We start from the raw sequence: 70,173 nt of genomic DNA on the forward strand, positions 1-70,173 counted from the left end.
TTTGTTTCAATTAAAACACTTTGAGTGTGTTGCAATTTGTTGTGTGAGGCCATCCTGTGTAACATTGCGTGTAAAACTTGGGACAGCACATCCAGAAAACTGTTCTGGGAGAGACCAGCACCAGGCAATTGTTAGAGTGTGCTGAAATGACCCAGACACAAGGAAATGTGGGGTTGAAAGGAGTTTTGTCATGGGGGATATTGCATGACTCCTTCTTGGGTCTGGCTCCAAGTCAACCCTCAGACATTCAAATGCTCCAAAATTGCATTGCTGAATAGGTGACAAGCCAGAATATTTTTTGTTGCCATTTCAAAAATGTTTACACAAGCAGTGACAAATCTTGACTGATTTTCCATTCCTCAACTACTGCTAGATGCAAACTCACGAAAATCCGATTCCATATGCCAGAATAAAACATATGTATATAAAAATATAGATAATATGAATATTTTGATAATCCATTTGTGGCAGTTGCAGGTTTGAGCCCATTTGAGCACGACTGATTGAATAACACCACCCATCAAATGTCATAAAGACTGCCAAGGACAACATTACATCGCTTCATTCATTTAAATACTTTCTGCTTTTGATACAGTATGATACCGTCATGACACGAGAATAGGTTGACAGCTTCAGCATTTCTTTCCGAGGTGATTTCATGCCGGCTGCATGTTCAACGAACAGGGAAAACTGCCTCCATCTCCACTTTGCAGGATAGAATATTACCCTTAGCTTTTAAGGGCAAGGACACGTGCAAAGGCATTTGAGAAGCTATTACATCTTAATGTACACCATCTATGACAGTTTGAGTGGTGTATTTTGCTGCCAAGTCCGAAGTGAACAAAACTTTAAAGACCGTAAGAACGTTAATTCAGATATTTCTTTCTAAATCCCTGATAATTGCTGAAAATGTGCAAAGACTAAGAACTATTTAGTACTCAACTGTGGCGATGTAGCGGTAAACTGTTTTCCACCATTTCATTTTTCCTGATTTTCTGGGCGTGGCAAAAAGAGTGCCTCGTGACAGACTTCAAGTCGGGTACGAGTCCTCCCTCCCCCACTTAAATGCCTTCATTTGTATCAGTGGTTATCCGGCGCAATTGCAAAGTGCAGTTAGCTAGTTAGCTATGCCTTCCCTTCAGAGAGTCCGCTGGCGTGGCTTTTTTAGAGCGCCTCGTTGGCAGCCATAAGTGTGCACACATGCAGAGAAAGGCAGAGAAAAAAAAAAGTTTGACGTAACAGCCTGCATGTGGATAAGGCTTCACGCTGGTGTGGCTACTTTAGAGCGCCTTGTTGTTGTGGTGTAAAGCCCTGTGATGACCTGGTGGGATATATTCCAACCATCTGAGGCTTGAAGCAGAAATATGTTTGTCGCTAACACATAGAGTTAAGTGTAGGCATTAAAAAGATGCTCAACAAAGTAGCATCCATTTTTCCAGGTCGTAGCAGGTTAGGGTTAGCAGACATGGCCACCGCATCTGAGAGCGGCGAGAAGAGGTTGATTTATCACGATTTTGAAACCTCATTTTATATACTTGCCTATTTTATTTAAAAATCACAGACACCTTAAAAATCTTCTTCAGTACAGTTACAATCTATTTGTTCTTTGTTCATTTGAACCACTGCCTAAACTCCATCAGACACCTTTGGGATGCAACTAAACACTGCGAGTCAGCTCCCTGGAAGTGTATTGCTGCCACTACACCAATGTTTTCACGTGATAAATTTCATGTTTTAACGCCATAAGTTCAGTATGATGTTATAACACTCCATGTTTCACATTATAATGTAAAATTTCACATTTTAATGTGATTCGTTTCACATTTTAACGTGATAAGATATCAAGTTATGATGTGATAAGCTTCACTTTTGCATTCAGCAATGGAAAACAAAGCAATTCCTTCCGGTTCAAGTCACTGGCAAAACCCTATGAAGGTATGCGTGCCTTCTTTTTGTGTCTTATAAATCAAAGTCACTAGGTATGCAACTATGCTGCAAAAAAAAAAAAAAGTCCAAATGTTCAAAAAAATTAAAGATTTTAAAAGAAGAAACACATACTATACCTTCAAAGCGCTGTACCAGTGACCTGAATCAGAAGGAACTGCTTCTTTTTGTTTAGCCGGATGCACCAAGTCAAACTTATCACGTTAAAACGTGAAATTTATCACGTTAAAATGTGAACTGAGCTTTTTTTTCTGGTGTGGCAGTAATACACTTCCCTAATTCCCACAGTCACACATCCCAATATTTTTGTCCATAAAAATGTCTGATTGTCTCAATGCTGACCTGCATATGGACAAAACAAAATAAAAGACTGCTGATGAGGAAACAGCAGGTTAATACAGGATCAAGAAAAGAGGGGGAAAAGACGCAGACAAAAAGAACAAGCTTTTTAAAGAGGGCCATTTGTAAAACAAGGAGTTTGATCCAGATTATAGGGCAACAATGACACAATCCCTTATGTTCATTCCTGTAATGCGCTGTGAAGAAGAGGATTTATACTTTATTGTGAAGGAATGCATCGAGGCTGTCTCCTTCCCTGTCTGCCTGCCTATTTAGGAAACATTTTCCCCCTCCTGCGGCCAGGTGTAATCCCTGCATGGCGGAACCACAAACGCCTTCAGCCAAGTGCTGATCGGCCTTATAATGGTTCAAGTCTTTCGGGTGATACCACCGGGAGGGGGGAATTCCCTCAATCCACTCTAAAGCGTTCAGTGACTCCACAGAGGAAGACTGTCGCTTCTTTCGGGTCAGCTACTTCTTGGATTTCTCTCTTTCTTCATCTTCTCCTGGTTCTCGGTGGATTCTATTGGATTCTCATAATTGCCTCTAATGGCTTAATTGCCACAACTATTTGCTTCATTAGCGCTGTTAGCTCTATTAGGAATGAACAGAGCTGAGGAGATGATAATTGGCAGAGTTAATGATGGCAAATGTATAAAATGAAATGCCTTTTGACAGTTTAGATAGATTTTCAGCCTCCGCTGGCTGAACGGACAATAAAAAGTGAAGCAAGAAATTGGAGAAGGTATTATTATTTATTTATATTTGTCCTCGGAGCTCCGGTTTAAACCTTGTAAGCCCTCAACTTTCAGAAACTCATCGCCTCCAGCTTATGGCCTGAGCATGTGTATAGCGGAGCAGATACAGCGCGATTGTCCCTAAAGTAAGACGGATGCTTGAGAGGAAGTGAAGGGATTCTCTCGACAGAGAAGCTTTACAACAGGATAGTTTCTCCAGCACCTCTTAAGATCGCCTTAATTGAGGGAAAAGAATGGAGCCGGGGTAAGACCAAGGGCCACACCTGAGTCGAACGGCATTAGGAAGATTAACTCAAGAATGTGGAGATTATCTTTGAGTGACTCTAACACCTATTTTAAACATTGGAGTCAAGAGGAAAAAGTATGTGTCGCTCGAAAAATGGCGGCGAATAGAATTGAACATTACTTTTTTATGGAGAGTAAGTCTTGTAGGGTTTCTCTAAGTCTCGTCTTGTGGGCAACAACAGTGTCTCTGCAAAGTTTCACCAATCAAATATTGGAATATTAATCAGGCATTCTTGGATCCAGTAGCAGAAATGATCATCTTGCAGAAAAAGGAAGTCAGTAATTTTGGCGTGGAGCAGCTATTTGAGGGACATTTTGGTAATAATGTACGTTTGATAGCAGCCCCTGGATTTTTGACAATTTGTTTTTTTTTTTTGTATTATTATTTTTTTTTTTTTATAGAGCCCCGCAAGCCAATTTTACTTAGCAACATGACATTTGGTAGTCATGTCTACCATTAGTAAACACACAAATAAATCCCAAGAACCCATGCCCAAAAAGACACAGCAAGTCTGCCATTTTGGTTTAAAGCTGTCATGTCAGAGAAATTTTGTTAAAAATGTATGTTTGGTAGCATCCACTGGAATTTTTGAAAAATTCAGGCCCAGAAGCAAGTTTCACTAAGCCACATGAAATTTGGCATGCACGTCTATCATGAGCAGCCATACAAAAAAATCTCAAGAACCCTTGAAAATGACAGAAAAGACACTCGTCTGCCATTTTGCTTTGAAGGGTCATTTTGGACCATTTCCAGGAGTCCTTCAAAGACAAACGTGTCCAAGAGATTTTGTCTGATTGCTAGCTGAAGATGCAATGAATTTATGAGAGCGATATGGCTCTGAACACCAAGTATCTCTCTTCGAGGTGTTGTTTTCATGATATAATTTGTTGGCACTTTCCCTTACTTACGGTTAGGAGGTAAAATGGAGCAATTTAAGTTCTTATGGGGACCTGTGAATTGTGATCGAGTAGGCACACAAGGACTTTTTCATACTTATTTCTTCTGCGTGTAGTGCTTGTTCTTATTCATTTGCAATATGGCTAAACATTTTTATTTTTTTTTATAAGTTTGGGTCCGGGGGAAGAAATAGGGTTGCAAAGGAGGAGAAAGTACATTTCCGTACATTCCCAGAAAGTTTCTGGTACGTTTTCATGGGAAGTAAAGATGGGGAACTTTGGAGATACAGTATTTGAAGTAGGAATCTTTGCATGGGAATTTGGGGAATTTATGTGAAATAACTAGGAATTAAGGGTAACTTAAAAGAAGGGAAAGGTATCATATTCAAGCATTTCCCATGAGCTAACCTTCAGTTTTGTAAATTCATGTTATTTTCCCCCTATAAATGTCCGTTCATTTTGATGGAAAGTTTCCAACTTAGAAAATTGGCAGAATTTTGCAACCCTAGGAAGGATCCAAATTTCTATCATAGATCCTGAGACGGAAAGGTTTAGGAAATGCTGACATTGGAAAGCCATGGATGTGTCAGTTTCCATGCTATTATTTCATTATTTGCATATGATCTCTTGATCTCCACCATAGTGGAACAAGGTGCATCTTGCATACTTGAATGTTATTTTGCTCTCTCAGCAAACTTGAAGCCTCCCTGTATGATCTCACCTTTCTCTTCCACCAAACTCTTGTTCTCTCACCCTTTCTTTCACTGCATCTCCAGTTTTTCTTTTTTTGCAGCACATAGGTGGATTAAGGCAGAGGGGCTTTTGTTTAGATAAAGCGAAGGATTAGGGAGAGATTTGCCCCCATAAAGTTGTGGGCTTGATGGGCCTTTTATCCCTGCATGTCCCTAAAGCTGTGTTGCCTCTGGATTAGGACTATACAATGGGGCCCCTTGTGCACAGGGATGTGGGCCAAGGAGAGAAAGAGAAGAGCGAAGGCAAGAAAAAGAAATGTGACAGAGGAATTGAGACAAGGGAGAAGAGAAGGGGATGGATGGATGGATGGACGGATGGACGGATGGTTGGATGGTGGACCGAGGGGGACTTCTGCAACTATTTGAGAAAAGTGACGGTTTGAAAACTTAAAGACGGGGGATTTGCTCACGGAGATCCCGAGATCTTGTGACAATAAAGGGGATATTAGGAGGATTCAGCGATCACGTCCTCTTTAAATCAATTTCTACATTTTGCGTTTAAGAACGAATGAATGAATAAAGGCAAAAGAAGTGCGTTTCTTACTGTGAAAGTGTGCCAATAATGCGTCTAAGAGGCAGCTCACGGCAAATTGCTTTGTTATTCTAAAAAAAAGAAAAGAAAAAAGGTCCCCTGCAAGTAGTCGATTTTAAACTACACATCAAAATGATTAATTGCCGTGGGATGAACAGATGCTGAAATACCCTTGAAAGGTGCCGCGGAGGCTGAGTCTTGCAGGATTGCCCACCTAATGTATTCATGAACTTGCAGAAACATCATTAAGACTATTAATTAGCTATTAGGGAGCATCATTCACTGTTCAGCAGTTCAGCGTGTTGTTGTTGTTTTTTTAAATTTTAGTTGTGTTAACACGTGGGAAAGTCATGTGGACATTTTCCTGCAAAATACAATAACAGAAAATTCTGGGGTTTGGGTCATTTTTTTCCCTCAAGAACTCATGCAAGAAAAGACACCGGAAGTCTCCCATTTTGTTTTGATGAGGCTGTTTTAGGGTCAGAAGAAGGTGGCATCCACTGGAATTTTCACAAATTCAGCCCTGGACGCCAGTTTCACATAGCAACATGAAAGTTGTTAGTCATGTCTATCATGAGTAGACACACAAAAAAGTCTCAAAAACCCATGCCCCAAAAGACACAGGAACTCTGCCATTTTGTTATGAGGCAGCCGTTTTTGAGTAATTTCTCTAAAAATGTAATTTTGATAGAATCCAATGGATTAATGATCTGTACGCCTGCAAAAAAAAAAAAAAAAGAAGACATTTCTGGGTTTTGGGTCATTATTTTTATGAGTTTCTCTCAGCTGGGGGTCACTGTTTAGCCACCTTGTATTGAGCAGTGCATCACTAGGGGCTACAGGGGTAAGGGGAGCTGTTTTGGGGGACGTTTAAGCCCCTCAGATGCGCTGGACAGCTCTCGTCGCTCTATAAGGAGCTTTGGGTGGAGAGGCGCTCAGAAGAAACTCTTTCTCGCTTTAATTGCTTTAGAGACGCTCCTTACAAAGAGACAGTGGCCAGATTTACCTCCCGTTTAAGTTCTTATTTCCATTGGTTCACAAGTTAATCCTCTTTCTCTCGCAGACCTCGCAGAGAACCGCAGAGCGAGAAAGACAGAGAGAGCGAGATCGAGAGAGAGAGAGAGAGAGAGAGAGAGAGAGAGAGAGAGACGTATACAGCAGGACTGCAGAGAGGTGCACTGAACTTTAAGGTGACTTGAATTTGTCAATAATAATAATAATAATAATAATAACTGTTTCCATAAATTCATTCAATTAAAATATTTTGCAACATTTTTAGCTGTTAAACAAATACCATCTAGTATTAAAGTCGTTGTATCTCTCAAATACTGCATTTTAAAAATTATTCTCGAGTCCATGATAAACAACATTATGAATTAAAGAGTATTTCTTTTCGAATATGTTAATTTTAAATGAATGTGTGTTTATTCTTATTCTCTATTCAACGATAAACGACATAATGGAATCGAGTCGAATTTGAAAAAAATAATAGTAATTGTTAACACTTATTCTCAAATTATTTTCTAAACGACATCATGGAATAGAGACTTCTTATTTAAAAGTTCATATGAAATAATAATTAGTATATAGTTGTTGTTCTTCTTTTCATTATTATTATCATTATTATTAATATTAATATTATCTTTATATTCCATGATTAAACGGCATTAGAGAACAGTTTTTTTTCAACATATTTTTTTATTATAAACAACGTCATGGAATAAATATTTTTTTATTACATTAATTTTAAACAATCATTTTCTATTCCATGATCAGCAACATATATTTTGAATTATTAATTCCAAATCATTATTTTCACATTATTCGCTATCCCACGATGAACGTCATGATGGAATAGAGAATAATGAAGAAGAGCTTGTTAATAGTTGTTCCAAGTTGTTCAAATGAGCGTCAGCGTGCACGCTCCCATCTCAAAGTGTCCCAAACAAACCCTTTCCCATGCAACGAATCTGCCTGCAACAAAATATGCAAGCTTATACATTAAAAGGCTACTTTGCGCTGCCCTTAATTCCCTACCTAAACGGTTTTGCTCCGGGAGAAGAAAAAAAAAATCTTCCCTCTCTCTTTTTTTTCTGGGGGGGGGGGGGGGAACCTTCAAGAAGAGAAGGGCATTATTGCCGTAATCCTCTTACCCGCAGTCATTTTAAGACAGGGTTTTGGGAGGCTCGGGTGGCGTCTTGTCTCTCCCTATCCCATCTCAAATCCTTCCATGCAGGCCGGGAGGAGAGTGTAGAGGAGGCAGCACCCTGGCATCTATTAGTCATCTCTGGAAAGGAGGGGAGGAGGGAAAAAAAAGAAAAAAAAGAAGGAAAAAAAAGCCGAAACGCAAACAAACCAAAGCTTGGTTCCTTCTCATCACAAAGAAAGCAGATTGGATTTACGCACCGAGGTGAGAAAAGATGTGCAAAACTGCAATATAGTTGTTGTTTTTTTTTGGGGGGGGGGGGGGGGGGTAAATATTATTAATGAGTTCCAGTTTTATATAGGATATGATATAGTAAAACAACAGCACTTGACGGAAATGAATCCTTTTAGAAAGTTCAAAGTCCGGGAGGCTTCTTGGCTTGATTGACGCCTCAAACAGCCAATAGGGAGCCAGGACAAGCCTGGCCCAGACGCTCCTGAATAAAAATCCCTCCTCCTCCTCCTCGGAGGCGGACGAGTCTCCACCGACGCATGCAGGAGCGTGCGCGCAGTGTGGACTTGGAGACAAGACACGCAACAAGAGGCAGGCATCACTTTTAACGGCACAAGAGTGGAAAAAGACAAGACTTCCGGCGTGACAACTGACTGACGCTATAAGGTAAAGAAACACTTACCTTCTTAATAAATGTATACATTTCCCCCTTAAGGAGCACAACTTCTTTTTCCTCCATACAGTGTGTTCGGAAAGTGCACAGTCACAGGCCGAACGTGCTCATATTTTTGAAAAGTGATAATAACATGCGCGCGCCTTTTATTGGAACCAATTTTATTCATTATGTTTCCTATATGAAATTAAGTGTAATGAGAACTACATCCAAGTGCAAAATATAGTGCAGGTGCAGGATAATGCCTGATGTTGTCAAAGTAGTAACAAAATATTCAGGCAGTATATTCACTTTTTGCGTTATTTATGACAAAATCGATAGTTTCACTTTTCTTTTTTTTAAACCACGTGACATTCCAAAAGAACCCGCTTCCTGCTTTGGACTCGTTTCATTTACACACGTGACTCAGGGTAAATGCTGTAATTTTGGGAAACCGTCATTATATAAAGGCAGTAGAATCATGTGATTTCTTTCAATCAGTGAAGAAATGTAATAATTGAAATACAGTTGTGCCCATCAGTTTACACACCCTGGCAGAAACAGGCGTTTTATTTTTAATGGTGTGGCTTCAAATTCAACAACAACAACAACAACATAACAACAAAGAAAATAATGATACGATATTTCCCCAAAAAGTTTAACTAATTCTGCCAGGCTATGCCAATTTATGAGCATAGCTGTAATCCAGCTTGATGTGTAGAGCACTTCTAAAACAACACAGTTGGTCAAAGTGCTTTACACAGCAGTGAGGTTAAAACACAACAATATTAAATATGATATAATGGCAGGCGAAATTAATTATAACAAATTAAAACATTTGTCATGTAATGTAAAAATATACATCCATAGGTCATAGTAATAATATTGAATATGTTATTATGATTTTAAAATTACGACGCTCGAGAAAAAAAATATGTTCAATGTAATACAATCATTTTCTAGGCTTTCAAAGTATTTCAATAAGGGTTCAAATGTCAGGAATGCTTGTAGAATTTCCACACGCTGTTTCTCCATTTGAAATTGCACCATTGTTTTAAAAATGACTCTTGAAAACCATTTGGTCGATTGTCGCAAGACAAAGACAGAAAAACCAGATATTGACAGATCATTAGCCTAATAGCACAATTGCCTTGTAATATTTGAACGTTTTCGTAAAATAAGAAAAAAAAAGATTTTTTCTTGCGAATAATAATGACCTGGATGATTGACAAAACACTATTTTTAGCTAGCACATGATAAATAAATGTGATTATTTATTGCTATTGTGACGATAGGTTCAAACCTAACCCGGGCAATTATCCTATTATGATATGTTAAAACGCTTCCAAATATTGATATTAAAAGAAAAGGGAGTCCTGCTGGCCCCGCGTGAGCGTCCTGAGCCCAGAGCAGATTGTCCGGCCCCTGAGGGCTGCTATCAAATCCCATTTTTCCTCATTTAGTCGGATCAAAAGACTTGCACTGTACATGCCAATTTCCATAATGACGCCTTGCTAATCGAAGCGTTGAGCGTGCACGAGAGCAGCCTGCCTGCACGCCTGCCAGGAGGTCGGCCGCAGCGCCTGCAGCGCTCGGTCGGCTTTATGAATGACAATCGCGGCCTTGCGCGATGAACATTGTGCTCCATTTGACGCACACCTTCTGTTTCCATGCGGTGTGTGCAGCCGGGACAACAACAACAACAACAACAACAACAAAAGTCAGTTCATTTGATCCCGTTTGCAGGCGGACAACGATACAGTCGGCCAAAGTGCATTTAAATGTACACTCGGAATTCCAAATGCAGAAAAGGCCCCTTTGCAGTGCATGTATCAGCGTTGGTGATAAATGGAGGGCCTCGCAGTCGAAACCTATTTGCACTTCCATTAGACGGGGAGCCAAATGGGGAGCAACATGCATATTTTGACCCGCGGAGAAGCCATGCATCTCAGCCAAAACGTTGCCCGGGGGCGATGGGATAAGAGGCCGCCACAGAGGGGGGAGGGGGGGGGCGTGGGGTGTCGGGGGGCATTCAACTCGAATACTTGAGGGACTCAAGTAAATGTTTAGCGAAGCACCTTCTGTCCCGGCGAATTAAACTATTCCCAGCTGGCATCTGATCACATTCATCAGCTTCTGCCATGGCCACACGCAAACATTCTATTTGAAGTTCTACACCAATAATAATAATGACCAAAAAAAAAAAAAAAAACCTGAAACAAAACCTTTGCGCGGCAGCCAAGTAGAGTATATACGTGATGTGTTTGATTATGGCAAAACCTAAACTAAATGGCCTCAAAGTGCTCGAATTACTCCCAAAGTTAAATATCAATGAGCAACACTGTTGCCTTAAGTTAACAAAGACCATATCGTCACTCGTGAAATGTGAGTTCCTGTTACTCATCCTCACAGGGATAAGAATCAAAACAAAAAGAAGAAAAGACCAATAACAAAAGCACAAGACTGCGACGAAGAGTAATAATAGTAGTTCTTGAAAATCTCTATCTGTTCATTCACTCGACGGACATAACATTAGGTACATCTGCTCAGGGAAAAAAAAAAAAGTGTATTTTGTATCTTTAGATTATGCATGTTATGTTTCTAATAAATATTTTTGTTTTTGTTACCATAACTTACCGAAAATATTAGAAACAACTCTAGGGAGTCTAATTCAACTCAACGACAGTAATCATGCACATTAAATAAACATGTTACATTTTATTGTCTACTGAATGTGTTCTATACCTAAAATGATCCATATAGATTCTGAAACTAGAGAACAAAATTGTTCTATAGTGAAAGAAGACTAAAATGATCTAGAATATATGAATATAACATAAAAAATAAAAAAAAGACAAATTGCACCAAAATGCACAACTGTGAGTGGAATTTATGAACGTGTGGTGGGCTCGGAGAGATCCCCCCCTGTCGGCCTCCTCCTTATTAATACATATCTCATGCTCATATCTAATCGATTGCCACGTTGGAGGCCCGTGAATGACGACAACTGCAAAATATGTGTTTAAATGCCTTAAAATCGTCAATTAAGCCTATTTAGAAAACAATCGGCACATCCGAAGCAAACCACTCCTCATTCCTCCCACATAGTTAATCAAAGCCTTCTTGATGTGTCACAGCAAACGTTTTCAGTGGGGATTTGGCTTCTGGGGGATCACGTTCATGAATAAGGCATCCGTCACGGTTCATTACGGCAACGAGTGGTAATTGCCCCCAATTAAAAGCCTTTTGTATAATTAATGGAATGAGCAGAGCGATAATTGGATGTTAATGGATAACACGTTTGTTGGGGCGCCGACATTAACATCCGGGTGGCCCTCGAGTGCGCTATTGACTCATAAAAAAAAAGAAGAAGAAAAAAAAGAAAAAGTAAAAACAAACAAACAAAAAAAGTGAACAAGGCACCCATCATCCTCATTTCCCATGTTTTCCTCACAGCATGCAGCACTACGGAGTCAACGGCTACTCGCTGCACGCCATGAACTCCCTGAGCGCCATGTACAACCTCCACCAGCAGGCGGCGCAACAGGCGCAGCACGCGCCCGACTACAGGCCCTCCGTGCACGCGCTCACCTTGGCGGAGAGACTAGCTGGTAATTGAGTACGCTCACTCACTCACTCTCCCCTGCTAACAACCCAGACTAAACTCAGCTCCTCCCCGACATACAAAGATCTTATTAGTCTCTCAGTCGAGATGTGACACCTACTAGTTTCCTATTAAGACAGGACATTTGCTGCTACTGATCGCCCCCAAAAAACGCAAATAGATGAGTTTTTCAGTGAATAAGGATTCGTTCCACGCACACAATCAATTCTTACATTGATGCACAAACTAATTAAGTGCATACCTGTCAAAGCAATTACAGTGCATTTGTATAAGAAAGACTTTTTAGGCAGAAAATGGATGGATGGATAAATGCAAGACTCAAATCTTTTGTATGATAGTGCGCATGGGATAAAACTTTAAACATCTCAAATGCAAGCTATTTGCATGTAAAACACTTCAACGCAATTAAATAAAACTACCAAATGAACGAAACGTCGAATCCACGTGTAAACGTTGCAGCCGTCCCCAAAAAAGTCAGTGGTCGCATGACTGTGAAATGAAACTTGCCGTATTTTGTCTTCCAACGGCTGCGCATTTCAAGACATCATCCTGGAGGCTCGTTACGGCTCTCAGCACCGCAAACAGCGCCGCAGCCGCACGGCCTTCACCGCCCAGCAGCTGGAGGCCCTGGAGAAGACCTTCCAGAAGACGCACTACCCCGACGTGGTGATGCGCGAGCGGCTGGCCATGTGCACCAACCTGCCCGAGGCCCGCGTGCAGGTAGCCCCGGCCCATTTAAAAAGTCACTGTGCACTTATATTTTCACACCGAAAATGACTACTTAGACTTATAAACATGGCATACACTTTTAAGGTCCCTCTGTGCTTACCTTCGTGTGTGTGTGTGTGTGTGTGTGTGTGTGCGTGTGTGTGTGTGTGTGTGTGTGGGGGGGGGGGGGGTTCAATATTGAATATAGGAGACACATTTATTCTATGAAACATCCATCTACTAATAAAAATGTAAGTGCATTGTGAATTTCAAAGTTCTTTATCTGTTTTTTTAAACCAATGTTTAAAAGTCTAAATATTGAAATTTGGTATAAAAATATAAGTGTGCAGTAACTTGAAAAGCTCATGGCAGGAGGTTACAAGTTATATTGAAACATGTCTGTTATTAAAAATGGAAGTGCACGGTGACTGTAGAAATACATTGTGACTTAAAATGTTTACGGGTTTATTTAGTTTTAGTACAGAACACAGGATGTAAATATATTGGAACGTCCTTTTATAAAAAAATATAAGTCCAGAGTTCCTTACTTGTTTTTAAACCCCGTAAGTGATCTTATGTGAAACAGCACACTGTTGTTTTTCTCCTTTTATAGGCCCGACAGCATTGTGCATTAGTTTTTAATGTTTGGAAACAATGCAGGAATTGTCTGAGGATTGTGACTATAAACACTTGATAAATAGGAAAAGAGGATTATCAAGGAATTAACCATGTAATTCATTTCAAGAAAACTCTGGCCTCTAAAACTACAAACTCGCACAGACACAAAGATAAAGGCAAATAAATTAATACAAAATCTAAACAAAATAGACTTCATTTTGAGGACAAATCATGATCCGTGTGTTTTGTTTAGTTTGTTTCTGCATGACTCCGATGCAGAGCAATTATAGTTTTGCTTTTCCATCAAAGAACTGTAAAATGACAGTTAAAAAAAACAACAACTGTACCTGTAAACGTGGGCACGTTATGGCTTCTTACGTTATTGCAGCTGCATTACCAAGTTACTTTTTACTACATTTTGGCAGTTAATTCAGTCAGTGCAGAAGATTTGATAATTACCATAAGCTCCAAAAAAAAGAAAAAAAAAGTCTCAGGAGGTTAACTTCCAAAGCAGCACCAATAAAACAGAGCACTCACCCAAATCCATTGTTTATGTTTCACCCTGCACCCTGTAGGTTTGGTTCAAGAACCGCAGGGCCAAGTTTCGCAAGAAGCAACGCAGCCTCCAGAAGGAGCAACTGCAGAAACAGAAAGAAGTGAGCGGTGAAGGAGGAGCTGAGAAGGAGGCCACCCTTGCACCCTCCACCGCCGCCCTTCCCGACCCGCAGTTACCTCCGTCCACCTCCGCTTCTCTGGAGACGGAAGGCCCGGTGGTGCGTCCGGTCCCGCCGGACACGGAACTGAACGTCACGTCGGCCGAGCAGTCCGGCAGCGAGTCTGCCACGGAGGACAACGCCACAGATAAGGAGGATGAGAGGAAATGTCAGCGAGAGGACATGCAGAGCGACAGAGCGGTGACACCGGGAGACGTTTCTTCACCCTGCAGGAGACTCAGCCCGAAACCAGGTGGGAAGACATGCTCAAGTCTGAATTTGTCTTACTTTAAACACCCTGTCAAGTCAATTCAGAGAGTTGTTGCTAAATACATTATACACGTTCGAAGATAATTGCTCAAAACCTGCAAAGACTGACAACTACGTAGTACTCACTTGTGGAGATTTAGTGTTCAAACGGTTTTTCACCATTTCAATTTTCCTGATATTGTGGGCATGGCTTAAACGGGACCCAGTGACGTACTTATGCCCCTGACATGAGTTGCCCCTCTTCCACTGTATAAGAACTTGAGCACCTTTGTTCGCATCAGAGATTATCCCGTGCAATTGCGATGTACAGTTAGCTAGTTGGCTCTACCTGCACCCTGAAAATGCATCTTATCTTTGGATATAGCCCGTTGGCATTGCTGCCTTAGAGCGCCTCGTCGGCCGTAAGTGCTCGCACGTCAAGCAGAGAAAGACGGAAGAGCGAGGGGTCGGGGTAGTTAGACGTAACAGCCAGCGCGTGGACAGGGGCTTCGCACTGGCGTGGCTGCTTTAGAGCCCCTCGTTGTCGTGGCCTGGAAAAGCCCCGCTATGACCCGCTGTGATATATTTCAGCCACCTGAGACTTTCAGCTAAAGTATTTTTGCGGCTCAAACATGACAGTCAACGTTTGATAACTGGTTGACATTGAGATCAAAAGAACTAAGGCAGGAAAGTGACTCCTCACGTATATGTGGTTCGGCATTTACGAATTCGAAGATTTTTTTGGAACCGATCCTCACTTATTTACTGAAAAAAAAAGTACTGTAGAAGTGAGTTGAAGAGCTTAATTTAGACAATAGTGCTTTACTGCAATCTTGTGGCATCTATAGTCAATTACTAACACTTTTAGGCGGGGGCATCATGGAATTGTGGGTTTTTGCTTTGGGAGCAGGGCTCAGTCCTTAAAGGGGTTCACTGTGCTTCGGCAGCACGCTGGCCTAGTGGTTAGCACGACTGAGGCTTGAGGTTCGAATCTCGGCTCTGACCTTCCTGTGCAGGATTGGCATGTTCCCCGTGTGTGGCTTTTCTGTGGGTACTCTGGCTTCCTCCCATATTCCAAAAACTTGCACGTTCGGTTGATGGACGACTCTGAATTGCCCATAGCTGTCAATGTGAGTGCATGGTGGTTTGTGTACGATCGGTTGTACCCAGCCCCTCTCCAGCTGACCCATGACCCCAACGAGGATAAGCGCTACAGAAAATAAATGGATGACTGGTTTTGATGACTTCATAATTGGAACAAAAGATACCAATTTTTGTTGATGTTGAAATTCTAAAGAACACAATGCAGTACCAATTGAAGTCTATTCCAGCAGTGGGACCTGGTGATCGTGGTGCCACAAACTCTGAACACGATCCAACCAACTGTGACCTGTGGAATAAGCACAAAAAAGCATGCACAACTAAGTATCCATTTGTAGTGCTTTTCTAAAAGTCTCTTCTCTCCGTGCAGACTCACCTCTCGTCTCTCCGTCCGTGACTCCTTCCTCGTCCAGCAGCGGCCCGACCGGCAGCGGCGGCGGTGCCCTCTCCCAGAACCACTCGTACTCTTCCTCCCCCCTGAGCCTGTTTCGCCTGCAGGAGCAGTTCCGCCAGCACATGGCCGCCACCAACAACCTGGTGCACTACCCCGCTTTTGACCTGGCCGCCCCGTCTTCGCTCCCCTACCTGGGGATGAATGTCAACATGCCCCCGGCGCCGCTCGGTACCCTGCCCTGCCAGTCTTACTACCAGTCGCTGTCCCATCACGCCCAGCAAGTGTGGAACAGCCCGCTGCTGCAGGCGTCTGCTGCCGGCGGACTGAGCAGCCACAACAGCAAGACCACCAGCATTGAGAACCTGCGGCTTAGGGCCAAACAGCACGCCGCCTCGTTGGGGCTGGACACCTTATCTAACTGAGAGTTCCGCTTGGATGGAGGCCTCAGTCTGGGTCGATAGCAACTTTTCCTCCTCCTCGAGTGGACAGACAGGAAAAGGGGACGGCATGCACATCTTCATGAAAAAGCATCGACGGCTTCTGCTTTAAACTCACGATTAAAACAGTGAAACCTTGGGGAAGAATATGAGAAGCGAACCAATCCATACAGTGAATGTTTCTACTCAAGGACACTGATGTTGTAATTCTGAACAAAAGTTGAAGACATATATAGGTGATGTTTACAAGAATAATGTGAATATGCGAGGCACTTTTTGAGGGACCCAGCATGGTGATCGAAAGGTAAAAGAAAGGTAAGGAGCCACAGGCAAGGCATGACATGACATGACATGACATGACATGACATGACATGACATGGGGGAATTGTGACCATAATAGAGTTATAATGTGCATGAAATACTAATTTACGGTCATAAAGTTGGTATAATGTGTGTGCAAAATACTAAGCCAAGACCACGAAGTAGGTAAAACGAGTGCACGAAATACTAATTTGTGGCCATAAAGTTGGTCTAACGCGCGCACAAAAGACTAACTCGTTGCCAAGAAGTAGGTATATTGTGAACACGAAATACTAATCTGTGGCACTGGCATAGGTATAAGGTGCGTACAAAATACTAGTTTGTGGCCACGAAGTAGGTATAAAGTCAGCACGAAAAACTAATTTGTGGCCAAAAAGTTGCTTTGACTCCATAGTGGACAGTTGGGTTAGCAAATGGAGTGCCTCTTCTTTAGAAATGGTAAAGTAGAGGGTAAACGCCGAGGCTAAAGCTACACAATGGACAGAGATACTGTAAAATGATTTTATTTGACTTTATTTTCGGCTGGGGAGAAGCTTCAAAGGCATTTTGAAAAGCCTGACACTGTAAGGAATCATTATTATTAAGAGGCATTTCGGAGGATGAATGAATAAACAAATAAACTATTGAGAGCCAGGTTGCTTTACTGTCGCGACCTATGACCTACGATATCGTGTATTGCATGTTTCGAGTGAAGACGCACTCAGTTTGCTTACGGAGATATTCAAATTTTTCATGGGATTGATGTCAAACCCACGAATTGGAATTGTGTCCGCACTTTATATCTATGTTGTGCAGTTTAGCCCCCCACCCCCCTTGTCATGTCTAGAGCTTGATAGAAAGGATAAGCGCAGAAAAAGAAAGATGCTGAAGAACAAGACCTATGCTGAACTTTTGCAATGTGCACAACATGTAACAACATCTCAGCTTACATGTAAAAGCAAACAATGTTTTCTTCAACGGCATCATTAATAGTGACTAATTGACCAGTGACACGCCGCTTTATACAGAGGCTGGGTCCATAATGACAAATGTTTTCAGCGACTAAATTCTCAAAGCATTTTAATTACATTTGGCCCGAGGCGGAGGAGGGCCGAGGTAATGAACATGCAGACCATTTAAGATCATCTTTATCAGTTATCAAGGTCGGTACACTTAAGTTGTCAAATGATGGAGTCACATAAATGACATCACTTGACAATAAATGGATCAAAATTATGAATAAATGAGTAAGAGTCTCTAGAGGAAACATGCTGCTTTTCAATGAAAGTCCCACCGACTGTTAGCACTTCTGACGCTGGCTGATAATATTAATCAGAAATAGGAAGTCTCCAAACGGGGTTAAAAAAAAAAAAAAAAAAAAAAAAAACATACAACAAAAGAAAAATGCACATTATTTTAATAAGTGAATTATAAAATCTATCTAATAATGTTTGCGAATAGTATTGTACTATGTTGTATAATTGACAATGAACTTTTAGCTGTAAGATTGTATTTGCTCATCCCCTTCCGCCTCTCCTCAATGGATGGATCCATTTACTGGTTCTGCTTTGGAACTGCTGAGAAAGAAGCAAAACATCTGCACTGCTGTGCTCTCGCATCCTGCATTGGAACAGGAAAGCTTGAAGAAAGCAAAACTATTTCAGTGAGGGAGTCGGCCCCAAGCCCTCTATATGTTTTTGCTGTCTCGGTTCTATTTGTGTTGGGTTGTTCCGCTGTTGCTGTTTGCCTTTCTGTCTTTGTCCACAACTTGGTCCAGTGGTACGTGGTAGATACTGTAGATAATGATGTATAAGATGTGGAGGACAGATGTTTTCTTTCCTCTTTTCAAACAGTGTAGACTTAGTGTTGTTGTAAAATATACGCAAATAAAAAAAACTGCTTGAAGATGTTTATATTGGAAACTTGTTTGCTGGGTGAATTTAGTACGTTTCCTTGTAATCAGCATTATTTCAGGATTTAAATCATTTTGTAGTGTTCGATTGAAGAAGTGGTTATTATATCTTCATGTAACCAATGAGATTATTAAATTAATAACTTTGAAGAGAACTTATACCTGTGTTACATTTACACATCCATGTAAAGCAACATGTTCTGAGAATTTGTCCAAATGATTTTAAACATTTTTTTTATGTGTTACATTATAACAACTTTAAATCATTGAAGTAACTTTAAAAAAATAGTTTGTTCCAATTTTATATACGAGTAAAAGCTTTCAGATTAAACTGAAATGATTATTTATATTAAGTAATAAAACCAATTTAATTTAATCTTGGACCGCTTGAAATAATTGTTTTACTTTAGCTTAAGAAATCGTTTAAATGAAGTTCAATTTTTTACCTTACACTAAATGAATTACTTGCATTGTGAGAAAGGTAAAATATTTGACGTGACAGATATATATATTTTTTAAAGTTCATCCAATGTTTAATTTACTTTACCACTGGTTTCTACACAAGCTTTATTTTAAAGTTTACAATCAATAACAACTGCTAGTTATTTCTACTGAAGAAAATGCACTTATCAATTTTTTTTTAAACCACTGCTCAGATGTAAGCGTTTAAGAATTTCAAGCACCTGGAGGAAAAGTGGTACATTTTTTAACTTCAACTAAACATAACAGTGGGGCTGCAGATATGAATATACACAGACTGAAGAGTGGCAATAATTCATATTTTCTGCTGCCTTGAGGGTGACGAGAGGAAATGAATCATCCCAGACGATGATGGGTTGCAAAGGTTAACAAAAAAAACAAACAAATAATCTGTCGCTGAGTGCAGAAGCAAAACATAACTAAAAAAATAATAATAATAATAAAAAAAAAGAGCAGTATAATCTGGAAAGTAAAAAGCGGTAAAAAGGAGCCATTAGCCGTCCCCAATGAATAAGCAGGCCATTATCCTGGAGAATGATGGCCTGAGGCGGTGATTATGCTGCTATTATATCTTTAACAGCATGGTTTGTCAAAATGCCCCCCCCGCCCCCCCACACACACACAAAGGGGGGCATTGGGACATCTACGAAATACACCCTTGCTCTTCCCACAGAAAAATAACACTACTCCTCCTGGTGTGTAAATACCAATGCTTGGAGCAATTTCTAAAATGGTCATGAATTAACAAAAGATGAGCAAATGATCTGACCAGATTAGCAGCATTAATGGGAGTACAACACATCACCCCGCCCTTGTGACGTTTCATTACACCACATCCAAACTATTATACTGCACTCCATTATAAAAACTGTGATCTCATCCAAGGGCGTCCTGATTGCACCGATCGCATCGAGAATGTCCTTGTTATCCACAGCCTGTCCAGGTACACGCCGTGATTTTCTCCCGTGTGGCCCGAGACCAGTTAACATAACACAATACTCGAGTTCCCAATGTTCTCTCATATCCTCGCACACACACGTCCAGAGGCTGAACAAGGATTGCTCGATTGTACTGTTGCAGGGTCAAATGCCCTTGATCCTGGATCAGGTTGCTTCCATCTCTGTATTTGTACTACTAAAAGCCACATAAAAAACCCCAGACACTCACTGGCCACTTCATTAGGTACACCAGAACAACATTCTGACATGTAATACAAGGACTGGATCAGAAATTCAGCTTTTACACATATAATAATGCTTAGTCTTGATTGACACACTTTACAAACAGCTCTGCAGTGCAATTTAACACTCGTGGAAACAACCAAGATAATTCACGTATTGACATATGGGTGTGAGTTATCACACAAAGATTCCTACTTCGCATCGATGAGCATCATAAATGATCAACTGATGGTTAAGGATTTTGTTAACTATATATAACTATATATATATATATATATATATATATATATATATAATATATAACAATAATATATATTTATAAATATATATATATATCTATATATATATATATATAGATATATATATATAGATATTAGTGAGGTTTCTGTGGAAAATATCCCTTACATATGGTAAATTTAAGAAATGGTTGCATTGCATTGGTGACAATATGGCGCCAGCCATTGTTCAGACTTTGATTTCTTCGACTTTGGTTTCAACTAGTTTGCTGTCTGAAGAAGAAACACGTGACGTCAGCTATGGGATAAGTCCACACGTGCTATGGGACCACAGGACCCAGACATTCAGTGTATTCTGCCATCTAAAATTAATATACAAATACAGTGTTTACACACATATTTGCGACTCGCAAATTCACCACATTTTTGGGAACTGTCCTCTGTTATTCACTGAAAAACTCACCTATTCACTGTTTTTGTGCTCAGGTCAAAATCCCATCTGATCTATGAGTATTGCTTCGGTGTCATCTCGTTGCCAAGGAACTGTGGTGACTTGACAAGTCACATGACATGCATTGAGTCAGACTTCAGGGGCCAATTTTAGGTGTTGGGACTTGCTTGGCTAAAACTTATGAAAGACGAATGAGTTGGTCTACATGAATTTACTAATAATGTCCATTTACTGTACGTTTCAAAATCTGCATTGAAATGATATTGTACCATTTAAATTTTAGCAAACCACTAGTATGTTATGGTATGGCGTGGAAAGGCAACTGTCATGGAAGGACATCCAAATATTAAAGTTCGATTCCAGGATTGTGTTTTCGCAACATGCAGAAACGACAACTCCAACTTCTAACTTCATCCATCGCTATAAAACCCGCAAAGACAGGGAAGCTTCTATTATTTCATATTTCAACTCTGCGATAGGTGAACAAAGCTTCATGTCGGTTATGTGTTTAACTGAGAGACAAAATAACAGAATATGCAGAGACAGGTTTGGGACCATAAAATGTTTTTTTAAAAAACAAGTGATTTTATGTTGTGACAGATCGCATGACTTGATTTATGACTTGCTTAACCCAAGTAAGTTGTTTGAAATTTATCGAGGAGGCCACTTGACTTGTGGACTTTTGCCGCAGTAACTTGAGAGTTGCTTGAAACTCCGTTAAGAATGGAGAATTACGACATGTGACGTACTCCCCCACCTGTACTTATTACATCTATGAATAGTTTTAAAAGCCTTGCCCAGTACAACAGCAAACTAAAGCACTACATATCCTATAAAGTAAAGCTATAAGGTTTGTGTACAAGGACCCTCAGGACCACTGCTACACACAGAACCCCTCGGAGCATACTTCCCCATACAAAAATCACAGTGTACCATTCACTCAATGTTTCTCTCTCTGCCCCCTTTCTATGGTTCTCTTAAAGGTTTTAACCATGGCGAGAAAGGAAAGTGCCAGCGTAAGAAACCTCGGCCAATTGAGAAGGTGACAAGGTCTGCCAGAAAATGATCCTAATCCTGTTTCCAGCATTCTTTTAGACCACTGGCATGGCCATTTTGCAGCATATTATCTGAGCTGTCAGGCCCCGGGAAATCCCTCTAATAGTGTGCATTGGTCAGATACACATCAAAGCTCTCCTGGAAACTGCCTGTAGGAACTTAAAAAGGGAGGAACAATCTGGATCGCAGCTGCGAGGCTTAAACGTGTCCACGAGTAAACAATTCCCAACGGAACGCAACTCATAGTGTCTTTCTTCAAACTACATAACTCTTGCCTCGAATCTTTGCGAGTAATGATACAGAGTAGTTCCAGATAACCAATACAGAACAGAAGGTGGCTGAAATGTATCCTGGTCCACCTTCCATTATTTCCACCCCATCTTCTATTTTCTTCTTGTCCTTTTTTAAATTTTTTTTTTTTTTTTTTTTTTTAAAAGCACTCCGACTGCCACCTCACCCCTCCTGGTTAATCTTCTTAGAGAGAAGAAAATGTCCATTCTGTCTCTCTCTAATCTGGGTGCCTCCTAAATTTACAGTTTCATTTCTAATGTGGGGCTCTGAAAAAGACAGGATACTCTGCAATAAAGTTTGGCGCTACAACAGGAGGATTGTTTGTTAAAATTACGTGTGGTACAACAAAACAGATTTGCAGATTATTAAAGCAATTTGAAGGACAGTTTTAGAAGTCACTCATCCTATACATCCCCCTTCTGGTGTGTGTGTCATGGCCACCTGGGTGCAGTATAATACATACTAATATACATGGAGAGGGAAACAACTTCCCAATAATTTGTGGTAATATTAGTCAATCTTTGCAGAGCATAAAGAATATATGCCTTTAAGTATTGCTCCACTGTTTGTGTTAAAAGAATTGTTACTTATAACACCAAATCTATTTATAGCCAGTCTATGTTATCATTTAGCTAAAGGGGCTTCAAGGCAAAGGTATGTGGTTGTTGTAAATACACGAGTAATCCCATTTGTTTTATGTTTACTTTGATAGTAAACTTCCACTGGGACTGGCAATAAACAGCTTGAAGCCGCTTTTTGGAAGAATTATTCACGATCTGCTGCTTGTTAAGTGAGTTGAGTCCACAGCCAATACACAGTGCTCGTATTTCACATTTTCGCTCGCAAATCTGGGGGAAAAAATAAGATCATCTGAATGACAGCTCACATCTGCTAAAGGTCATAACCTGGGTCCCTTGAATCTCCAGGAACCACTATACAAGTTCTTGCCTCTGAAGTAATCCCGCTGAAATCCAATGCACTTTCTCAGTCTTCTCAGCCACACCTAAATGCACTGCTGGAAGAAGAAGAATCATCTTTTATGATTATGATTTATGACGTGTTGGCCCGGAAGCCTCCACAGCTCTGTGATCACGGCCAACTTGATGTCATCCTCATCATCCAAAAACGGGGCCTTTTGATGACCCCTTTGAGATTGAGAAATGGGAATCACCACACAGACCCTGGTCGGGTGAGTCGCGAAGTTGCTCCAGCATGGCGATGTTCTTCTCAGCCAGCAATTGTCAGATGCTCGGGGCATTGTGAGCAGGTGCATTGTCATGGTAATGCCATGAGTTGTCCTGCCACAATTTGAGCCTCTTCTCACACACTGAACAAAGCAAACGCCACAAGATCTCGTTGTAGACGTGCTGGTTGATGAAACAACTCACACTGAATGGGGAAAACTCATAATTTGGGTTAATTCTACTAAATATTACTGTAAGTCACTGTAACATTACGCACAGTTTGAAGACTAGATTAACTACAGGGAAAAAAAATTGCACTTCAATGATTCAAATCTATTGCACGTAAGTGTTAAAAAAATAAATTTACCAAACCGTGTACCAAAATGTTTGAAAACAAATGGTTCTAAAAGATCAAATGCAAATGTATTGTACTTAAAATTTAAATACAACTGAACTTTACTTAACAAATGTACTCCACTGATTAAAAACAAAAAAGTTTAAGGCACTATCATGCACAGTTTGAATATTTTATTCAGTGATTCTTTGCAAACCACTAGAGGGAGCCCGTGTACCACTGTATCACTATGCGTAACGCACTTTGAGAACCACTGCTGTACATTAAAATGTCTCAAGACAGTTGTATGACACCTGGAGCCTTTTATACCCCAGTGGATGTGACTTTGCATTATTATTTGCTAGAAAAATCTTATATGCTTGACGATGACCGGAAAACGAGTTTCTCCATCGTTTGTCTTATTGCCCTCCAAAGATGCTAAACAACAGCTATGCTTAGAACATACATGATTTAAATTGGAAGACCATTTGGTCTCTTCTCTTTAATGGTTGGTTCCAACCTCCCAACAGCCACTGCCCAAGAAAAAACAAAGCTGGCTACGAACTGATTAAATAGACATTTTTATTTAATTTTGTGGAAGCGCTCAGTAGTGATACATGCAGTATATTTGCTGAGAGCATTGTGAGGCAATGAGTAAGACCGTGAGTGTTTAGCATCTTTATTGACAAAAAAATTGCACCTGCAGACCTCAAGGAAACAAGGTTAAACCCATGATATCCATCTTTTTAATACGCGGCATATATCTGTCTCTGGCAGGCTTATAAACAGAGACGCAAGTGTACAGCGCCTCATTGGCCAATTCAATAAAGTCGAGACAGGCAGAATAGCCAGCTAACTGATCTCTAACAGTCTGCAGTCTCCTGAGTGTTAAAACATGTAAATTTATGGAAGGGCCCATCGGAAACACATATTTACAATACGTTTAGGTAATCACAAGAGATGTGAACAGGCACTCAAGGCCCCGGAGACGAAAGCAGTCAATACAAAAATAGTTTTTATGTGTCATTAATTCCCTCTGCATTCTCCAATACATCCCCCTTGTACCGCAGTAATACAGTAATCACTCACAATCGCTCAGATAATTATCTGCACTCATCTGTGGAATAAAAAAAGCAGAGGGGGCAAAAAAAAAAAAAAAATAGAAAGGGGGGCGAGATGTCCCATTTTAGCTCTCTGCCTCTTTAATGTTCATCTGGGAGCAGCGTGGCTGTCCAATGTGGATGGGAGTCAGCTCAGTGTTTGGAGCAGCTTAATGACAGCAGCCAGTCGATGACACTCTCGCATGGCCTGCTCGTTAGACACACAACCACACACACCCTTGTGCTTGTACGCACACCTTTTTCATGCTACATTGCCTGGCCGGGAGAACATAAAGGGTCATCTATGGTGTGATGGGGAAAAGAGAGACACCTCTTCGGTGCTCACATTAGAGAACATTTCACCTCTGAGTGATGTCAATGCAAAAGAGAGTCAATGCGACGCTATCATGCACGCCATACAGACTGAGACGGTCAAATAAGTCATTGCCTGCATGCTCATTATGACCTCCCACCACATTATTAGGCAGACATCGAACCTGATGGAAAGGAAGCCCTCCTTTACTGGGGAGCAAAAAGAGGGTGCTTTATTTGTTAAGAAATTTCTGTATGTGATTTCACATACCCTATGTTTATCATATGCTTTATATATATATATATATATATATATATATATATATATATATATATATATATATATATGTGTGTGTGTGTATGTATGTATGACAGACCATTAGTGCCCTCTAGTGGGAAAATATTATACAGCGCAAGGTCTTTTTGACAATTTTTTTTTTACGGTTAGAAGACTGCAGAAATGAAGACTATATTATGTAATTTATGCAAAATTGTCCATTACTAGAAAGATATTTTTTTTGTTAAGATTTCTTAAAACAAGTAGCTAGGCTCAAAACTCACCACTGAGGCCCATCCATCCATCCATTTTCTGAGCCGCTTATCCTCACAGGGGTCGCGGGCATGCTGGAGCATATCCCAGCTATCTTCGGGCAGGAGGCGGGGTACACCCTGAACTGGTTGGCAACCAATCACAGGGCACACATAAACAAACAACCATTCGCACTCACATTCACACATAAGGGCAATTTAGAATCTTCAATTAACCTACCATGCATGTTTTTGGGATGTGGGAGGAAACCGGAGTGCCCGCAGAAAACCCACGCAGGCATAGGGAGAACATGCAAACTCCACAGGGCCGGGATTTGAATTCCAGTCCTCAGAACTGTGAGGCAGACGCTCGAACCAGTCTCAACCATGCCACCCACCACTGAGGCCTTCTATGTATTTATACTACACCGATAGAATTATGGTATTTCTTATTTTAAGATAAACTTGCTGATAAGATCTTAATATATTATAAGATTTTTAAGGGAAACTAACGCTTGGAACCGGTGAAATACTCTTACAGAAAAATTGCCTGGTAATAAGAAATAGCTTAGCAAACTAAGAACAAGCATGTTTTGCGTTGATATGAGATAGGGATTGTTGAGCGGAAACCTATGCCTAAATTTTGTCTTTTTTTTTTTTTTTTTTTGCACTTAGTCTCTTCCCACTTCGGTTTATTAAGTCTACAAATTGTTAACCAATCTTAAGTGTTGAAAATAGCACACTCTTTCACGATATGTTTAATAACTCCAAATATAAGAAGTCCCCCCTCCAATTTCCTGAAAGATAATGGTTTTGAAGATGCGAGAATTCCGCCTGAGAGAGACGATATGTAATCTTGCTGAGATTTTGGTTTTCGCAGTACTGTACACCTAAGTACGGGGCTGGAAGAACATTTTAAAATACTGTAACTGTATCATGTCTATAATTTTTTTTGGTGCTTTTTGGGTGTCCTCATTATGACCAATTGAAGTTAATGACAACAAAATTTAGGTGGAATACACTTGCATGTAAGAGATACCTATGGGCAATATAGAGTCTTCAGTTAAGCTAAGATCATGTTTTTGGAATGTGGGAGGAAACGAGAATGCCAGCAAAAAAAAAATTCAAGTAAGGTGGAGAACATGCAAACTCCACTCAGAGACTTGAACCAGGGCCTCCTGAAGGTACGGCAGAAGTACTAAGCACTATTAATTAATAATTATCTATGTATTTACTGTATAAATACTAACAATACATCTATCACTGACTATCAACAATGTGATTTTTACAGTTAGTTTATTAACAAAACTGTCTTTTACTTTGGTGAGTAGTTCTCAAACTTTTTACACAAAGTACCGCCTAAAAAAACCCAAAAAAAACCCACTTTTTTTCCACCATAATGACTGACATTCAAATAGAGTAATTTAAGCCTGTGTTAATCAAAAACTAGGGAGAAGTTTTATTCCGCGTAAATGTATTTATGTATACCACTGTAACATCCTGGTCAGTTTGAACAGTAACACTGTGCTTAAATATCGAAAACCTACATAAACGATTCAATTAAAATTGATTGCACAGTAAAGTGAAATAAAAATTGTACTTTTAACATTTTCAAAACAAAAATGTCAAGATTAAATGCAAATGTATTGTACTTAAAATTTAACTACAACTGAACTGTAACAACAACCAAAAAAGAAAAAAAGCCCTGTACTTGAAAAGTAAAAGAATGTAATGGATTTTTAATTTTTTTTAGTTTAGTTTAAACAAGCTGTATGCAGAGCTACAAGCTTTATTGTAATATGTTGGATTGTATTTCATTTTTTAAAATTTTGTACATTTTATTTGTATTTGAGTGATTTTCATGTACCACTGCATGGAGCCAACGTATCACAAGTAGTACTTTTACCACACTGAGAATCACTGAGTGAGGGGATTTTAATTTTTAAAAATGTTCTATGCTCTTATCGTCTTATTACTGTAACTTAGTGAACCTCTGTATTCCTATTGCTCCAATTTTGTCCGCTTCTTTTGCGCCAGTAAACCAAAGAAAACTTCCATTACAGCGGACAATAAAGATTTCTGTGTATTGTACTTCAATGTGTGGTATAAAGGATAGCAGATGGAGGATTCTTCCTTGCACGGGACACCCAAAATTGCTCCCAGTCCCTGGAAAGCTGTTCCCTACTTGTGCATCACTGTTAACTGTGACTTTATTTTGATAAGTTAAATGCAGAATCATGACAATATGTGTAAAATGCATACTAAATGTTAATCGACGGTCTATGTGAGCCTCCTTAGCTTGCACATATAAATGGGTCCAAAGTTGGCAGCCAGGTGTGGGATGACCATCTCACCCAGATGGAGCTCAGAAGCGAAGTGAAAGGTATTCCTGAACATGTTTGTGAGTGGTTGCAGGTCCACAACCTAGATTTGGATTCAATGTTGGAGAGGGGAAAACCAATGTCAAGCAAATAGACAAAGTACTCCCTAACATGTCCTAATATTTGAACCAGTAAATCATCGCTCTCTACGCACCTCTGCTGTGTGTGTTGGTTCATACTGACCTCAAGCTGGATGCCGTGGTTCTCACGCGCCAACTGGATGGCTTGTTCAACCACGCCAACATTCTGGATGTGAGAAAGTGTGCAGGTGGAGTAAACGATCTCGCCACCCGGACGTGCTGCCACCACTCCCGCCCTGCAAAACGAAAAAGTTTGCCGGTACTTTTTCACTTGATATGTTTTCAGAGGGTGCTATCACTTGTTTTATCATTATTAAATCTGTTAACCATTTAGGCATGGCAAAAAAATAGATAGTTTGCCACAGAATACATTGACAGTGTATTGTGATTAGTGTCTAGTCAGCAGTGATGCCAGTAATGCGTTACAAACGCGTTACTCAAAAAATGTGGTCCGGTGACGTCATAAGTAATCTAACGCGTTACCATTTACAATGGTGTGGTCAGATTACAGTTACTTTGATTTATCTGCCAATAGTTACTTTTTTATTCACAAAAACCAGAGTTTTATATGCTTTTGAATAATAATAAGAATATGCTATTTATGCTTCAGCAATAGATAGTTATCATTAACAAAGTACAGTGCTTGGGAACGTGAGGCAAGTCAATCACCATGACACTTGATTCAGTCACGGTGCATGTCATAAGTGTAGACCAATTTTCGGCCTTTGTTTTAGTAATGACTAATAAAACAGACGAAACACACTATATTCTTAACTATCCGTAACTAAAATGCACACAACAACTGACTACAAAATCGAAAAAAGGCGAAATATTTATAAACGGAGCCCTCTGGGGCAATGACGTCACGTGACGCGTTGCACGTTTTCCGCACATAGTCAACTCTCATGTACCCGAGCAGCCAGCGGCACAATCACAATGGACGCTGACGACTCTGACGAGGGATTGGCATACTTAAACAGGAAAAACAGTCACGACGACGAGTCACTTCTCTAAAGAGGACAATACTAAGGTTCGTTGTACACTATGGGCACGCGCAAACACACACACACACACACACACACACACACATTTGCCTTCATGGAACCCCACACAATCGGCAGGGTTGCTACAGTCTGTGTATCTATCAGTTAATAGTCTTTAAAGGAGGGTACTGAGAATGGTGTCCTTGTTTATATTTAGGTGGCTATTTGGCATGTCAAGTCTGCTCTAAGTTGCTGATTCAATGTGGCTTCAACTACACTCATATTTAAGTTATTTTTTTCATTTTGATGACATCATTCTGCAACTTGTGTGGCCTACATTACCAAGTAATGGGTATGGTTAAGCTAATGTTTTTTTTTTTTTGGTACTGTGAATAAGTTATATTCCTGCCACTTGACAGATACTGAAAATAACTAAAAAGTTACTAACTTTTGAAATCAAGTAATCAGTAAAGTAACTAGGTTACTTTTACAAGGTAACTGTGGCAACACTGCTTGTCAGTGTATTTACATCTCTATGGACCTTTCATATGAAAAGTGTGTGTAATGTGCTTACATCAGTAGTTGCAGCTGTAGCTGTGGCAGCTGTCGCCTCTCGCCAGTTCTGTTCTTACTGAATATATTGTTCTCGTCCTCCATGAGTGAATGTCGGTCTGTGGTACAGGGAACATCAACAAGGACCTAAAATAAACAAACAGAGGACAAGGTGTTAGCAGTATTATTGTTGATCTATTAATGTGTTGAAAATATAAACAGAGACCGTCTTACTCTGTCAAAGGTATTCTGTTCTATTTCCCCCCATTTGGTGCCGTCAAAGGAAGTGATCCGTAGCTTCTCACTGGTCAAAAGCTGTTTAGGTATGTAGCTGTGGAGCACCTTCCTCAGTCGTAATGTCCGAGACACAGACGAGTCATTCAAACACAAAAAACCTGGAGTGTACAGATAAACGGTGCATGGTTAATATAATATCAACAATTATTGGGACGTACAAGTTCTTCCTAACCAAATCAAACCCTGCTTTAATGGAACTTGCATTGCGCACTGGGGTACAGTCATGCATGAAAAGGGCCTTCCCCAAATTGGTCTCACAAAGCCGGATGTACAGAATTGTCCACAATATATAATAAGGGAGAACTAACAGGACTTGCCAAAACCTCAACTTACCCATTAACTTATTCAGAATTAATTAACAGTTAAAGTCAACTGAACTGTGCTTAACAAGTACTGCACTGGGTTGAGAATTTTTTTTATTAAGCCACTGTTACATTATGCTTAGTTTCAACATTGAATTCCGTGATTCTGTCACACACCACTAGAGGGAGCTTGCATACCACTAGTGTACCACACGTTGAGAATCACCGACAAGGCAATTCTTGCTCAAATATCTCAAACTTCAACAATTTGTGTAAAAAGTAGCTACATTTAATGTTAAGTTTAATGTTTTAACTTTGTCTTTTTTTCCATGATGCAGAATGGCATTCACTAGGAATAAAAAGATGAAAAAGAGGAAGGTAAAAAGGTAAACGTGTCACAGGTGATGTGAATATTTGTCTAAGTAGTTTCACACTCTATCCACAAATGAAATATGGAAAACCCTGTACTGGTTATCAGATAAATTAAAAGGTATGATTACCAATGGCCTGGTTCTGCAGCAAAGCAAGCGTCTTTCCTCCTGGGGCAGCACAGAGGTCAAGCAGGGTGTGGCCCTCGTGAACATCGAGTGCAAGGCAAGGTAACACTGACGCTGCATCCATCAGGTAGTAGCCCAGTAACCCAGACATATCTGGTCTTAACAGAAAACACATTTGATACGAAGACAAATGATTGTGTGGTTGAGTGACATTCAGTAACTTGAATACATCCAACATAACACAATCATCCCACCTAGCTGGCTTGAAACGTGTGATATCTCCTCTCGGAAAGACGAAGCACTTGATGTTAGTGCTGAGGTGCGGTGCTGATAACTGCTGCTGAACAATCATGTCATGTTTCTCCAGAGAGGTGGCATCAGATTTCTCACTAAATTTGACTTGTGGGTCTCGCTCCATGCACACATACTCTGAATAAGGGATGAAGCAGAATCAATGACCTGGACATAACATAAAGCATTCCTTGACAATAACACAAACGCAGTGTTATTTGAGTTTCAATTGCAGAAGTATCAGCTGCAGTAATTTACACACACCTTTTCTGTCTGTAGCCGTGATGAAGTCTCTGCATCCTTGGGACGTAAGATCATCCACAAAAGCATCATTGCAGAAATTATTGAGCAGAGCTCCGTACTTTCTTTCCGAGAGCAGAGCAACTCGAACCGAAGGCCAGAGTTGCCCCAGCTGACTGCAGTAGGTGACATCAAAATGCTTTACTGCTAAACTGGTAGGAGGGTGCTTGGGACGTGAAGCAGCCTGTGAAAAAGCAAGTAAAGTCAAAACTGTGTTTAATATCAATATTTAGTATACTTAAGACACTCAGAACTAATGTGAATGTATATCAGTGCCACCCTAGTTTGAATTTGAATTTCTAGTTTGAATTGATTAAAGGCTACCTATTCCTTCATTGTAAATGTCACATGACCAGCTGAGCGTAACTTGATTGGCTGGATTGAGAAAGGTTTTGATTGCTTTTGATCAGTTTCTGACCGATTACCCAGATGTATTTTTGTGCCATCTGAGTTAGAATTGTTTTTTTTTGTTTTGTTTTTTTTTAAACACTGAATTTATTTGTAGATGTTTATGTTTTACACAAATTGAGATGTTTTATTTTATTATTTTTTTTTAACTTTTTTTTTTTTTTTAGATTTTAACTTTTTTTTAAATTACTATTTTGATGGTATCAAATCTGTTAGAAATTAAAGTTTAAAAAAAAGAAGCACGGATACTTCCACGAGAATGTTACATTCAGCTTTAGTTCCTTGAGCAACTAAACCCAATGACGTGTCCTGTGAGTTAGTGGTCAGGAAAGGGTGACCTGACCACTTGACAACAGAACTTTAGTCTGAACCTTCCAGTCCCATTGGTCGAACGTGATTTGTAAATCAGTGATGCTCAACCACTGTGTGCTGTGAGAGATCATCAGGTGTGGAAAAAGTACTACAAATAATGTATCTTTGTTGCTCTATCTATGACAACAACGTATAGTGACCGGCTTTACAATTATTAATTTATACTAGATGGCAGAAGGCACAAGTAACCTTTCACTTTAGCCAAGTCTACAACAGAATAACAGCTTGCGTTCAACTAAACAGACCCAGATTTCACACAGAGAAACTTGGGGCGGGGAATATATACTTTTCGTGGCATTTTTGTTTGGTGGTATGCTTTGACATTTGGCCTTGGCTCGGGAAAGGTCAAAGGTCTGGAAACACCGTGAGTAAATCACATTACCCAATTTCGTTTCATACGGGACAACTGCAAACATCGCTTTCTCGTCAAATTCCACGGAATACCCATTCTGCAGTAAGAAACTTTTTTTTTATATACACGTACCCATTTTTCTTTCACGCGATGTCTTCTAGACGTTAAACACCTTAAGCCTCGAATTTTCCGCATTAAAAGTCTGGCATCCAAGCGCAGCGCCATTTTTAGAGTACGTCATGTTTCTCGGTCCGACATTGCTCTGCTATCGAAGACACAAAGTTCCGGGTGACGTCACACTTAAGTAGGCGGGACGTTAAACATAAACTCGGTAATCAATTGGATTTGAGTAACGTCAATCAATGTATCTTGACCAATAATAGATTGTTTCCCGTGAGCCCTCTCGACGTTTCCTGCGAGTGATCGACCGACCCCGACGTCCTCGACGGCTAGCTACTCAAATTGGCACACTCGGACTTGAGTACTTTCTGGCAGGTTTTGGGACAATTTCACGGCCTTAGTCATGGGGTTCGAAAGAAAAATGCTGACTTACGGCGACCCCGAAGACGAGGTAAAGAATTGAAATTATTATTATGTTGGTACGGTGACTGTGTTTATGGTTCAACTTGTATTTCGCTGTAGGTTACGTTCATTAACATGGGTGGTAGGTAAGACAGCGTCACAAACTTTATTGGATGAAGAAATTAAGCGACAATCTAAATTTATATATTTGATTGTATTTTATACTAATATCTGAAAAGCTCAAAACTCAAGTGTTATTTCCATTTATCTTATGTCCATTGTTCAATTGAATGCACCTCTTCGTACGTGCATATCTAACCTAAGTCACTCCTTCAAGAATATGTGTAACACCTACACGTAATATTATTTACGATCCTTTTTAATGCATGTTTTTATTACTGTCACTGTACAGGAGGAAGATGCCCCTGAAGAGGAAGACGACGACGAGGAGGAGGAGGAGGAAGAAGAGGTAGACCTGGTGGTATGTTCTATTAATTTATGTATCACTTTGGGTTTCCCCTAAGGTCACTACTACATATTAGGGAGTTTATAGCATTGACTGTGAGCCATTCAATAAAATGGAATTATCTTTTGTTTTTTTTATTGTCAATTGGGCTATGAATTACAGATTTAATCACTGATCCTGCATGTCTTTTAACTAAGCACCAGAACAATTGTTTTCAAGAATATGTGATTATAGTACTTAGTTGTAATTTTTGTATTAATTGAATACTTAAATAGCATTCCATTGTGAAGCACAAATGCAAAGGCCTTATGAACTCTGGTCACCTCCAAATTAGAAAAAGTCACTCACTTTTGTGTCACATGTATAGCTTACACTGCAGCATTGGTACATACAGCTAGAAGTAATGTGAGGTCTGCAAAACTGTTACTACATTGAATTTAGTAGTATTCAGTTGATTTTAGGGGTCCAACAATTAGTTGACTAATTTGATTACAAAAAAAAAGGTTAAAACAAAATCTCTGCCTTGAAGCTTCACATGGATCATTTTTCCACACTGACAATGCCAAGTACACATTTGCTGATGTCCACTTCCCTCACCAGGCCACCTTTTAGAACCATACATGCGAAGTCACAGATACTACAGTAGAACGGTGACCCCAAGTGGACAAAAATAATACCCGCACCTCACATGCACATTGTTCAATAATGAAAAATCACTTTTTATCCCATTAATCGATCTGATATTATACACAATTCTAAAAATATTCAATAGCTGCAGGGCTAATTGATATAACAGAGTTTATCACACGTTTCTTGATGCTACAATTGTATTTTGTCACCTTTTTGTCCCCTCCAGGACCCCTTAGAAACAATCCGTGCCAAGTGTGAGGAGACTGAACACTGCATGCACTACAAGGAGCGTCTGGAGCTCTGCGAGACCCGCGTCAACTCAAAATCCAACACCAAAGAAGAGTGCACAGAAGAGCTCTTTGACTTCCTGCATGCACGTGAGCACTGTGTAAGTGTCTGCACATGCACAGAAGGTACTGGAATCATTCTGTGTGTGTCCTAATGTCGCTTCATTCACCTTTCCCATACAGGTATCACACAAGCTGTTCCACAATGTGAAATGATGTGCCCACCCACCACCTGCACCTGTGTGATCAACTTAACTGCTATGACTGTAAAATAAATAGGAGAGTACTTGCAAATTGTTATTCTATATTAATACATATTGTATGGAGATCCTGGGCTGAAGACACTATCTACTCTGTACATTGCATATATTGTACGATGCAATTTGTACATAGTCAAGCCCAGCTTGTACAGAAAGACTCCAGAGGTTCACACTTTCAATGTCGTCAGATCATATAGAAAAGAACATGCAGAACTGTTTATTCAGGATTGTTTTTTTCCACTGAACCATTTAATAAAATATCTCTTTGGTTACCAGTTCATCATGGTTATTGTTAGAAGGATTGCGTTGGGCCGGTGATTTTTTTTTTTTTTTTTTTTTTTTAAATAAATGGAGAAATAAAATGGGTAGAGCATCAAAAGCATTGGTAGACTACATACAAGTGTGAATCTTACCTGGTCACTTCACATTTGCATTGGCCACTTGTTGCTAGGCAGAGTTCATAGAACTCAATCATAAATGTCCCATAATTTGTCACTGTTGGCCAGAAGCCTTAAAACTGTCCAAATTTGGTCTATTTCAATTATTATTATTTTTTATTAAGAAACTGCTACTAGTGGTCAGGCCCTAAGTGAGTGTTATTTTTACAAATTATTGAACAGTCCATTTGTTGAAAATGGCTTGTTGTCTTTGATGATGTAATGGCTCCAGAAACATGGCATGTTTTGCTTTCTTGAAAAGTGATAGTTTTCAAGACATGAGCATTCCGCTGGTAACGATTATGCCAGGGGTTCTGCAAGTGTGGTACGAGAACCATGGGTGGCATATGCAGGCTCCCTCTAGTGGTCTGCAAAAGACTCACTGAATTAAATGTTTAAAGTGCATAATGGCCAATGGCGTAAACTTGTTTTTTTAAGCCAATTTAGTAAATTTGTTGGGTACAGTTCAGTTGTTTGAAAACTGTACTAAAAGATTAAATGCAAAAGGTATTCCACAAGTTAAATACATTTTCTTCTATACAATTGTTTTCATTTTTATGTAGAATATTTTCATTGACTCAAGTCCAGTTTACTAATTTCATTGTTGAAATACTGCTTTGTGTTAAATATAGAATACATATTGGGAAGGGAAAAAGCACCATCTGACCTTTTCAAATATCAAACAAAATAAAACTATGAGTTGACTAAAAACTTTATTTGACAATATCACAATAAATAAAAGTATGTAAAATGTAAAGGTTTTAAAAGCACAACTGAACACATGATGGCAGGGTGACTACAAGATTCCCAGGTGGCCAACTTGCAGCAAGTGCAATAAGATTGTAATGGTGCAGAATTAATCTCACCAGAAGTTTTCTTTGTTGCTTATGTCACCATAGTCATCCATGACAGTCTGCAGGCACAAACGTTAATTGAGAACAAAATGTTTACAATCGTATCTTATATATCGCACAAAGCAGTCTCATTAAATATTAGGGGTTAAAAAAAAAAAAAGTTACTCCGATAACATTCATTGGACAAACTGAATAATAATAATAAAAAAAGCTCTTTACCCACCTGCACCAGCAGCCTCTCTTTCCTCAGATTCTTGTAGAAGACAAGAGCATCTGGGTCTGCTCGGACCACACGGGGATCAAAGTCCATAACCCTGAGACCCTCCAAACTCCGAGCCCGAGACAAGGCCACGTAAGCCTGGCCACTCTCAAACACCCGCGCCAGAGAGATTTCCACACAGTCTAGTGTCATTCCCTGTAATAAATGAAGAAACTCTCACTAAGTGGATTGTTAATGCAGTTTGTAGATGGTGTGGTGCACTCTCCCCCGTCAACTTGTCTTCTTTTGATCACCACTCCTCAGTAATCTCATTTCCTCTTAAGGGATGCGTGTGTGCTTTACATTGCTTTCTCTGGGGTAGATCAAACATTGCTGACACGGAGGTTGTGACAAATGAACTCAATTCCCTACAGGGCCATCTCCTATTGTACTACATTCTGAGGTCAGGATATTGGAAAATACCATCAAGACAGCAGTGTGATTTGTGATAGCTCACTCGTGGTGGGTAAAAGGCTAAACGTGCCACATAACACAGATTAATGGAAATATTTCCCCATTTAGAAAGGCCTGAAATTAACACCAGTACCATATTTATGGCCCACTTTAAGAAGAATAACAAGTGGCTTAGACAGCACTAACGATTACAAGTTTGTGCAGCAAGCAGCTAACATAAAACGGCGAGGTCTCAACAACTACTACAGTATCTACTCTAGGGCCTAAATATACCAAATATATGAAGGGCAGAGAGCTGGGATTGGGAAATGCAGATTGACAGGATGCTAATATATCTTTGCCAGCAACATACAGTGACAGGCAGAACAATAAACAGCAACTATCACTGGTTTAGGAGGGGAAAAAAGGGAAACCAAAATTTGTAAAAAGGTTATTTGTTATACAGCATTCATCCATTTTTTATAGCATCACCCTCCTTAAGGTGTGCTGGAGTCTATCCCATCTTACTTTTGCATGAGAGACAGCTCACATTCACACATAAGGACAAGGAAGAGTCGCGAGTAAACCTAACATGCATATTTTTTTAAATGAGGGAAGACTGAAAACCCACCTGAGCACAGGGAGAATTTGAACCACCAGCCTCATAACTGTGAGGTGGTTGTGCTAACCGCTCGCCCAAAATGCCACCTTGTTACATAGCATAATGTTTTAAGCAATTGTAAAAACACTTCCCCTCAGTATTTCCCGACATTTTAAATCCTATTTAGATAACTATTTATTTAGGCAGCAAAGTAAAGTAGTGGTTCGCATGTCTGCCTCACAGACGAGAGGTTCCGGGTTCAAATCTCGACTCAAGTTCTCCTCTCCGGGCTTCATTCCAAAAACATGCATAATGTATGATGTTCAATGAAGACTCCAAATTGGCAGTTGGTGAATGCTAATGTGCATGGTTGGCAACCGGTCCAGGGTGTGCACCGCCTCTTGTCAAAAGTCTCCAGGGATAGGCTCCAGCTCATCCATGACCCTACACGGTGTACAGAATTATTAGGCAAGTATTTTGACCATATCATCACTTTTAGGCATATTTCCTAGCTCCTAGCTGGATAAACCTGAATGCTTAATGGATTTAAGCACGGCAGGTACAGTGCAATTGTGTAATGAGTGTGGGTGTGGCTTAAGGAAATCAACACCCTATATATACACTACCAGAAACCCATTCTCTTCAAGTTCTGTCATATTTCAGAACTGCAACCTACCTGGAATACCTCAAAGTACAAGGTGTTCAGTGTTCAGAGACTTGGCCCAGGTAAGAAAAACTGAAAAAAGACCACCAGTGAACAAGTCAAACAAGCTGAAGTGTCTCGACTGGGCCAAGAATTATCTGAAGACAGATTTCACAAAGGTTTTATGGACTGATGAAATGAGAGTGACTCTTGATGGACAAGATGAATGGGCCCATGGCTGGACCACTAACAGGCACAGAGCTCCACTTCGACTCAGATTCCAGTGAAGTGGAGGCAGGATACTGTTATCGGCTGGTATTATTAAACATGAACTGGTTGGACCTTTTTGAGTTGAAGATGGGCTCAAAATGAACTCCCAAGCATTCTGTCAGTTTTTAGAAGACACTTTCTTCAGGAAGTGGCACAGGAAGAAGAAGCATGCATCTTTCAAAAATACAGATTTTTATGTAGGACAATTTCCATCACATGCATCCAAGTAGGCTACTCCTCTGCATGGCTGACCAGTAAAGGCTTGAAAGACGAACAACTGATGACCCCACCCACAAATCAAGAGACTGAGAGAATCCATGGATGCAAAGCTTGTCACCGTAGTTGAAAAGAAGGGTAGCTATATTGGACACTTTTTTATATTACACATGTATATCAGTTTCTATCAATTTCTAGTTTTGAGTTCCCCGTTTATAATGATCACTTAAAGAAATGAAAATAAAAAGTGAGGAGAAAATGTGCGTTTTGCATTTAGTTGCATAATAGTTCTGCACACTACTTGTTGACTAAAAGTGCCCACATATTCTCCTAAGAAAGCCTAAACCTCACTTTTACTGTCTTAAACAAACATTTGAGGTTTATCAACATTTTGGATGAACCGAAAGCACTATGGTTGGTGATTAATAAAAATAATCCTCATCAAAATAAATAATCCTACAATGAGACTCTCCTAATAATTCTGCACACTGTGTAATACGGACTATAGAAATTGAGGGACCTGTTAATTTAATAATTTTCCACATTGTTATTCCAGATAATTTAATCAAATACATTTTGCTACTTGTAGTGGGAAAGGCCGCATGAGAAGTTAAAGGCCGAATTTACAACCCTTCCCGAGGGCGACAGGAACGTCTGGACTTTTAAATCTTGTTTTAATCTGCAGTGATTCATCTTTTTTGGGCCATTCAGTCAGTGGATTATAAGTAGATTCATTTTCATTTATTACACTGTCCTTTATGATTTTACATTCATTAAAATTTGGAGTTATTTGACAGACAGACATGACTTTCCGAACAAATTTATACTCCTGCTGTGTGAGAAACAGCTTGACCTTGAATACGGTGATTAAGCATTAGGTCAGCAAGGACATTGCAACAGCGGGCACTTTTAGTAGTGCAGATGGCATTGGACACAGAAAAAGAGAGGAATATAATTAGGTTTTTTTTTTTTGCAAATATATATATATATATATATATATATGCATTGAGGGAGTCAGGAGAAAAGCAAATGGCAAAGTCGCACAAAAAAAAAAAAAAAAAAAAAAGATATATCTATATCTATCTATATATATATACATCTAATCCATTAAAGGCAACACGAGGTCATAAATTTAGAAACCCACCTGACTCTTGTGGATAGAAATGGCCCAGGCCAGTTTTAGTGGCAGCTGCTGTCGACTCAGGTGGGCCCCGCCCCCCGATTTAAACGCCCAGCGTTCAAGCTTCAACACTTCCGTGACGGCGGACAGGAAGCGCACGCGTGGGAGACCTGTGGAAGAAAAAAAACAAGTATGCGTCAGCACATTGTCAAATGAGCAGTTTCAAACTGTAATTTCCCAAATGTATTCATTTATTCTACATTTTCATTTAGTTGACAGAAAATCCTGTATACCCTTTCATTTTACATGACTGGCACACATGGCTCAGCAAATTTATTAGTTGTCATGAAGTGTTTGAGTGCTCTTAATATTCAGGGAGCTCTCCCCATTTTACAGTTTTCAACAGGAGTGAGGACTTTCAAACAGAATTCACCTTTTCGTACCGAAACCCTCTGAGAAGTCCGAAACATTCAACCTAAAAAAAATGTTTTTTTCAAATTGAGGCATGCAAGTACCATGAATAAATAGAAATATTAAGAACTGTTCTTTTAATAATAATAATACATTTGATCTCAAGCGCCTTTTAAAAACAAACAAACATGGACACTGACCTATTAAAATTATCTTCATTACGATATCATCATATTGCTCTATGTTTTTAAAAAGTGTAATATTAATTCTATTTTCCTGGGTAAAAACTTTCCTTCTTAAAAAACACATTGCAAAACTAGTTTTTTTTTCAGAGGAGGGGGGGCTGGAACAGATTAATGGGACTTCTGTTCATTTCAATGGGGAACCATGATTTGAGATACGAGTGTTTTGGAGTTACAAGCGTGGTCACTGAATGAATTAAACTCCTCTCTCAGAGCACCACTGTGTTTGCTATTTTGACAAAAAGGTCTAAATGACCATGATTATTCATCCCCTTTACAAGAAGCCAATCCAATCTTCTAAATTTATAACGCATTAGAATAATTTAAACCTACCTATTCCCTGGTAAAACTCTTTCAAATTGTCCTGTTACCGGGGGTTAAACTCTCCCAAATATGGTACGTTTAGAGGATTGCCTTTGAATGCTCTCAGCTAAGCTTGCAATAAGTGTGTGCTAACCGTGTTTTCCAGGCTCAAACGCCACCACAACCCCTCGGGCTCCGTTCACTAGACCTCGAGTGACATCTAGGTTCTTTGTCAACATGACCTAAATGATGAAGACAACAAATAGATTAGCTGGCATGTAGACAATGTTTTGTTTGTGTGTGTGTGTGTGTGTGTGTGTGTGTGTGTTGGGGTCGGGGGGGACTAGTACACATACACACACCTGAGCTCCCACTTTAAGATGAAGTAGTCTGCTGACCGGGCTGTGGGCGTCTATAGTCCTCACCAAGGCCGGGTCGCTGTCCAGAGCCTCAAATACCCGCGCCGACCCTGATGAACAAGAAGAATGCATGATTTCAAAATACTGTACAATGGAATTCTCCAATGCCAAACACCCCAAAAGTGTGTTACAGTTTGGATTGCAACAAAACATAATCTTCACTGTCAAATTAACCGTATCCAGGTACTGTATTGGCTCGATTAAAGATTTCCCAATATCTAGGTCAATTCAACAAAATGTGAAATTAAAATAATCTGTTTGATAGATCAAATATGTGTATTTGACTTTTTCTATGGCTTTTTTTGTGATGCCACTACAGTGTATCTGTGATGACAAAGAGGAATTGGTTGATGATAACCAAAGAACATAGAAGAAAGAAATTGAATTTATCGCAAAATAGGAAGTGGTCTGGCTGCTCAGATATATTTCTTTCACCGGTAACTTTTTAAGCGGATATATTTTCATGGCACAAACATGTAGTTCTATATAGGAATAAGAAAGATGCTATTCGAGGTAGCATCCATTTCTCATGTATTTGATTGACAGATGAGAGGCATGGTTTCAGCAAACATGCCCACAGCGTTCAAGAGCGAATAGAAAAGCTTATTCTTCCACAGTATTGAAGCATCATTTTATATACTTGATTTTTAAATTGTTTTTTAATCCTTCAAACTTGGCCGGGTTGTTAACAACACTTGCCTGTGGTGCATCATATTTATGACACATTTTCACATCACAAGGACTGAGAATGTTCAAAACATTACATTCAGATGGCAGTAGAGTTAAAGGACCACAATAAATCACTTAACATGATACAGAATATTAGGGTGAAAAAGGTTTTAAAATAGCACTTTTGAAGTCAACCAAAAATCATACAACAGGTTGTGTTTAACTTTGGAGGTTTGACTGTAAAAAGCATTTAAGCTGGAAAGGTTAAAGTGCATTCCTGAAATTTCAGCCGAAAGCTCAATGCCCCTAACATTTTGGAACTACAGTAGTGTAAAATGATCTTGAAAGTAAAACAATCAAAACAATGACACCTGACTGAGGTTACCGACAGGGTATGACTCATGATGCGAGGCAAGTTTTTTGGGCCCATTTTTACTTGATTTCAAAACAAAAAGTGCCAAAGGTTGTGAGGAAGCACGCAAAAATGCGTCATACCTGGCAGTTGCTGTAGCTTGTTATCGTTGGTGAGCTCCACATCATCCTTGTGTGTGCACAGTCTGGTTGCTACGATACCGTCCCTGTCGATCTGACGGTAGGCGCTTGCAATCAATTGATTTGTAACCTCTTCTGTCGCCCTGCGCGGGGTTGATCAAGTAATTTAGCCGAGGAAATCTTTCAGTATTGGAAGACATTTGGGGTGAGATTGGATTACAGATTTACCTTCCCACCCTCACAGCCTGGAGGAGGGAGATGAAGGTCTGATCGGTTTGCCGTCGCACCTCTGTTAGCTCCAAGTTGACCTGAATGACTTTACGCCAACATCTAGCCTGATAGATAATAAAGACAACATTTTAGATGAGCTGATCAAGAACAAGTAGACTTCGGTTATCTTTTGCTGACATCATAATCTGGATGCCCCTAGACGTGAATTATTCACTCAGTCTTTGAGAAAAATATGTAGATTCTGACAAACATTCCATTTTCAATATTATATTCATTATGAAACTACAGAAATCCCCGTAAAGTAGTGGTTTCAGATCTGCACTACTGCATCATATAGAGAGCTGTGTCTAATATTTTGATTCTGTGACATAAGGAGAAAATATTGAAAACAGCTCTCAGTATGATGCAGTGCAATTGTACCCCACAACCACAAGAATTAGCATGTTGTTCAGTTAATGTTTCTTTGATTGTCTCAGGTCAGTGCATGTGAAAACAGGCAACTTTAGCATGTGTTATTAGCACTCAGTGGGAAGGGCCAACTCCATTTTCAGACGTCATGCTTGGTTGGTTTTGTCGATGCTAATTAATAGGCGAGACCCGACATGTAAAAAAAGTGGCTTCTTGAACTCACTACAACAAAAATAATTGGCCCACTATCATTTATTCCTTTATGCCACGAAAGCACATGGAAAAGAAAATCACTGTAGGCAAGTCCCACTGTGGATAAAATAAAAATGATGACTGGCCTTCAATAGGTCTGGGACCATGAGTCAAATCTTGAATAACGGACCATTGTTTAGTTACATTAGCCAGGGACACATACTAAAGACAATAACAAAAAAAATCAATATTATCCTAATGTGTATTTGAAGTTATTTATACATTTTGAAAAAAAATTATATTGGTCCTTTTATAGTATGAATTAAAAAAAACAACTAACAGCCACAGTACATTATTGTGTACTATATTGCACCTTTGTCCATTTCTATTTTATCGTGAATCTTGTAGGATTAACGTTTGTCATTTCTAACTGCTGACTTCGAGCTCTGCAAAAAATATATTTTTACACACACAAAGGGCAAATTAGATCCATCTTTGAACATCACCTAGACAGAAGTGTCAACATTAAGCAATGTTGCATCACGTGACGTTGGCTACATATGGTGAAATTTTCAAATATATTTTTATGCACATGCTATCCACATTGGCATCCCTTTACCTGGAAACAAAACCTGGCCTTTTCCTTTCCCTTTGAAACAGGCGGTAGCTGAAGGAAATCGCCGCAAATAATCAGCTGGATACCCCCGAAAGGCTCAGTGGACCTCCTCACCGACCTGTGCAGAGAGAGAAAATATTTTGGGGATACAGTACTAATAAAAAGAACATTGATAGGATGCATCACCGTTACACGTCGTTGATTTAGAGCTATAGATCTTACCTGGCCACAGACTCGAGCTTGTCGAAGAAAGCGGCGTCCACCATGGAGATCTCGTCGATGACGAGGTGTCGACAGCCGGTCCAGTGCTGCAGCACCCCGGGCCTCTGGGCCAGCTCAATACACTGCTCCAGTGGGGCCGAGCCTGAGCCAATTCCTGGATACAAGTTGGCAGTACAGGGGAGATGAGGAAGGTAAGAGGGACACAAAACGGTACAACAAATTAGAATTGTCACTGTGTGAAGATAATTGATTGAAAATAAAGATCTGTGATGAAGGAAGACACCCCAAAATGACATTGATTGGCACACAGTGCAACTGTTCTAAGAATAAGAGTAGAGTAACAGCATTGAACCTTATTCAGCAGTAGTGTATTACAAAAATAGGCCTTTACAGTGAACTTATACATACTTTTGGGTCAGCATTCGTAAATTTGCCTCTTTGTGGATTTTGGGGGCGGGGGGGTGTGCGTGAACTAATCTACTATTCACTGTTTTTGTGCTCAGGCCAAAGCCATGTCTAACTGAGGAGAGGCACTTCATTTGGTCAGGCAATAGTCTTGGGTAATAGAAAAAAAGTGCTTCGCCACCATTTTATGGCATGGATAGGCAATAATTAAAACTTTTTGGTGGGAGTGGATTACGCGCAGATTTTCACTAAACGCAGCAGCGTTTGGGCTCCTCACTGTACAGCGTACCACCGCTTTATAGTGGATTTTCAACTATCATTTTATTGTGTTTAATTTCTACGTTAGATATGCAAGTCCGAATTATGCAGACTGACTGACCTGCGAAGTTATGCAGCGTTGTTCCTCCAATATGACATGCAGCCACTCCAGTGCTGGCGGTAGCGAAGGTGCTCTTTGGAGGAAGTGACCCTAGTATTCGCTTCAGTAAGAAGGACTTCCCTGTCCCTGAAAGCACAGTGGAATCATCTTATCAGAGCAGGTAATGTTCTACTACCATGCTTCACGTACAATTGGAAAATGTAAATGCATTACAACAAATGTGAAATAACCCTGACCATGGAGAGCTGCACGTACGGTATTCATACCTGCACTGCCTGTGAAGAAGACGTTCTTTCCACTCAGCACAGCGTTAAGGACGGCAGCCTGTCCTTTGCTCAGCTTACGAGTTGGCAGAGACAGGGCTGGTTTCTTGCTCGGGTTGGCTTTCACCTGAAACAGTCACAAAACTACAGCTCACTTGCCTGTTCCAAGTCCAGACAGTAGAAATGTTAACATTATTAGAGCAAAACAATTAAAATAAAAAGATGAAGACCCTTTTTACAATGACACAGAGGGGCCTCAAGGCTACTCACAGGGCTGAAGATACAGTCACTTCTTGACCTTTTGACCTGCTGTCCTGCACCTGCGGGCCTGTTAGTGTGGTCCGAAAGCCCTTTGGGTACCACATTACTTCGAAGCTCATTAACCTTCTGGATGTCTTTTTGCTGAAGGGGGCTGATGGCCTCAAAGCTGCGAGGTAGACCCGCTTTGAGTTTCTCTCGTGTGCTCAGAGTTTTGCCCGACAGGCCCGCCTGGTGTTTGATGCTCAGAGTCCTCAGGAAGAGGCTGAGCTGGTCAGGGGGGCAGTTGGAGAGGAGTACCTGGATATTTTCAGGGAGCAGCTTGACAGTGCACTTCCCATCACGGGCAAACCTGGTGAACAGTTTGAATTTCTTCAGAGAATAATTTTGCGGGACCTTCCCATCGTGGACGCGGAGGATGAGCTCTTGGAACTCATTGCGTCCCAGAAGAACAGAAGCTTTGCGGATGACCTGCCTCCGGGTGGCTTGTCCTGAGGCGTTCAGGTGCTCGGTTGTCACACAACACTGCAGCTGTGCCCCGCCGTCCTCCCCTCCACACATCACAGCCACTTTCTTAAAAAAATTAAAACTAAAAAAAGTCATACTGTCCTTAAAAAAACGATTGTAACAACAACAGAGCATTTTATTTTAAAGTAAATCTGCTTAAAATATGAGGACATCTCTCCATGATTTACTGTCATTCAGTTCCATCAGTGTAGATTTGTGGTATTTTAACAATATACAGGTTAGTGTCAGTGTTGCAAACTCTTTTTTAGGGGTTGTTGCAAAAGGCGTGATGATGTCAAAGTGTAATTACGCACAGCAGTGATTCTCAGTGTTGTGCACGGGCTGTTCTTCTAATAGGACGTGAAAGAGTCATGAAATTAAAATGTTCAAACTGTTCATAACGCTACAGTGGCGTAAATTGTTTTTAATTTTAATTCAGTACAGTACATTTGTTAAGTACAGTTCAGTTGCATTTAACTTTTAAGTAGCCTACAATACATTTGCTTTTAAACTTTTCAAACTGTTGGTTTTCAAACATTTACTGTATTTCGTACCATTTTCCATCCATCAATCCATTCATTCATTTTCTTCCGCTTATCCGTTGTCGGGTCACGGGGGCAGCAGGTTAAGTCGGGAAGCCCAGACCTCCAATTCCCCCAACCACTTCATCCAGCTCATCTAGGGGATCTCGAAACATTCCCTTTCAGTCACAACCCAGAGCTCGTGACTACAGGTGCAGGTAGGAACATATCGTACAGTCGGCTGCGAACCGCTCCAGTGAGAGTTGAAGATCGCAGCTTCATGAAGCCATCAGAACCACATCATCTGCAAAAAGCAGGGACCTAATGTTGTCAAGAAACCGGACCCCCTCGAGACCTCGACTGCGCCTAGAAATTCTCTCCATAAAGGTAATTAACAGAATCGGCGACAAAAGGCAGCCTTGGCGAGTCCAACCCTCACGGGAAACGAATCAGACATAGTGCCGGCAATGCGGACCAAACTCTGACACCGGTCGTACAGGGGACCGAACAGCCCGAAGTGAGTTCGGTACCCCATACTCCGGAAGCACCCCACACAGAACTTCCTGAGGGATACATATGGAACGCCTTCTTCAACTCCACAAAACACATGTAGACTGGTTGGGCGAACTCCCACGCGCCCGCGAGGACCCCGCCGAGGGTGAAGAACTGCTCCACGGCCAGGACGAAAACCACACTGCTCCTCCTGAATCTGAGATTCAACTTCCCGACGGACCCTCCTCTCCTGAACCTCTGAATACACCTTACGGAGGGAGTACCATTTTCATTTAACTTTTATGTGCAATCCATTTTAGTGGAATTATTAAGTACAGTTTTTATATTCCTATATTTAATTACAGTGTTAATGTTCAAATTCTGCAGAATGTTACATTGTCTTATAATAATATTAAATATACTTCTTAGGAATTAAACCTCCATCTTGTTTTTGATGAACACTTGGGCTTTTTAGGTATTTTAATGTTGGTCATTATGGTGGTACTTGTAAAATGTTTGACGACCAATGATGTTGAACATTTCATAGATTATACAGTGGCATTAGTTAAATTGATTGGCCATCTCAGGGGGAAAAAAAAACAATTTGAAATTTGTCTATTTGGATTAGCTTGTTGATTATCCACACGCAGCATCAGCACTGGAGCGCCCCAAGGTTGTGTCCTATCTCCGCTGCTCTTCTCTCTCTACACGAACGACTGCACCTCAGCGCACCCGGCTGTCAAACTCCAAGTTTGCAGATGACACCACTGTCATCGGCCTCATCAAGGATGGTGACGAGTCTGCATATCGACAGGAAGCGGAGCGGCTGGAGCTGTGGTGCGGCCGACACAACCTGGAGCTGAACACGCTCAAGACTGTAGAGATGATCGTGGACTCCAGGAGGCATCCTTCGCCACAGCTGCCCCTCACGTTGTTCAGCTGCCTTGTGTCAACCATCGAGACATTCAAGTTCCTGGGAATTTTAGTCTCTCAGGACCTGAAGTGGGCGACCAACATCAACTCCGTCCTCAAAAAGGCCCAGCAGAGGATGTACTTCCTGCGGCTTCTGCGAAAGGATGGCGTGCCACAGGAGCTGCTGAGGCAGTTCTACACAGCGGTCATCGAATCAGTCCTGTGTTCTTCCATCACAGTCTGGTTTGGTGCTGCTACAAATAAGGACAAACTCCGACTGCAACGGACAATCAAAACTGCTGAAAGGATTGTCGGTACCCACCCTTGAGGATTTGCACGATGCCAGAACTAAGACAAGAGGGTGCAAAATCCTCTTGGACCCTCCACATCCCAGTCACCGGTTCTTCCACCTCTTTCCCTCAGGTAGGCGCTACCGATCAATGCAACACTTTTTAAAAGTTGCGAAATGTTTCCAAAAATGTTTTAAAACTAGTTGCAGTTGTTGATAGGTGTTTTTTTTCTTTTTAAATAAGATGATCGTCTGAAATGTTGCTAAATCAAACGACAACATTATGCAAGCAGGCAATGAGTGTAACCCACAAGGATAAAAATATGATGGATCATGTTTTGAATCATTTTATATTACAAGTGTCATTATGCAAAATTGAAGGGTGTTTCGAGGCCCGCATTAAAATAATAAAACTTTCCTTCCTACAACATTGTCTGAAACAAATACAAGAAATGCCCATACATTGAAACTGTACACATTTATAACATTTAGCTCATCCAAACCCCTTGTATTTATTAAGTTTCATTTTATATCTCCATTTGCAATTCAAATGGAGATGAGTTTGTTCTTTCAATGCAATGTAATGTAATGTAATGTAAGCCTACTAATATTTACAATTGAGTGCACGTCATTGTGCACGTAATGTTTCATTACGCGAGCTGCCGTGCTTCACCCATAACACCAATGCAGCGACAACAAAACGTAAACGTTCAAAAAAATATGCACGCAGTAGAAATATTGTTGATCAAAAGTTTTTACCTGCTAGTTGTCCACTCTTCCTCGTTTTTCCTCTGCGAAAGTCACGAAACGTCGATTTCAAATTGTCGGCGTGCACGGATGGGCCAATCAGATATGGAGGCTGTAGGCCAATCCGAGGGAGGAGATTTAACTATGAAGCCAATAGAAATGTGAGCGCTGGTACCCTCGTGACTTTGCTGACCAATTGGTGATAGGGACATCGTGACGTCACACTATGTCTGTATTTACGGAAATTGCCTCAAAAACGTCTTTATTTTTTGTTTTTATCTTGGCATAAAACGCAAATTTACTTTGAATAAACACCTATAGAAAGAGCGGATACACCGTATCGGTTTAAGTTTATAAGTTAACTTATGCCTTATTAGTAACTATTACTCAGTCTAGTGGGCAAGACACTGTAAATAACAACCACGTTGGTTTGACTTGACTATTGTATTGTGTGAACGCTCACGAGAATCATACTTACTCCACATTTACTATGAAAATAATTCCCATTGAAATGAATGGGGACACAATCAATTCCAAGTTCAAATTGTCCCGCTCATTCAGTGCATTTTCACATTCAACAAATTTCCAACATTTTCACTCAACTTCTTCCATGGCAACATTCCCAAATCAGTGCAGACATTTTACATATTTACATAATCCTACATTTCTTGACCAATTCAAACTATTCCAACTTCTAATGATTAGCTCATCCAGGACATATACAAGACTATTCCCAAAATTCCCTTATTTTCACAATAGAATTCCCAAATGAATACATATTTACCCACTCCCTACACATTACTTGACTGATTCAAACCATTCCAAATTTAAGTCTCACATAATACATATGAACATTTCAACAATTCAATTACAGAAGCATTTCAGTTCAGCGTCAGCTCTTCAGCATTCACACACAATTATTATGATTAATAGGTATTTTGTCCTTAACTATCACGGGCATGCAAATGGATACATGTCAGTAAAACCATGAGGTACACCTGCACATGTTGTGGCCAGTGAATCCTCGTGATGTGAAAATCCTATTACAGTACTGTAACGACAAACGAGATTGATGAGCTCAAGCATAATGGAATGGAATATTCCTGTTAGGAAAACCACGAGCTCTAATTCCAATATTGTAATTCCTTTTACGACTGGCTGGTGACTCCGTTATGGGGGTGGAAAGCAGGTGACTGCATTTGTATGATCTGTAGTCTGTACAGATGGTGCATTTATAGTAAACAGTACACTGATGGACAATGTGCATTATTACCCAAAACAGCATGTGACATTTCTACCTGTGAACAACAAGTTTGAATGCTCTGTGTTCCAAGTAAACAGGTGCCAGCATTTTTCTCCCCACCCTGAAGCATTATTATATAGAAAGGGAAAAATACACCTAATCGGTTGTGCAAAGGCACTGCCTACAAATTGAGAACTTGGATTTTTATCTCTTCTTATTAGTTTGAGCTCAGAGCATCAATTTTAGTCGGCAGAAACATGCATTTGAACACATTTTCATTATTGCTGAGAGTGTAGGATGGCCTTTATTATTCCACTGGCATACAAGCAACCGCATTTGCAACTTTTACCTCATTTCTACCACTCTAATCATTAGTGTTGTATACATTCTGATGCCTCTCTTGCGTCAGTGTGAATAATGCTTTTATGTAAATTTCCCCATCACGTTAAAATGATGACTCATACGCCAGACTGATGACCTTGAGTGTCTGAGATCTTGCAGTCTTCATATGTAAGTACGTTTTGTGTTCCCCCCCCCCCCTGAACATGACTGCAGCTCCAGGAATGGAAATTGGGCACCTCACTCTGTCAAAGTAAAGGGCACATCTGCACATCTTGTTCATACTGTAACTGATCCTGGAGGTGCACAAACCCCTCCCACTTGGGTGGCGAATTATCTGTTTGACTTTAAGACTGGAGAGCACAGCAGCACACCGTACATATGTATGCAGTCTTGGCTAGCCTAAACACTAGCAGAGGCACTAACCTACATTTACAACTTAAGGTCTATATTTGTTATTGTTTATTTTTAATATTATTATTATCATTTTTGCCAACAGTCGATTCTGTATATTTTGTAGCGTTTCTTGGCTTCACTGCTTGCAGTAGCTGTAAGTGGATGTTAAATTTAGTTGTCCAATCAGATTACAGCCTTTATGCGTTGCCATGTCAATTTAATCTGCCCACGGCCTTTAGAATCAGTTGTGCTGGCCAGTATAACTTCAACCATATTAGCAATTGGAGTGTTTCTTTAACAAATCAGATTTCAAATTCATCCTCACAGAGCCAGAGTGCTGGCCCTCGATGACGTCAGTATTTTCCCGTCCTCTGATTGGCTGGTCAGCGCAAATGTTTTTACAGCCAACTTCAACTCAACAAACACATCTGTAGCAATGTGCACACATGAATATGTTTAATAATCAGCATCACTGGTGATTCTGGTGCATTTTATTTCAATTGTTTTTGTTATTAGATAAATATTGATTCTGAACCACCCCAACTGTATTTGTCACAGTTGTCCGCTGTTGTGTTTTTGTTTCGTATCGATGGTTTATATAATTGCAACATGGTGTTGGTGGATTAAGTCAGATAAGTGACTCAGCTACCAAATGCTCTGCATGGGATGCAGAGAGGTGAACAGATAGTGAGATCATAGTTTTCAACAAATCCATTAGCTTGCTGAGAATAAAGTTAAGTAGAGTTTCCTGAGGACATCTAAAGATTCAGTCTTAAAACAAGAGTTATTTCTTGTATAGTGGACCAGACACACTTCTCAAATGCAATTTAACCTCGATATAACACGATGCTGCCCTTAAGCCAAAAATGTCTCTTTCTTTAGTTTGTTTGGTGGAAGAGGTGACTGGTTGCAGTTAGCTGAGCATGACTCACATAATACACATACTGTATGGATGAGTCAAAACGCACAACGCGTTGGCCTCAATGACTGCTATAAAATAACAAAAATGACTGATAAACTTACTGTTTCTTTATTCCATCATTCAATTATATTTTGCATTTTATGGCTTATGTCTGCAATTACAATGCAAATGCATATGCTAAAATACCCTGACTATAAACATAAAACAAGAAAAATGAACCTGGGGACTTGAAGTTTCCAAATTGGTGATGCATGAATGAAGTCTCACACTAGGATAACGTATTCATCTTATTGGCCCTAGACCTCACTGGTACAATTTGTGTGCACAAACAGCTTTGCTTGCAAGCCAAATGCCTTGCATGCTATTTAAATTGGGCTCATTCGAAACAGCACCCAGAAGATGTAAGAACGTCGACAGAAATATCGGCTCATAACTTTAAAAGTATAATAAAAGGTCGCATGACTCACCTTCATGTGGCTCGCTTATGAATATGACACTGGGAAAGGAGGCATCAACCTAATTGCACCTTTTTATACTGTTACGTTGAGGGAAAGCAAATGACTTGGTAGCCATATAGAGCATGTGGAATAAGATGCTGAGCTCACCCCAAATAAATATCCCGTCATAGCATCGCGTCTTTGCATTCAAGACGACTGTAGTCTATAGGAAAGGGGACAATAATAAACAGCATAATAAACCAGGCCAAGTACTCATAGTCAACTTGAAAAACAACTTTTATTAAAATGCCAGCTATGTAATTGTAAATGTACACGTATACAGTGGTTATTAAAAAAAATAAATACATCAAATTCCAGGTTTGTGTGATGAGAAAAAAAAAAGTAGACCAAGAGAAATCATTTCAAAACCTGTTCCACCATTCGTGTGACCTATATTTTGCACAACTCTGTACACTTGAAAGTGTTTGAAATCCTTTGATAAGTAAAAATAAACAACTGAAATAGCATCATTGCGCTAATGTGCACACCCTCTTATAACTGGAATGTAGCTGTGTTCAGAATTGACCAATCACATTTAAGATCATGTTAAATGAGAGTCAGCAAGCCTGCCACAATTTAAAGAGCCTCTCATTAACCCCAAATAAATTACAGTTAATCTAGTAGGCTTTTCCTCACATTTCTTTTTTTTCTTTCTAGTAGAAGCCTAACGTTTTTGTGCTAGCACTGACTGCTATTTGGAACTGTTCATAATTCCTTCCACCACAACGCTTCACTGTCGGTATGGTGTTCTTTTGGAGATGAGCAGTGTTGTGTTTGCACCGCACATATGGAAATTATGGCCATATACTTCAATTTTAGACAACAACACATTTTCCCATATGTTTGGGAGATTTTGCTGTAGTCCAATGATGCCAAGCCTTCAGGGTTCTGCTAGAAAACAACAAAAAGAAATGTAAGCAGAAGCCGACGTGAACAGCTCAAAGTTATTTGGGGTTAATCACAGGCGCATTCATGGTGTGAAAAAAAGTTTTGAAATGATTTATCTTGGTCTCATATGTTATATCAGAAAAATTTGGCATTTGAGCAGGGGTGTGTCGACCTTTTATTCCACAGTACCGTGAAGTCCAAAGGCACAGTATTTGGACAGTGAGAGTTTTTATGATTTTGCCTGTACGCCACATCAATGGAGTTGAAATCAATGTGATTCAAGTGTAGATTTTCAGCTTTCCTTGAAGACTGGGGTGGGCTGCATGGCCACAAACATCCCGCTCTGTCCTCAACGTGCATTTACATTATCAAGAGCCATGTTTTGTTGATGTTTTTTTGATTCGTTGCATTTATTTAGGCATTTTCTTTCACCACAAATTGGTCAATTAAAATGCATATATTCATTTAGCTTGTTGAACAATTTGCTACTTGATTCATTGTAGATAAAAAATACTGTATTCATAAAAAGACTAGTTTTACATATTTTTGGGATTACGTATGGATTATCCATCCATCCATCCATTTTCTACCGCTTATCCGGGTCGGGTCGCGGGGGCAGTAGCTTTAGCAGGGACGCCCAGACTTTCCTCTCCCCAGCCACTTCATCCAGCTCTTCCGGAGGGATCCCGAGGCGTTCCCAGGCCACCCGAAGGACGTAGTCTCTCCAGCGTGTCCTGGGTCGTCCCCGGGGTCTCCTCCCGGTGGGACGTGCCCGGAACACCTCACCGGGGAGGCGTCCGGGAGGCATCCGAATCAGATGCCCCAGCCACCTCATCTGACTCCTCTCAATGCGGAGGAGCAGCGGCTCTACTCTGAGATCCTCCCGGATGACCGAGCTTCTCACCCTACCTCTAAGGGAGAGCCCGGACACCCTGCGGAGGAAACTCATTTCGGCCGCTTGTATCCGGGATCTCGTTCTTTCGGTCACGACCCACAGCTCGTGACCATAGGTGAGGGTAGGAACAAAGATCGACCGGTAAATCGAGAGCTTCGCCTTTCGGCTTAGCTCCTTCTTTACCACAACGGACCGATACAAAGTCCGCATCACTGCAGACGCCGCACCGATCCGTCTGTCGATCTCCCGTTCCGTTCTTCCCTCACTCGTGAACAAGACCCCAAGATACTTGAACTCCTCCACTTGGGGCAGGATCTCATCCCCGACCTGGAGAGGGCATGCCACCCTTTTCCGACTGAGGACCATGGTCTCAGATTTGGAGGTGCTGATTCTCATCCCAGCCGCTTCACACTCGGCTGCGATGGATTAGTACCTTGTAATTTAATTAATTACAAATAAATAGATATGTAACATATTTTAGATATACATCTTAACTTTCTTTTTAACTGCATCCATCTATGAATGACGTGGCTCATCTGTCCATTTAAAAAAAAAATCAAATGTGGCCTTGAGCATAAATGTTTGCCCAGCCGTGCTTTTAGATGCTTCAGAAATATGTGACACTGGAGCATTTATATAACTTCACATACAACCATAATTATTAATAATTTTGGAGCACATGGACATGACCAATTCTTAGTTTCCTCCCTGGATAAGTTTTCCAGGTCTTCACAGCAGCTACCTTCCCTTGCTGCTTGTTTGTGGCTCTTGCTGCCTTCTCTCTTGCCTTCAGTAAGTGAAAAGCATGCTCTGTTGGTTTGAGGTCAATTTACTGACATGGCCATTGAAGAAAATTCTAAATCCACGATCCATGATCCGTGCTGGGGTCCGCTGTATTGCAGCTGTTAATCTGATTTTGATAACATTGTTAACTCTGAGAAGGGAAATTATTCTTTATAATTTGGTGTTCATTGAAAATTATGAGCTTGGCTGAATTTGTGATAATACAGTGACCTTTTTTGTTCATAGTTTTGCATACATTGTAACAATGTCAACATATATTTTTCTCTTTTTGTGGGTAATGCTTAAACATACCTCCTGTATTAAAAAACAGAATGAAATAACACTACAAATCTAACGGTGACTTTGAACTTTTACTCTGTATTGTATGTTAAAATGCAAATTCACAGTCTTTTTTTTTTAGCAATTTGGGAAATTTTGTGCTGGCACGTTACATTCGCTCACATCCTGTGCATATCCTGGCTGCTAAGCCCCCCCCCCACCCCTATCCATAAAACCTGGTGACGCCCCTGATCCCCAGAAAATAGTGGCATTCTATAAAATTAACGTCACTCCTTAATGAAATATATTTTTGTGAAACATCTTAAATTAAAGCTGAAATTGTGGTGGTGCATTAAGGCAAAATCACAACAAAACAAAACAAATAAAACATATGAGCCAAATAACGTAAAACTGTTACTTTACAACATATACAGTATTTCATATTGCCCAGCTTATTTCATTTGTTAGAAGAATAAGAACACATCTGACTACCCTGTGCACATACAGTGAGAGTGAGTCAGGCTGTTATTAAGCCTTTGTATGTGTGTGGGAGGAGGAAAAAGCCTTGAGACACCGGTGAAGAAACAAGCATCTTTAGACACACTAGCGGTCCATCAATGAGACAAGAAGATAGTGAGGCAGAGCGTCATATGCTTCAACTCTGGTTGTATTCGCATAAATGTCATTTCAAATTTCGAAAAGTGGTGGTGTCATGTACATAAGCGTTGACCTTCTAAATATGTGCTTGATAAGGGAGTCAGCTAGATGAAAATGACTAATGTCATGTTTGCACAATTTTGGTGAGGTCCCCTAATGAGGAAAAGCGGTAAAAAAAAATGAATAGATAAATATTTAAAAGTAATAAACGCTGAGAAAGAACACTTCTGTAATCACTGACGGAAACTAAATGCGTCATTATGGGATCATATTTTTAGATATGGTTAGATGGTTCAAATAGTTGACTTCTTCAATTTGATTGAAAGAAATCTGTGTACGTAATCTCTGATGGTTCAGCAAACTCCGTCTTTTGTTAGCTTGAGCTTTTTCCTTTTAATTATTTCTTCCATTCCAAAAACATACATCTGTGACAAAGACTCTGTAAGTTCCACAAACAACCCAAGCTAAACTTAGCTCCTCCTCAACGTACAAAGATCTTAGAACAGTCAAGATGTATTACTTCAACGTATTTCCTTGACAAGAATTCATTTCCTATTAGCCAGGGCCTTGGTGCCATTTTGTGGCATCTTATGGCTTTTCAGTAAAAGCGCAAAAAAACAAATACAGTGATGCCTTGAAATTTGAGTTCAATTTGTTCCGTAACCATGCTCGCAACTCAAAACACTCAAAGCATCTTTCCCCACTGAAATTAATAGAAATGCTGTTAATCCGTCTCAGCCTCTCCCGAGAAAAAAAGAAAATGTGTTTATTTTTTTAATAAAGATAAAAAAGCACCTGATAATATTGTACTTCATAAAAATATAGAGTAATCAAATAATGAAATATGATGAAAATAATTAAATAGTGTGTGCATCATGATTTAATGCTGCAATGCAATTCATTGTGCTGCTCCTTTTGGTGGTCCTTGGCCACCGGGAGGCAGTATAATATAGTTATATAGCCACAAATGAAGAAGAATAGTACTTCTTCTTCTTCTACTACTAGTGTACGTGACTCAGTAAGATGTTGTAATATTAGTCTATTTTCGTAGAGGGTAAAGAATATAGTACATGCTTGTGAGTATTGTGTTATTGCTCTACATGTGTTGCTCCACCGTTTGTGTTCAAATATCCATTTCTTAAAGGGTTCTAAACCCATGACTATTGATGCTAATTGCTAGCATTTCAATGGAATTTTCTATTATATGTCAGCATTAAGCTAGTGGGCCATTCTTTAGGCAATGTTGTTTGGTTGTTTTAAATACACGTGTCATTTTCTTTTTGTTTTGTTTAGTTTGACAGTGGCATAATCCATCTTGAAGTCCCTTTTTTGAAGATTTGTTCACTATCTGCCAAGCTGCTGCTTATTGTGAAGTGAGTTGAACTGTGTTCAATGCCACCATACAGCGCTCACAAGTCAGAGCAAAAATATCATCCAAATGACGGCTCATACCTCGATGAACTCGTAAATCGGGTCACTCGAATCTCAAGGCACCATTGTAGTTTAATTCATCGTAATCGTAAACCGCGTATAAGCGGGGGTTCAATGTATAGAAAATGGATGGGCTGTTGGAATCTCTGTATGCATGAAAATGCAAATAGTGTAGTAGTGTAGTTACACACTCGAGCTCAGTTATTTTCTATTTTTTTCTCATTTGGAGCATACAGCTGCAAAATAAATTGTACCACGTAAACAATAACTGTGTCCCACGAGGTACGTTTTTGGCAATGGTGTTTCATTGTTCATACTGTCACATGACAACTGAGTATGCCTTGTGGAGATTTTGTTGGAGGCTTTTGGTGTCACGCAAAGCTTCACCTGTCACATCAAGCCTTCTCATTAATGCTGATAGTCCACTCAAGCGAATGGTAGTGTGTCAAAACTTTGACAAAAACACTAGCGGGGTACACATACAATAATTGGGCCTGATAGCATTTTTTTCAGCAACTGATTATTTTGTGGTGTGGGGTGTCTTGAAAAGGCGGCATGGTGAACGACTCGTTAGCACATCTGCCTCACAGTTCTGAGGACCCGGGTTCAAATCCGGCATTAACTGTGCGGAGTTTGCATGTTGTCCCCGTGCCTGTGTGGGTTTTCTCCGGGTACTCCGGTTTTCGTCCCACATCCCCAAAACATGTGTGGTAGGTTAATTTAAGACTCCAAAACATGTGTGGTAGGTTAATTTAAGACTCTAAATTGCATTCGCACACATTCGCACTCACATTCACACACGTGAATGTGAGTGCGAATGTTTTTTTTTATATGTGCCCTGCGATTGGTTGGCGACCAGTTCAGGGTGTACCCCGCCTCTTGCCCGAAGACATTTGGGATAGGCTCCAGCATGTCTCCTAGTGAAGATAAGTGGTAAAGAAAATGGATGGATGGATGGATGGATGGATGGATAGATGGATGGATGGGTGTGTTGAAAATGATTTTTTTCCCCTCCCTGATATGCTTGGTAAGGGCTGACTGACAATTGTAAATGTTAAACCGTTTAATTTTTACAATCTTAAATACTTTGTGTGCTGTCAACACCGGGTTGGGGCGATCTAGAGACTCCGTGATTGTGAGATGAAATAGAACGACAGCCAATTAGGAAACAATGTAAACTTTGTGCTGCTCTTCACAAATGGAGGAGCAATTACAATAGTGGCTGAACATTTGAGTTCAATTCATTCAGTGACTTCAATGTACTCTTTCTTCTTTTTTTGTAATTTCTGGCAGTTTGCCTTTCAGAATCCGAATCATCTTTATTTGCCAAGTATGTCAAAAACACAAAGAATTTGTCTCTGGTAGTTGGAGCCGCTCTAGTACGACAACAGACGGTCAATTGACAGGGAATACTTTGAAGACATAAAAACATAAAAACACAGTCACTGAGAAAAAAAAAAAAGGTTCCCAGTAATGTGATTTTTTTTTAATGCAAAATAATGCCGAGTCCTCGAGCAGTTAAAGCAGTTTGAAATGATTAATAGAGCAATAGTCTGGTGCAGTGACCATTGTGCAAATGGCGCAGAGACTTCAAGCAATTTAAGTGGTAGTACGACAGACCTCTGGTGGAGCTAACATTATGTGTGCGGTGTTCTCTGTTGGTCATAGCTATTTTGTTGAAGCGCGATATGCATTCGCTGTAAATTTGAGAAACACGCTTGTGCACGTTAGTGAGGGCTTTGGTCAGAGACTTAAGGTGGGTGGGCAGTGAGGTCACATTCAAATCTTGCTAGCAGTTTTCATACGCTCTTTAAGATGGCAAGTGTGAGCGTAGTGATGACTGAACCGAAAGTAATTAAACTGTTAGTCAACTAGCACGCCGTAGACTCAAACTTTAGATTCAGATTCGATTCAATTGACACTGAAAACTTACTCAAGGATCAATGTAATGATAAACAAAGCTGCTCATGGCAAAAAGAGAAGGTTGCTTTGTCACACACAAGTCAGTTCTTGAAAGCAGCATTGTGACATTTTCATGTAAAATGCTCGATCAGCTGAAATAATAGGCAGAGCGCTGAAAAATAAATTCATATTTAATTAGTGACAAGCGCTACAAAAAGTGTCACAATGAGCAGACAAAATGACAAAGCAGCAGTCTGAGTCTGTTACTTTAAAATATATATTTGTTTTTATTTCCTTGAGTTAATTAGTTACCGCAGCACGGTAGCCGACTGGGTAGAGCGTCTGCCTCACAGTTCTGAGGTCCGGGGTTCAATTCCCGGGCCCGCCTGTGTGGAGTTTGCATGTTCTCCCCGTGCCTGCGTGGGTTTTCTCCGGGCACTCCGGTTTCCTCCCACATCCCAAAAACATGCATGGTAGGTTAATTGACAACTCTGAATTGCCCCATAGGTGTGAATATGAGTGCAAATGGTTGTTTGTTTATATATGCCCTGCGATTGGCTGGCAACCAGCTCAGGGTGTACCCCGCCTCCTGCCCGATGATAGCTGGAATAAGCTCCAGCACGCCCGCGACCCTAGTGAGGAGAAGCGGTTCAGAAAATGGATGGATGGATAATTAGTTACCCAGTGGCATCTCCCGTCTTATCAGACTCACTCTCTTGAACGGGAAAATACTCTTAATTATGCAATCCAATTAGGAAATGAGCTTCATGCCCTAACAAACTCTAAGCATCAGACTCGCGAACTGCGTTCATGGTAGGAAACTGGATTAAGTAAAACATGTTATTTTTTGGGTTGTTTTATCAGGAGGACATTTTCGAACATTCTCGGAGCCTGATTAACCTGGGGAGGGGGTGATATCCAAAAGAAAAAGGTACTACTGGGAAGATATTCTTTCCTCCCACATCTCGCTCTAGTTGATGTTTTATTGCCTGCCACTGTGCTTGATCTTGGTCATCAGTGCATCTTTTATTGCTGACCTCCCACAGACTCCCACAGGATTTAACCTCCCATGCATTTAACCATCTGCACCTGTCTTGTCTTGTATTTTAGCAGTTGGCTCCATCCTGCATAAAATAACTTCATTTGTGCCAATGAAATATGATGTCCTTTTGCCACCTACTCTTCATGAAGTGCAATACTATATGCATCCCACTCTTTCTAAAATCTCATTCAGCTTCTGATCAGGAATCCAGGACATAATGTGATTTATTTCCCCCGCTGGCTCGGTATTCAACAAATTTGGATTCTGTGAAACTAATCTTGGTGGAGACACAAGTAGGCAACACAATAGCAGACACTAATTCAGCATAGCAGACTAATATTATTTGGGTTTTCCACCAGATGAAAGAAGAGACGACAATATTACCTCTTAGCCTCGTATTAATAATTCATATGGGGGAAAAGCTTCTTCTGACTAACTTTAATTTAAAGCAAGACTTAGTGACTAATGCGCCTTTGTTAAGACTGGCTTTAAATATGATGCACAATTAAGTATTTTGAGTTTTACACTAATCTGCTTCCCTCCCTGCCAAGATTAAGTGAAAAATCAACACAATTTCACACAATTATATGTGTGATTGTCCGACTGCAACGGACAATCAAAACTGCTGAAAGGATTGTCGGTACCCCCCTACCCACCATTGAGGACTTGCACGCTGCCAGAACTAAGACAAGGGCGTGCAAAATCCTCTCGGACCCTCCGCACCCCGGTCACCAGCTCTTCCAGCTCCTTCCCTCAGATAGGTGCTACCGATCAATGCAAAATAGAACTAGTAGACATTCCAACAGCTTCTTCCCTCTTGCGATCAACTTCTTAAACACCTAACCTATAATTCCATTACAACAAACTAACAATTTTTTTGACTTGAGTTCGTTGTCACATTTCAGTGGGGCCAATTATGTATTACTCGTGCACTCACTGTAGTTGTCTCGCCATGCTGCACTATTTGCATGTACTGGCCACTCATGCCAGAGTCGCATCTGCTCCATTTGCACACTGATTGAGGAGTATCTGTAACATTTGCACAACCGATATTGTCCCAGATGATCGCACTACTCGTCACTTTAAACCGCATACACTCCTTGAAGTCTCAGCGCCCTTTGCACAATGGTCATTGCACCGGACTATTGCAATATTAGTCATTCGAACTGCTCTAAGTGCTAGAGGACAATTTGTCAATGTCTTTATGTCTCCAAAGTGTTCTGTAAATTGACTGTCTGTTGTACTAGAGCGGCTCCAACTACCGGAGACAAATTCCTTGTGTGTTTTGGACATACTTGGCAAATAAAGATGATTCTGATTCTGATTCTGATTCTGATATGATAAGTATCAATAATAATTATCGTAGTGAAATAGAATGTAAAAGGGAAATAATCTGTCATTGCTATGGTCACCCATAGCATTTTTGATGCCACCTCAAAAAGGTGCTGGTTCAACACCACTCATTCTTTTGAGTGCTAAAAAGAAGTCAGCAGGTTCAAGAGCATTCTCTATTCGGGCTCCAGTACTCTGAAATGCCATAGCCATTGAAATTAGAGCAGCTACCTCTGTCGAAATATTTAAATCTCAATTTAAGACTTACTGTATTTCCACACTCTCATATTTAGTTAAACCACACCTAGTATGCAAATAGTCGCTTGTCCTGCCTCACCGCCTGACATCTGGATTTTGGTCTGTCTAACTGCCGCTTCTGTTCAACCCCCACCCCAGCCCAACCCGACCTGCTACTAAGAGAGGGGGGCTAGGTGCGGATGGTGGACAGCCAAAGCGACAACAAGTGGACATTGATAATAAAAGCAAAACCGAATGTATACTGAGACATCAGTTGTGTTAATGTGAAGAGACTCGCCCCTCTGCATAGACTAAGGCAGAGGTTCTCAAACCTATTGGGCCCAGGGACCCCTTACCTAGAAATGAGTAGTAAATCAGGTGAGTCAATCGGCTGAAACATAAAGTAGCGACGACAGGATTCCGTCTTACCTGGTGGTCTAGTGGCTAGGATTTGGCGCTCTCACTGCCACGCCCCAGGTTTGTTTCCTGGTCAAGGAGAACTTGTTTACTTTGTTTTCTCCTACCTCTTCCCAGGTTAGCATTACAAATTAAAATCTCTCAATTGCATTACCTGGCTAGATAATGTCCCATCCAGCTGTCGCTGATTGACAGCCATCGTGAGGTGCTAGAATGTTGCAAGTCACCTTGGGCCTCGATTTCCTTGAACAGGACCGACTGCGCATGTCAAACTTGAAACAAGAGTCAATGGGTAAAGATACTGTATGTGCACCTGAGGCGATGTGCGTCACTAATGTAACAACACAAATGAGGGATAGAACTTTATCCACCATTAACGATATACTATTTAATCCTGCTCATCTAGAGCAGAATTCCCTCTCCACAGCCACTTCGTCCAGTTCTTCCTGGGGGAGGCCGAGGCGGAACCATGGAGGCGTCCGGCCGGCATCGTAAACAGATGCCCGAACCACCTCATCTGGCTCCTCTCGATGCTTAGCAGCAGCGGCTCTGCTCTGAGCCCCTCCCGGATGACAGAGCTACTCGCCATATCTCTAAGCAAGAGCCTGGACTCCCTGCTGCTTGTATCTGCGATCCTGCTCTTTTGGTCACAACTCACAGCTCAGGACCATAAGTGAGGGTGGCAATATAGATTGACCGGAAAATCAAGAGCTTCGCCTTTTGGCTCAACTGCATCTTCACAATCAAAATCTCCTGCTTCAGCAATAAGACCCAAAGATACTTGAAATACTGTACTTGGTGAAGGATCTCATGCCCGACCTGTAGAGGGCACTCCACCCTTTTCTGACTGAGTCTCATGGCCTCAGATTTGGAGGTGCTGATTCTCATCCCAACCACTTCACACTCGGCTGCAGACGCGTGTCAACCAGGACAGCCCGACAGAGCATTTAGGAACTCCGGGCGGGGCTCCGCCTCCGAGGAGCTTTTTAACCACCTTGCTGACTTCAACCCCAGAGATAGAAGATGTTGCCTCAGAAACCCAATACTTTGCTTTCTCATAGGAAGGTGCGTCTGGGGACTTCAAAGTATTCTCCCCACCGATTCACAATGTCCCAAGTCGAAGTCAGCAGAGCTCCTTCCCCGCTATACACAGTTTCATGGTGCACTACTTCTCCCTCCTGAGATGCCGGATAGTGATGGTGTGCTGGTGCCAAGTGCACATATGGACACCCTTATGTCTGAACATAGTATTAGTTAGTAGACAATTCATGATAAGTCCAATAACAGAACACCGCTCAGCTTCTGGTCAGGGAGGCCGGTCCTCCTGATCATGCCCTCCTAGGCCTCACTGTCATTGCCCACATGAGCACTGAAGTCCCACAGCACAACAAGCGAGTCCCCAGTGGGGTCGCTCTCCAGCACCCCCTCCAAGGTCTCCAAAAAGGTTGGGTAGTCTGAGCTGCTGTTTGGTACATAGGCACAAACGACAGTCAGGACCCCGAAGGTGGAACTCAAATGTACAGGCACCGAGCCTGGGGGCAATCAGTATGCCCACACCTGCTCGACGCCTCTCACCGTGGGCAACTCCAGTGTGGAAAAGAGTCCAACCCCTCTTAAGGGGACTGGTACCAGAGCCCAAGCCCCGTGTGTGGAGGTGTGCTTGACCATATCTAGTTGAAACTTTTTGACCTCGCACACCAGCTCAGGCTCCTTACTTGCCACAGAGGTAAGATTCCATGCCCCTAGAGCCACCTTCTGTAGCCAGGAGACAGACTGCCATGGTGCCCACCTTCGGCCGCCACCCAGCTTTCTGTGCACTTGACCCCTTGGCCTCTCCCATAGGTGGTGAGCCCATGGGAAGGGGGTCCCACATTGCCTTTTCAGGCTGTGGCTGACCAGGCCCAATAGGTGTAGGCTCTCACCATCGACTATATAGGAGCCCCTGTGACCTGTGTCCGGACGAGGGAAAACGTGATCCATGATGAGTACTCATCATAGGGGATTCAGAGCCATGCTTTGTCTGGTCCCTCACCTTGGACCTGTTTGCCATGGGAGACCCTGCCAGACAACGTATTGGGACACACAAACCCTGCCACCACGATAAGGTGATGGCTCAGGGAGGGGGTACATATACATATAATTTGAAATATTAATATTTTTATTTATTTTTTTGTTTGTTTTCAAGGAAAGTAATGTCAACTGTTAGGGTTCCACTGCACCTTTCTGGCACTCCAGATATGTCTAGTATAGGAGGGCGCACTGTATATTCCCTTTCAGCTGTGTGTCCACATCACAAATTAGGCCCGTAATGATGCTTGAAACACAGTGAACGTCACATCTGGTATTCTGAATCTCGGTACACTATATCATACTGAGCGGGTGTGTTGTTTTGTCATCAATTTGGCTCATTTACTTTGTGCTTTACATGATTGAAACATCTAATATCCTGCAGCTGCCTGGCACACAACTGTGAAAAGGCAGTATAGTGTAATATTCTAAAATGAATGCCAGAATGTTTTTCCCTGAGGGGCAAACACACTCAACCTTGCAGACAAACTGACAACACTGTGAAGGGTGGACAACATGAAACTGATCACAATACAAGTGTTGTCTCAAAGGCTTTCAGGAGAAATTGGTGAGATTAGCAGGCAAACAAAAACGTGCGACGAAGATGAAGAGAGAAACAGACAAATGAGATGAGAGAGAAGATAAAGTCACCTCCATGGAGCCATGACAGATCTAATCCAATCACTTAGCCCAGAAAATAAACTTTACTCACTGCAGTATGTTTGATGATTATAGATATACTGTATTACGACTACTACAGTGCCGTGAAAAAGTATGGGCCCCCTTCTCAAATTCTTATATTTTTGCATAATTTTCCCATTTTTATGTTTAAGATAATCAAGCAAATGTAAATATCAGATAAATATAACCCAGGTGAACTTAAAATGCTGCTTTCAAATGGTGATTTAATTTATTAAGGAAAAATTAAAAAAACACTTCGTTACCTGGCCCTGTGTGAAAAAGTAATGCCCCCCTAAACCTAATAACTGGTTGGGCCATCCTCAGCAGCAACAACTGAAATAAGGCATTTTCTGTAACTGGCAATGGGTTTTCCACATATCAATAAACATTTACAATATTAATGGACCTGTAATAAAAAGATAAACCTTTTGTACTATAAAAAAGCTACTTTACTCATGAGAGGATGTCAAATTCATTTGAAGATGCGTCATACTCATATCAGACCACTTAATTGGCCAGAAGCTAAGGTAGGGAAACTGGTGTTTTACTGGTGTGCTGGTTGCCATATGTTGACGTGCACTTTTGAAAATGATACAACATAATAATTTATTCCGTATTATTTTGTGGACCCCCAAAGCTATGGCAAGAGCACCACTGAGATAAGGGTGATTGCATAATTCAATATCCAAGCAAGATGCTACAGCACCACCCTGTGAATCCTTTGACCACAAGTTCTGCCATATGGCATTTTTTTTTTTTGCATGTCCCCCGTGGCTGTTTGGGAGTGAGCATCCCTGGCCTCAGCAGCACGGTGGCCGACTGGTTAGAGCGTCAGCCTCACAGTTCTGAGGACCCGGGTTCAATCCCCGCCCCCGCCTTTGTGGAGTTTGCATGGGTTTTCTCCGGGCACTCCGGTTTCCTCCTACATCCCAAAAACATGGATGGGAGGTTAATTGACAACTCTAAATTGCCCGTAGGTGTGACTGTGAGTGCGAATGGTTGTTTGTTTGTATGTGCCCTGTGATTGGCTGGCAACCAGTTCAGGGTGTACCCCGCCTCCTGCCCGATGACAGCTGGGATAGGCTCCAGCACGCCCGCGACCCTAGTGAGGAGAAGCGGCTCAGAAAATGGATGGATGGATGGATCCCTGGCCTCCTACCTGTGGATTACGGACCATTATATGATTTTGCCCCAAGATTCCCAATCTTCAAAGTCTCGCCATCTCCACTGTGACATTCACTGTTCTGTATCCGGGCTTTGAAGTGACCTTTCAAAGTTGATATTAAAGTCATTTTCAACTATTCCAGTGGTTCGGTGTACTGCACTTTGTTCCCACACCATACTCACCTCGTGTCTGTTGGGCCCTTATAATTTTTTCTTATCCATTAACTGTATCTGGGGGTTGTTGAGTCTTTTCTTGAGGTTCTAATAATTATTTGTATGAGATGTGGGATTAATGATAATGTTAATTGCATCATGTTGGCTATCTGCTAAATATAAAAACCTGGTGACAATTTCATTACAACCCTGTCACATGCCACACAGCAAATTACTTGCCTGCTAATTGTAATTGGCTGTATGCATATAATCCAAATGTCTGTTATTCCTCACTGTGGACCGTTTACACTTTTAATGCCTGATAAGCCTGCCCACCTCACGGCCCAGGCCCCCACCCTGCAGAGGGAACATGTTGAATGTGTGTAACACCAGCTCAGGAAAGATGATAGCCACTCAAGCCCTCCAATGGCTCTTGACTAGGAGCTCTAAAATTATATTAACGTGAAATTTGATTGGGAATCCCCTATGGTTCACATGAGCCACCTTTGATGACGTTGGAGCACATAATAGTGAGCCAAGAATTCCTCATTAAAGACTACTGAGGGTGGACATGAGTCCCTCAGCTGTGTGTGTGTGTGTGTGTGTGTGTGTGTGTGTGAGAGAGAGAAAGAGAGCAGACTTATATCTTTGGCAATCAGAGCTGCTGACGTCTCTGGGTTATTAGAGCAGAGAGGCCATACACAAACTCACAAACACTCCTTGGAGGGATTCTCTCCTCCTCTTTTTCCTCCGTCAGAGATGAGGAGGAGTCCACTTAGGCAGACAGAGACGGACAGCCTCCGCCACAGTCCACCATCAGACAGACCCTTCCTCCATTTCATATGACAAATTATTTCATTTCCATCGATTCGATTTTCACAGTGCAGTAGCTCCAAGGTGTGCATGTGTGTGTGTGTGTGTGTGTGTGTGTGTGTGTGTGTTTGTGTGTGTGTGTGCGTGCGTGCTCTACTTCAATTTTTAGGTTCAGTGTAAATACAACATGCGTGAGATGTGACGAAGTCATGTCTGGCATAGTAGAGGGTTTCACAAGTACATATAAAAACATCGGAAAGGAGCCCATAGTAACTGGCCAAAAGCTTGAGCAGTAATTGGATGAACATTTTATCTGAAACAACCATAAGGCGCTACAGCTCACCCGAGACCATAATGAGGACACATGCTATAGAAACTATAGATGGATGGACAGTACCACAGATATGAGCCATCCATTGGCCGATGTTTTGCTTTGACTTGCGAGCAAAAATTTGACATCCAAGTGTTGGATGGTGAGAGTGAACTCAACTTACTCCACAACAAGCAGCAGGTTGGTAGATAGTGAACACTTTGCAAAAAAAAAAAAAAAAAAAGAGGCTCAAGCTGTTCGCCACTCCCAACTGAAGTTTGCTATCAAACTAAACAAAGCTAAGGGAATTACGCTAAACACTGTAGATTTAACCAAACCACTGTCTTACTAAATTCCGCTAACTTAATGCTAACAAACAAGACAAAAAAAACATTGATGTGCTATGAATAGCACCAGTGTTGTGGTGTTAACTATTTAAGCAACAGCTCGTGAGGATAAGCGGTGCAGAAAATGGATGGATGGATATTTGAAAACAAATGGTGGAGCAACACATGGAGACAAATAATGCAATAATATTCACAGGTATATATTCTTTAGCCTCGACAAAGAATGGCCTATCCTACTGAGGAGGTACTCCATTTACAGAAGAATCTTGGTTTTTAAAGACTAAAAATATTTGGGTCGTCCGTTTAAGCCATTTGTCCGTTAATTTGAAGCACTTTATTTCATGGCCTAAAAACACACAGTACAATACAAAACTACTATAAATAAATGTAAGTTGACCTAAACTTAGCTTTAAACATTGCTTTGATTGTCTAATACAGCCATGACCGCGCCGTGATAGCTTGTGCTCGGGAGGGGTGTTAATGTCGTGCTGGTGGGAGAAAGTTGATGTGCCGTGGCGGCGAGTAGGCATCGCTTTTATGAACCGTGAGGATAGCGCGCTTCCTCTTCTCACTTCCGTTACGGTTGGATGCCATGATAAAGGGCTTCACAAAAAACAACTGTGTACTTTTCCAAAATCAGTAGAGTATGTTCGATAGACGTGTACACATCCAAGTGATCAAGTAAACAACAGTGTCTATTCCTAGAAACACAGGTACCAGTCTCTGTCTGATGATTGCGCCAATAAACAACAGTGGACAATTCTGTAACTAACAGACTTGGTCCATTGCAAGGGAGCGTTTTGAGGTCCACCTGGACACTAGCATTCTGTCCGTTAAATCTGAAATCTGTTGGTTCGGGGTCCATTAAAGCGAGGTTCCACTGTATGTCTGTATTATACACCCCCCAGATGGCCATGGCACACACACCAGAAGGAGTAGCACAACGTTCATTGAATTCAAGCAAAGCGTGACAAAAACTGTTTAATTCTTTACATTTCATTTAAGTATGTCATCACTAGTTATTTTTAACATACAATATTATTGAACACAGTAATATTAACAGTGCTATTTGTTTAATTTAAAAATAAAACATTACAGAATTCTTTGGTGTTTTTTCGGGTTGAGGTTGGAACGTATTAATGGCCTTTCCATTCATTTTAATGGGTAAAGATGATTTGAGATACGAGTGTTTTGAGTTACAAGTATGGTCACGGAACGAGTCAAATGTCTATATTAAGGCACCACTGTACATCCTTTTGTAAGCTTTTACACAATAAACCTGACCAAATAGTTAAGCTATATATAAGCTTTTTAATGAAACCAACCCATGTTCTACTGCTGATTATTAAAGAACGGAAAAGGGGAGAAACAAACAATTTTTCTGGTGGAAGAAAAGACTCTTCTCTTTCGTTTGGTAGGTTTGGTGTTTATATTGTTGTAGAAAACAATATTGTGTGGGTCTTGAAAGATTTGTCAAAATGCTCTGAAACCGCTAGCAATATGGACATCTGCTTTGAAAACGGATGGCAATGAATGTGTTAATAACATTCCAAACTCATCTTAGAACATTACCATTAAATATAAACAGCTTACAGATGATTTAAGTTTGGGAAAAAAATGCACTGGAAGTGCATGCAAAACATGCAGCATAGATGTTTCGTAACGTCTGCTAACATACTTCCTTGAAATCAATTACTACTTTCCTATTACCCTAGGCTTTGGCACCATCTTTTGGAATCTTCCAGCATTACAGTAAGCGTTTGCAGAGGTTTTTCAACAAATAGCTCAGGAAAAGTTCCTCAGAAAAAAACGCAAATATATGAATTTACTCACCAGAATTGCAGGCAATTATTGTAATTTTGCACATCAAAAAAATGAGTGCACACCAAGTGAAGCAAAATAAAATCTTAGATGAAAAAGATCAGTCTCATAATCATCGAAGTTCTTCTTATGTTACTGAAAAAAAAAAAAAAAAAAAAAAAAAACTTAATGTCAGTAGTTTATAACTTGTCAATATTTTTAGCTGACCTTGAAATGAATTGTCCAGGAAGCAAATACACAATGTTAATGGATGTGCAATCAGAAGTTCAATAAATGCTAAACAAATAAAGCTTGGCCGTTCATTCATCTCCCATGTTAATCGCTATGGCAACAGATGGTTTTAAGTGGGGAACGTGCAGTGAAAAGAGACATACACCGAAACACCCATTTGTCATTATTGTCTGTGCATCATCTCAAGGGGGACACAAAGAGTCCAAGGCTCATTTCCCTGATGGACCCGCGTTTGATGCTTTAGCACACACTCAATAACAGCATTACTCCTACCAGAATCCAAGGATGGAAACACAGAGAAAGATTACACTATGTTTTTTTTTTTTAGGTACACCAACAGAGAAAACAACAATAGCATGGCAATGTGAAAATGTCTCAAAGACAATATGTTTGAAGGAGATCAACCTACTCCACACACGAACTGCTGGTCACCATGGAGCATCTTTACATGATAATTTAGCAAGACTCCATTCATGATAGTATGCCCCAATCCCAACTCTTAAATCACAAATACAGTAGACTCTCAAAGGCTTCCGGAAAGCTTGTCAACCACCAATTTGTTGATTTCCACACAGGAAATCATGGACAATGAATTCATACACTCCACAGTCAGGGTCAATAAAATATTTTAAGGATCCTGTAAAGTGAATTCAGAGATTTGTTTCTAGATACATTATGCATGTTTGAGGAGATTTGCGGAAAACGTGCAAGGACTAAGACCTATTTAGGACTAAATTGTGGAGATATAGCATTAAACTGTTTTTTACCATTTCAATTTTCTTGATTTTTGGTCGGTGTGGCTAAAACAGTCCACAGTGACGACTCGGGGCATTAGTCCTTCTTCCTTACTATATACGTAACAACTTTGTTCGCAACAGCGGTTGTGACATGCAGTTAATTGGCTAGCTATACCTACAGTCCAAAAATGAATCTTCTCTTCGGACAGTCCGCTGGTGTGGCTTCTTTAGAGCGCCTCATTGTCAGCTGTGAGTGTGCGCACTTCACACAGAGAAAGACGGAAGAGCGAGCAGGGCGCAAATTTTTTATT

At 40.7% G+C, this 70,173-nt stretch overlaps 4 protein-coding genes across 6 annotated transcripts; 2 read left to right on the forward strand and 2 right to left on the reverse strand.

Moving 5' to 3' along the window:
• The first annotated feature begins 8,283 nt into the window (after positions 1 to 8,283).
• On the forward strand, positions 8,284 to 16,147 carry dmbx1a (diencephalon/mesencephalon homeobox 1a). The gene is made up of 5 exons (XM_061694617.1): positions 8,284 to 8,331; positions 11,774 to 11,928; positions 12,484 to 12,662; positions 13,844 to 14,234; positions 15,702 to 16,147. The coding sequence occupies exons 2-5, from the start codon at positions 11,775 to 11,777 to the stop codon at positions 16,145 to 16,147; spliced, it is 1,170 nt and encodes a 389-aa protein (XP_061550601.1). The 5' UTR covers positions 8,284 to 8,331; position 11,774.
• Positions 16,148 to 24,763: 8,616 nt separating this feature from the next.
• nsun4 (NOP2/Sun RNA methyltransferase 4) lies at positions 24,764 to 32,592 on the reverse strand. Its single transcript, XM_061693975.1, has 8 exons — positions 32,475 to 32,592; positions 31,175 to 31,394; positions 30,874 to 31,048; positions 30,623 to 30,777; positions 29,758 to 29,918; positions 29,546 to 29,670; positions 28,092 to 28,224; positions 24,764 to 27,951 (listed from the first exon to the last, which is right to left on the reverse strand). Exons 1-8 carry the CDS (start codon positions 32,565 to 32,567, stop codon positions 27,808 to 27,810), a joined length of 1,206 nt encoding a protein of 401 aa, XP_061549959.1. The 5' UTR covers positions 32,568 to 32,592; the 3' UTR covers positions 24,764 to 27,807.
• A 170-nt stretch (positions 32,593 to 32,762) lies between these two features.
• On the forward strand, positions 32,763 to 34,782 carry LOC133411725 (cytochrome b-c1 complex subunit 6, mitochondrial-like). Its single transcript, XM_061694385.1, has 4 exons — positions 32,763 to 32,913; positions 33,277 to 33,345; positions 34,187 to 34,348; positions 34,431 to 34,782. The coding sequence occupies exons 1-4, from the start codon at positions 32,866 to 32,868 to the stop codon at positions 34,461 to 34,463; spliced, it is 312 nt and encodes a 103-aa protein (XP_061550369.1). The 5' UTR covers positions 32,763 to 32,865; the 3' UTR covers positions 34,464 to 34,782.
• A 913-nt stretch (positions 34,783 to 35,695) lies between these two features.
• pif1 (PIF1 5'-to-3' DNA helicase homolog (S. cerevisiae)) lies at positions 35,696 to 48,313 on the reverse strand. 3 transcript variants are annotated; one of them, XM_061694432.1, is made up of 13 exons: positions 48,291 to 48,313; positions 44,823 to 45,383; positions 44,556 to 44,679; positions 44,290 to 44,415; positions 43,506 to 43,659; positions 43,287 to 43,401; positions 42,065 to 42,171; positions 41,840 to 41,979; positions 40,619 to 40,725; positions 40,411 to 40,498; positions 39,325 to 39,470; positions 36,022 to 36,213; positions 35,696 to 35,857 (listed from the first exon to the last, which is right to left on the reverse strand). In XM_061694432.1, exons 2-13 carry the CDS (start codon positions 45,369 to 45,371, stop codon positions 35,807 to 35,809), a joined length of 1,899 nt encoding a protein of 632 aa, XP_061550416.1. In that variant the 5' UTR covers positions 45,372 to 45,383; positions 48,291 to 48,313; the 3' UTR covers positions 35,696 to 35,806. The 3 variants fall into 3 exon arrangements, with proteins under 3 accessions (XP_061550416.1, XP_061550417.1, XP_061550419.1); XM_061694433.1 differs by having other exon boundaries at positions 44,823 to 45,399; positions 48,291 to 48,309; XM_061694435.1 differs by lacking the exon at positions 35,696 to 35,857 and having other exon boundaries at positions 36,134 to 37,495.
• Between the last annotated feature and the right edge of the window lie 21,860 nt (positions 48,314 to 70,173).

The sequence above is a fragment of the Phycodurus eques genome, chromosome 13, assembly GCF_024500275.1.
Source record: "Phycodurus eques isolate BA_2022a chromosome 13, UOR_Pequ_1.1, whole genome shotgun sequence".
In the NCBI taxonomy this organism is placed as follows: domain Eukaryota; kingdom Metazoa; phylum Chordata; class Actinopteri; order Syngnathiformes; family Syngnathidae; genus Phycodurus; species Phycodurus eques.

Bases quoted from the DNA above. Each gene is read 5' to 3' on its own strand.
- nsun4 (XM_061693975.1), bottom strand. From the start codon at position 32,567: ATGGCGCTGCGCTTGGATGCCAGACTTTTAATGCGGAAAATTCGAGGC. The intron at 29,671-29,757 runs GTAAGACGGTCT...TGTTTATTTTAG, and splicing joins AACAGAATACCTTTGACAGA to GTCCTTGTTGATGTTCCCTG. The intron at 27,952-28,091 runs GTCAGTATGAAC...ATCCAAATCTAG, and splicing joins ACCACGGCATCCAGCTTGAG to GTTGTGGACCTGCAACCACT.
- dmbx1a (XM_061694617.1), top strand. From the start codon at position 11,775: ATGCAGCACTACGGAGTCAACGGCTACTCGCTGCACGCCATGAACTCC. The intron at 12,663-13,843 runs GTAGCCCCGGCC...TGCACCCTGTAG, and splicing joins TGCCCGAGGCCCGCGTGCAG to GTTTGGTTCAAGAACCGCAG. The intron at 14,235-15,701 runs GTGGGAAGACAT...CTCTCCGTGCAG, and splicing joins GAGACTCAGCCCGAAACCAG to ACTCACCTCTCGTCTCTCCG.
- pif1 (XM_061694432.1), bottom strand. From the start codon at position 45,371: ATGTGTGGAGGGGAGGACGGCGGGGCACAGCTGCAGTGTTGTGTGACA. The intron at 42,172-43,286 runs GTAAAGGGATGC...ATTATCTATCAG, and splicing joins AGGCCAGGTTTTGTTTCCAG to GCTAGATGTTGGCGTAAAGT. The intron at 41,980-42,064 runs GTAAATCTGTAA...AACCCCGCGCAG, and splicing joins CAGGCTGTGAGGGTGGGAAG to GGCGACAGAAGAGGTTACAA.
- LOC133411725 (XM_061694385.1), top strand. From the start codon at position 32,866: ATGGGGTTCGAAAGAAAAATGCTGACTTACGGCGACCCCGAAGACGAG. The intron at 32,914-33,276 runs GTAAAGAATTGA...GTCACTGTACAG, and splicing joins ACGGCGACCCCGAAGACGAG to GAGGAAGATGCCCCTGAAGA. The intron at 33,346-34,186 runs GTATGTTCTATT...TGTCCCCTCCAG, and splicing joins AAGAAGAGGTAGACCTGGTG to GACCCCTTAGAAACAATCCG.